This window comes from Nannospalax galili, unplaced genomic scaffold, assembly GCF_000622305.1.
Source record: "Nannospalax galili isolate Female #2095 unplaced genomic scaffold, S.galili_v1.0 scaffold566, whole genome shotgun sequence".
Lineage (NCBI taxonomy): Eukaryota > Metazoa > Chordata > Mammalia > Rodentia > Spalacidae > Nannospalax > Nannospalax galili.
In genome coordinates, this window is record NW_008355811.1 from 828,653 (window position 1) to 894,822 (window position 66,170).

Below are 66,170 nucleotides of genomic sequence, written 5' to 3' on the forward strand. Positions count from 1 at the left end.
AAACATTTTAATACTTATGCTTGTCTTTCTTTTTAGTACTCATGTTACAGAGCTAATATCTACCTTAATATTGTTTATTTACTTTTTTTTTTAATCTTTTTTTTGAGACAGGGTCTTGCTGTAGTCCCAGCTGGGCCAGGGACTACTGTAGGCCAGGCTGGTCTTGAACTCACAGAGATCCGCCTGCCTCTGCTTGCTGAGTGCTGGAATTGAAGTCATGTGCCACCACAACCAGCTATGTTATTTGTTTCTTAACATGTCAGTTGGAACTTATAGCATTGTAGTTTTTCTCATCCCCCCCCCGACTTATGACTCTGGCTACATAGTTGGAACCCTACATCCCTAAATTTTAAAGATTCTTACTAGAATGCCCCCTGCCCCTTTAAATTAACCAATCAGGTTTAGAATATGTGGCTAAACCTAGGCCATTAGGTGTAAGAGGGAGAGGTCATATTAACAAGGTGTGCTTGCTGGATTCAGAGCAGCTTGACAGCCTTGTGGAAATGCTTTGTGGTCATTTTCTTGGGACCCCCCCCAGACTCATTTCTAACAAGGCCTAATAAAGGGAGGCTTCTTTATCAGAAGTAGGGTGGGCTGAGCTGGTAACATAAAAGAGGAGGGAGCTGGGGCAAAAGAGGGCAGAAAACTGGGGCTGGCTGAAGAAGGCCATGGAAAAAAACAGAGAGGAGAAATTGTTGCCAAAAGAATTCATGGAGCTGTTAAGCCACAAGAGCCAAAGGGTCTCCTAGGGCAGAGAGCTTCGTCAGTGCTGAGGGTCCTGCCATCATAGGTCTTAGAGTTGTGACATTAGTTGCTGTAGAAGCTAAAGCCCCAGTAAGGGGCCTCACAGAGGAGCTACTCAGCTGACTGCTGCTCACTGCTGCTGGCAGTTCTGGTGGTTAAAACCCCAAACAATAAGTCTCCATCCTGACTGAAAGCCTTGGGTCCCTGATTTCTTAAAGCTGGAGGAATAGGCCCCTGGCTCTCAGAGCTTATAGCTATTAGCTTCTGGGTTCCCCAGTCTAGCCTGTAGTTCTTGGGCACTCAAGAGCTGGAAACTGCCATTACTGGCAGAACATCTCCTCATCTATTTTCTTGGGTAGAGAAAAAGGACCCCAGCCCAGTCAGCTGATGGTAACAGATTATATATGCTCATAGATTCCACTTGTAGTCTGCCTGTTTTGAGCTGTGTTTGTTGAATGAATACCTGAATGCCAGGAAAGCTATGAGAGGTAGCCCAGGCCATGTGGAGGCTCCAGCCCAGAGAAAGCTCCAATGTACACAGTAGACAGAGGTGCCAGCCCTGAAGCTCTTTAGACACAGCAGTACACAAGGTCCTAGGACAGGATAAGTCAGGGAGCAAGATAGATAGATGGACAGAAACAGATGAATGCAGAGAGACAATAGAAAGGTGGTGACAGAGAGAGATGGCAAGAGGCAAGTTGGGAGGAGGTTCTGGCTAGGGGCAGCCCTGGAAGACACTGCCAGTGCTCTGAGATCCCAGCATAGTGCACCTTGTCACTTATGGTCTCACCCACTTGGGCCTAGGCAGCTGGGAGACTGCTGCAGTGTGGCCTTGAGCCTGTGGGTCAGGCTTCTTGCCAATGATAGGCTTGGTCTTTGAAGCTCACTGTCCCTCAGGCCCTGGTTACTTCATTTGGAGTAGGAGGTAACTGCCTTTCCTCTCAGGGTTGTTATGGGATTCATTACTGTGGTTGTTCGGGGTAACTGAGTACCTACGGAAGGTCAGGCAGCACAGCTCTGCTTCTATCTGATACATTTGCTGTGCTTCTCAGCACTGTGGCCCACCTTCCCATATCTTAAAGACTAAATTGTACCCCTGACCCCAAGGTGATGGTGCTGGGGTCTCTGGGAATGTTAAAGGTTAGGAGAGGACATAAGGTACAGCCCTCAGGACAGGATGGTGTCTTTTTTATTTTTTAATTAATTAATTATTTAGTTTTGGTCTTTTTTGAGACAATGTCTCCCAATAGCCCCAGCTGGCCTGGAACTCACTATGTAGACCAGGCTGGACTTGAACTCACAGAGATCCACCTGCCTCTGCCTCCCCCAAGTGCTGGGATTAAAGATGAGAGCCACCACACCCAGCCTTTTTAAATTTTCTGTGTATGAGCATTATGCCTGAATGTATATAAGTGTACCCATGTCATATAGTGCCTACAGAGGAGGGAAGAGAGTATTGGATACCCTGGAATGAGTTACAGATAATTGTTAGCCACCATATGGGTCATGTGGGTGCTGGAGTCGAATCCAGGTTTTCCACAAGAGGAGCCAGTGCTCTTAACCATTGAGCCATCTCTCCATCCCCATGATGGTGCCTCTCAACAACAAAAAATCATATTTTATCTTGTGTGCACATAAAATAGGACAATATGCAGGACTGGTTCTCTTCTTCCACAATATAGGTCCCGAACTCAGGTTGTCAGCCTTGGTGGCAGGCACCTTTACCCACTGAGCTATCTTGCCTGCCCAGATGGTGCCTTGTAAGAAGGCAAAAACCCAGTGTCCTTTTGACCATAAAGGGACACAGCAAGGAGGGGATACATGTGAATAGGGGCTACCTGAAGGCACATAGGCCCCAACTTGGCTACTAGCTACCAGGAACAGGGAGTATATAACCTGGGCAGACTAAGGTGCTACCTCAGTTTCTCTACCTGTAAAGCAGAAGCTGGAGTGGCTGTGGCCAATATGTTCTGAGCTTCTCCCCCATACACAGAATATACATTTACTTATAAGACTTCAGCTTCCCTTACAGAGTCCTGGGCCCTCACTGGGTGGTGTGAACCCTCTTACCCCCATCCTAGGGTTTCGCTGTGGCCACAGGCTAGCAACTACTTGAGAAGAGGACCAGCTCAGCCTGGGACTCACAGACCATGAATCAGAACTTCTCATGTGTATTTAAGGGTGACTTGTCTAGAAGGGAAGGCTGTATAGTATCACACCAGATGTTGCTGCAGGACAAGAGCTGGATGTGTGTGGCCCCAGGAAACTTCAGGCAAGCTAACAGGGTCAGACAGGGGCCAAAGTCATAGGGGTAGTAGTGCCAGGCTAGAAACCAACTGAAGGGCAGCATGGCACTGAGTTGGCTCCTTTCCTGGAGAGGGTGTGGTTGGGACAAAAGGGTATGTGAGGGGGGTTCTCAGAATTGGGTAGCCTGACTGACATTCCAGGCTGTTTCTAGACTCTGACCTCAGGAGGAGGCATGGTCTGTAGGAACCTGAAGCAGTGCTCAGAGGCCACCATCATTCTCTCCAACTATTTGGGAGGGAGAATGTTCCTTCTCTTTCCTTGCAGTCTCTGAACATGAGTACACACCATGTTCTAAAATATAGAGGGCCAGCAGAGCATTCCTAGCTCCAGCTGCACAACCTGGAGGAAGCCAGTACCATTGGCACCCACCTACACCCCTCCCCACCAGAAGATCTGTGTCTGCATCAATGAAGGGAAGCAGGCAGGCACAGGAAAGCTTCATAGAACTGTGTCTGTTAACTGCTTCACTCAAGACAAAGGGCATGAAAAAGGCTTTGTTTTTTTGAGTGGTAGGGATCAAACCCAAGTCCTCCTGCCTCTTGCATGCTAGTCAAGTGTTCTACCACTGGGCTGTAGCCTGGCCAATATAGAAAAGTTTTATTAGAGTTTGGGCTTTAAAGTGAGATACCATCTAGACACCTTTGGCCTGCAGGCCTGGCTCTCAGTGTTGTGTGACAAAGAATCTTAGGACTCTCCCTTATCGTCCAGGATGGCTGTGCCCTGCAGACTGATGGACCACATGGGACACCATAGAACGTGCTTTGATATAGGGCAGAGTGGGGTGACCCCATAACAGGGAAGCCTCAGAACCTTAGCTTATCCTCTCTGGCCTGACAGGTGGGGGGGACCTGTGCCTAGTTCTAGAGTATGGTCAGGTGGGTGCAGGATGTGACCAGGCTTGAGGAGGGGAGATGGAGGAAGCCCAGGCCTGGCTGGGAGCTGGCCTTGGCTGCTCACGCATCCTCATGGGCACAAGCCTGACCCAGGATCCAAGAAGTGGCACTAATGCCAGGAGTGTGGTGTGACCAGGGTGCAAAGAGGACTTTTTCATCTGAGATGGGACTAGGTCATTTGAAGAGGGGTATGTGATCATTTAGGTCTCATCATGTTCAGTGAATGAACTAACTTACTATGCCTCCAAGCCTACCTGGGTGTCCCAGCCCTTGGGCCTGTCCTCAGTTCCCAGACCCATCCCACCCCCAGAACTCCTGAGCCTGGTAATTCCTCCCTGTGGCTGCCTGTCTTCTGGTCATTTGATCCTCTACCTCAGTCCCACTCGGAGGACCTTCCTGGACCAGTCCTGAAGGCTCATCACTCAGGCAGCTCCTCTTCCATAGTTCCTACTTCCCCAAGTCCAGGCCAAGAGGTGATAGTGTAACAGCTCCAGGGGAATTTTGCTGCCTTAACTTGGACATATGGAGGATCCCTATAGCTGCCCCTTTCACTGCCACCCTATGTTCCGTTTTCCTATGTAGGGCCTGGGCTCAACCAACCATCCTACCATAACTTAACCCCATTTTTGCTTCAGGTATTAGAAGTTCCCTGTAGCCAAGGGAGTGGACAGTCATGAGTCTAAGCCACAGGGTCTCAGCCTAGAGCCCCATGGGCCATCTTGATCCAGCAGTGGGCACTAGCAGGGAGTCTTAAGGATGGGAGATGTCTCCATAGGCACATCCCTGCCCAACAGCATCCCAGGAGGACCCACAAGTCTCTCCTGACTATGGAGAAGGAGGTAACAGGACATAGTTTCCACTTCCTGCTATCTAGGATGAGGAGGGATGGCTGTGGTCCAGATGGGTAGAGCAAGGCCTAGATACTGTGCCCTGGCCAACATCTGTGCACCTGCAGGCAGGTCCTGAGTGTGACTGATCCTCCTGCACTAGCAGATGACACCAGCTGCTGCAAGTGGCACTAGATCAGACTCCTAGATGAGTGCCCATTTCCCACCCTGTTCCCCGATCTGGGCCTCAACAATCTCATCTGTGAAATAGCACAGTGATCCCTATGGACACTAGGAGGACCTCTCTAACCCCCACCAGTCCATGTGCAGGTATTAGAGCTGCTCTGGCACAGGCAAGGCATCCCAGGACTGTGACAGCTGGCCTTGGGCTGGTCAGTGGTCTGGTAAGGTGCAATGAAACAGTATGGTGCACAGAAGAGGGAAGGGGCACTGTGCCATGGCTGCTCCAGACAGGAAGGGTATGTAGTGCACTGGTAGGGTGTCCTGTCCCAGTTGGGGTTCACTCTAGGGGAGGGCACAGCACCTCTGGGTTCAGTGAAGTAAGGAAGAAGGGAAGGAGCATGTCCCCTGCGGGTCCACTGGCTGGTAGGTCCCTGGCTCCTTGATTCCTCAAAGCCAGCACTGCCCTCAGGGTGCCTGGGAGGGAAGTGAGGTCCACAGCAGGCCCCACAGCAGTGACAGCAGCAGCAGTAGCAGCAGCAGCAGCAGCGATGACAGCGCAGACTTGTATGCATCTGAAGTGCAGGAGCACATGGCCAGGTCATCCTGTGCCCCACTACGGCCCTGTGGCCCAGGTCCTGCATCCTCTGCACCCGCCAGTGGCTCGCTGCATACCAGCCAGTCCCGAGCAGTAGATTGTGGGTACCCAGGTGCTGCCTCCATCTCACCATCTAGCACCTTCCAGTACTCCTGGCCACGGAAGAAGTAAGATGCACCTGTGGAGGGACAGAAGGAAGGCTGAGCTGGTGTCTCCATCACAGGGAAGCTGCCTGGTGGGACTGAGGACATCTTAGACAGACAGGCTATCTGGACCACACCTGTCAGAGACATAAGCCTGGCTTAGGCAGCTGGAAGAGCCTGTGGAACACAAGAATAGACTGGTGACCTCCACTCTGCCTTGCTGGGGTTTAACCCAGACTCTGCCATGTGTGCAGCTGTACTGGTATTGGGAGGGTTAGAGGGTTGTGGCTGGGGGTGCTGTGGAAACTGCTGCAGCTACCTGCAGGTGCAAAGTCTAGTGCTGGGGAGGGAGAAGCAGAGGCCAGTGTGGGTGGAGAGACTGAGTAGGAGCAGAGAGAAGCTGAAGGGAGAGGTAACAAGCCCAGAGTAACAAGGGCTAGGGCCCCTCAGAGCTCATGGACAAGCAATTGGGCACTCCACTGTTCAGAAAATTCCCCCCAACAACCCTGTCCTGTATGATACCCATCCTACAGACAAGGAAACAGGCCAAATAGCACTGTCCCCTGCCTGGCGCTCACCATCAGACCAGCGCATGGCGTCGTCCAGCATGCTGGGGACACCCCTCCACAGGGGGCCCTGGGCAGGGTAGCCAGGGTCCATGCGCCGTGTGTGGTCATCATAGCGCCAGTACAGCTGGTCCTTAAAGAAATAAGTCCTGTCATTGTGGGCCCAGGAGAAGACAGCATCGATGCCACCCGGCGGGAGGCTGAAGTCCGAGACAGGCCGTGGGTATCCTTCCTCTACGTTATTGTCCTTAAACACCCAGTATCTGTCTCCTGGGGGTGAGAGAAAGAGCCGTGGGCTGGTGCAGTGGCTCCAGTCCTGACTTTTCCCCATATCTTCCATCCTTGCCCAGGTGGGAGTGCAAGGTGGTCATTCCACATTACCATACCAAGGAGAAGCCCTCTCAAACATTTACTGAGCACCTACTGTACACCCAGTATGGATTGTTCAGGTAACCAGTGCTTAGGGAGCTGCTTTGGTAACAAAGCCAAGATGCCTCTCACTCTTGCTTCATTTGTATTACATGTGAGGAGTAGGGACATCCTTCTCCTCTTTTTAGAGATACAGTCTCATGTAACCTAGGCTGGCCTTGAACTCATTATGTAACTGAAAGGACCTTGAACTTTTGATCCTCCTGCTTCCACCTCTCCAGTGCTGGGATTACAGGCATACACCACCACACCCTGTTTTATGGGGTACTGGATATTAAACCCAGGACTTCCTTGCATCCTAGGAAAGCATTCTACCAGCTGAGCTACTTTTTCAGTCTAGGTGGTGACACCTTTATGGCAAAGATGGACTGGGCACTTGGTTGAAGGCCCAAATACAAGTGAGACTTCACACAGAAGCAAGACATTGAAGAACTCTTAGGCTATGCTCAGTGGGAACAAGGACAAGGACAAATGTGCTGGTTGGAGCAAAACAGTGCTGGGAAGCCAGACAGGCTCCATTCAGGGGCACCAGTGTGTGGGATGGATCCAGGGCAAGATGCTCAGATGGTTCCCAGATGTCCCCAAGGGCTTCCTGGTAACAGGCTACCACTGCCCATCACCAGCCAGGAGGGCTCAGAACATCCCTGGATGATGTTCCTGATCCAGAGGAAACAGGACATTTGAGAGATGGCCTGGGGCTGGAAGGAAAGTGGGGCTAACGCTTGAAAGGCTGAGGGAATGTTTCAGAATGGAGACCAAAGACACCATAGTGCACAGGGGATCTTGGATAGGGCCTTGAGGATACAGGTGAAGGTGTCTGGGTCTGTGTACTAGATGAGGGTATACAGTCACTGTGCTATGGCCTCACTGCTTCAGAGGGGACTTAGGAACAACCTGTGTTGGGGTTCACAGCTCAGTCTCAACTGGGCATAAGAATGTCAGAGAAAAAGCCAGGCATAGTGGCTCATGCCTATAAACGTATCACTCGGGAGGGAGGCTGAGGTAGGAGGATTGCTGTGAATTCTAAGTTAGCCTTGGCTATATAGTGAGTACCAAGATAGCCTGGGCTGCATAGTGAGATTCTGTCTCAAAAAAACAAAAAACGAAAGAGACATGATGGTTAATACTGTCAACTTGACATACATGAGGTGAAATCACCAAGAGACAAGCCTTTGGACATGCCTGTGAGGGATTTTTTTTTTTTTTTTGGTCTTTTTGAAACAGGGTTTCCCTGTAGCCCCAGCTGGCCTGGAACCCACTATATAGACCAGGCTGGTCTATATATCAGAGATCTGCCTGCCTCTGCCTCCCAAGTGCTGGGACTACAAGCCTGCACCACCACACCTGGCTAAGTGAGGGATTTTTTTTTTAAGAGTAGGGAGTAGAGAGATGGCTCAGTGGTTAAGAACACTGACTGTTCTTGCAGAAGACCTGGGTTCGAATCCCAGCACCCACATGGCAGTTAACAACTGTCCGTAACTCTGGTTCCAGGGGATCTGACAGCCTCTTCTGTCCTCTGTGGGTATTGCATGACACGGGTGCACTTACCTACTATGCAGGCAATACACACATACACATAAAATAAAAATAATAAAATAAAATACAAAAATAAGAGTAGGAGCTGGAGAGATGGCTTAGCAGTTAAGAGCAATGGCTACTCTTGCAGAGGACCCTGGTTCAGTTCCTGGCACCCACATGGGGGCTAACGAATCATCTGTAACTCCACTTCCAGGGACCTCATGCCCTCTTCTGACCTCCACAGGCATTGCACAACATGGGTGCACTTACATGCAGGCAAAACACTCGTGCACATAAAAAATATTAAAATAAAAAAAGAGTAGATTAGTAGAGAGGGGAAGACCCACCCTGAATGTGGGTGGCACCTTTCTGTGGACTGAGGTCCTGAATAGAGAGGAAGCAGGCTGAGCATTCATCTTTCCTGTCTGTGGACACAATACGGGCCAGCGGTCTCACTTTCCTGCTACCATGCCTTCCCCTCCATGATGGACTGTATCCCCCGGAACTGCGAGCCAAAAGGAGTCAGGTAGTTTGTCAGAGCAAAGAGTCAAATAATTAATTTAGGAGGCCATGCTGGATTAGAAGCCCTGGTGTCTTCATAGGGATCTGGGCAGAGGATGAGCTGGGAGGGTGGCCCAGGGCTGTCACCACCTGCAGATGGAGAGGCAGAGGCCCCTTTGAGTTGAAGGAAGCCACCTGCCCATACTGATTCCAAGTTTCTGTCTCCTAGCTATGATAGGAAGATTCCCCTCCCTCCCTTTCCCTCCCTCCCTCCCTCCTTCCCTTCCTTCCTTTTTTCCTTCTTTCTCTCTTTCTCTGTTTTTTTTTTTTGTTGTTGTTGTTGTTGTTTTGGAGACAGAGTCTCCCTGTAGCCCCAGCTGGCTTGGAACTCACAATGTAGACCAGACTGGCCTTGATTTCACAGAGATCTGCCTGCCTCTGCCTCTCGAGTGCTAAGTTAAAGGCATGTGCCACCATGCTTGGCAAGATTCCCATTTCTACCCATGCATGGGCTCAGGAGGCTCAGACCCTCACACTTGCCTATTTACTCCTCCTTGCTGCTTCCTTTTGGAGACAGGATCTCATGTAACCTAAGCTGGCCTTGAACTAGCTATGACTTTGAGTTTATAGTCCTCCTGTCTCTACCTTCCAAGTGCCGGGATTACCATGCTTGGTATATGCAGTTTTGGGGCTCAAACCCAGGGCTTTGTGCATGCTAGGCAAGCACTTAAGCAACTGTGACACCTGTAGCCCCACTGTCCCCTTTTTTTGGTCTTTTTGAGGCAGTCTCCCTGTAGCCTCAGCTACTTGGGATTATAGGTATGCACTACCATGCCTGGCCAGGGGCTCCTTTTCCTTTCCTTGGTATAGATGTGGATATAAGAGCTACATCCTGCCCTGCGTGGTGGCACACACCTTTAATTCCAGCACTGGGGAGGCAGAGGCAGATGGATCTCCAGCCTGGTCTACATAGTGAATTCTAGGACAGCTGGGGCTACAGGGAGACCCTGCTTAAAAAAAAAAAAAAAAAAAAAAAAAAGAGCTATATCCTGTTGGGGTTCAGTGATGAAGTCTGGGATGCTTTCTCCAGAGTTGGGAACTGGATGGGATTGTAGAGGCAGAGGCTGCTGCCAGGGGTTTCCCTCCCATCTACTGGCCCCTCTGAGGCCCTAACTGCTGCTCTCTTAGTTCTTTGCATTCAGCAGGGCTATTTCCGACTCAGGGCCTTCACACTGGCTGTTCCCTGGCTTAGACCCTGTTCCTGCAGTCTTTGCCCAATGGCAGATTCCTAGACAGGCTTTGCCTGGCTTAGTCTTCTCTCCCCTATCACCTTTGATGCTGCCTAGAATTAATTTCCTCCTAAGGGTGGGAGTTGTTCATCCTCCCCACCCCCACATCCATGGCAGGGACTTTCCTTTTTTCCTTCTTTTTTTTTTTGAAGTCCCATTGTGTGCCGGCACTGCCCCCTACAGTTGGTGCTCAACAGAGTCTAAAGAGAAAAGCATGCACAGTGAATGAACAGCTCTCTCAGACCAGTGGAACAAATCTCAGACCAGCATGGGAGTGCAAGGTCTGTGCAAGGGGCTGGTTATAGCCAAGGCCATCCGGGTGCAGGGGAGGCTGGGGTAGGCCAGGGGACATCAAAGCAAGTCAGGGCAAGCTGTGGCACATCGGGAAGATCCACCCACCTTTGAAGAAGACGATCTTGTGGTCGCTGGTACGCTCATACACAGCGTCCACACTGTCCAGGTGCAGCGGCAGGCCTCGCCAGAAGCGGTGCATTTGAGCCGGCTGCAGGGACACTAGATGCCGGTCTCGGGTCAGCCGCCAGAAGTACTTGCCTGAGGGACAGAATGGAAGGTGGTTGCAGGGGCTGGGTCTGGGCCAAGGGGACTTCTATTTCACAGGGCCCAGGGGTTACCTTTGAAGAAAAAAGCTTCTCCACGGATCTGGGCCACAGCATCAAAGTGGGTGGTGCATCTGTGAGGCACATCCTTCTGGGGCCTGCAGGGCAGAATGCTAGGTGGGCTGAGAGGCATCACACACAACCTGAGCAGCTGGGTGAGTTGCATCCCCTAGAACCACAGGCATGGGCATCCTGGAAGGGGCCATAGCGATCCTGTGTCCATGTGGTATGCATATCCACCAGGCAAGGAAGGTGAACCAGAATGAAGGCCTAACAAGGTTAAGCTACATAGCAAGTCTGAGACCAAGCTAGGCTATATGAGACCATCTCAAAAACAAAAACCAGGTTTGTTGCCACACCATACCTATAACCAAATATTCAGGAAAGGATCAACAGTTCCTGGGCAGCCTCAGTATTGTATAGCAATTGTCTGGGAATCAAAACATTCCATCCCAGATGGAGGCTCCTTAAGATTAAGGCAGTAAACAAAACTTAGAAGGCTCAAGAAGTTACTTACAAGCTTCACAAGGCCCTTCTCCAAGATTTAACAACTGCTGGAGAGAGGAGACTCCAACTGGCTGAGCTGCCTTTAAGTCATGCAGAACCAGGAATGTAGCTTTTGAATCCTCACCCATGCTGGGGTGGGCTTTTCAGTGATGCAGCTGCCCTCCACACTCCTGTAAGAAGCCCCAATAAACTCACGGGTTCACTAAGCTAGACTGGAATCATTTCTTTGGTATGTGTGGGAGCCCTGTGTGAATAGATGTTGTTTTGTGACCTCCCAGGAAAAGTCATATAACACTGGGCTACATAGCGAGACCCTGTCTAAAATAGAGGGAAGGGAAAGAAAAAAGAAAGGAAGAAAGAGCACCTTCTCCATTTCCCAGGTGGACAAGGGTCTCAGCATGCAGAATCTGGGGTGAGGCATGCTCACTGGTACAAACTGCAGAGGGGAAGGGAGCAGGTGTCACACCCCAGAGAGCTGTGGGCTCTGTCTACCACAGTGCTAACTGTGCAAGCATAGGACCCCAGAATTCTGCCTTACAGAAGGGAATTCAGACAGAGCTGTGGGTAACAATCAAAGATCAGGGACAGCAGAATATGCATTGATGGAGACCTAAGGGAACACCTAAGGGAACAGGTATGCATTCAGTTGATGGGTATCCAGCTCTCAATGAGAGGCAGCAGTCCTCGAGCTCCAACAGCAGAGAGCCTCACAGGATATGCACTGTTGAACTTCAACACATGTGCAGACCCAGTCTTGGGTCAGCCAACAGAAGTACTTGCCTGAGGGAAGTACTCTGTCATAGTGCAGAACCCTCAAGCAGGGGCCACACATACGCATCCACCCAGGGAGGACTGGGTGGAGGCATCAGTAGTTAAAAAATCATTCTTTCAGGACGACATATGCTGTGCATACCTCTAAGGCCTAGCCAGTCTTAAAATAAGTGGCATTCTGAACAGAAAAATCCCAGGACTCAGAAGGCTGAGTCCTGCCTGGACTACAGTCAGTCCAAGGTAAGCCTGGGCAACTTAGTGAGATCCTGCTTCAATATTTAAAATTTATATATATATGGTGAAAGAAAAAATATATATATGAAGAAGAGGACTGGGTCATAGGTCCTGGGATGGGGGTGGGGGACACACTACTGTTGTTTTGCTAAATGGACATGGTGTCATGCCTTCTAAATATTTATGTTTGGATGGGCATGGTGGCACATGCCTTTAATCCTAGCACTCAGGAGGCAGAGGCAGGTGGGATCTCTGTGAGTTTAAGGCCAGCCTGGTCTACATAGTGAGTTTCAGGACAGCTGGGGCTACAGGGAGACCCTGTGTCAAAAAGACCAAAAAATAAAAATAAATATTTATGTCTATACCCATACATCAGTGTGCTCTCAGCCTTAGAGCTTTTTTTTCAATATTTTATTATCTTTTAATTTTATGTGTATGAGTGTAATGCCTGTATGCATGTAAGTGCACCAATGTTATACAGTGCCTGAGGAGGTCAGAAGAGGGTATCAGAGCTCCTGGAATTGGAATTATAGACAGTTGTTAGTCACCATGTGGGTGCTAGGACTCAAACTCGGGTCCTCTGCAAGAGCAGTCAGTGTTTTTTACTGCTGAGTCATTTCTCCAGCCCCGAGAAGCTTCTTTTGGCAGTGGGCAGGGGTAAATGCAGAGTCTCATAACTGGTCAAAAATGTCAAGAATAAGTGATAGTGGAGCTAGGTGTGGAGGCGCATGCCTTTAAAGCCAGCATTCTGGAGGCAGAGGCAGGTGGATCTCTCTGAGTTGAAGACTAGCCTAGTCTACACAGTGAGTTCCAGGCCAGCTGGGGCTACAGGGAGGCCCTGTCTTAAAAACCGCCCAAAACAAAACAAAAACAAAAACAAAACAAAAATGTGATAGTGGAGTGCTTGGCTCTAAATAGATATATCACCCCCTCCAAGGCTCAGGGAACATCATGGAAAAGGGGGGTGGAAAGAATGCAAGAGTTGGAGGATGGGGGTGGGGAGCTATGAAATGCTGTCATCTGGACATGACATGCCTGTTGCATGCATGAACTTGGAGCAGCTATGGGGGTTGGGCATATTGGTCCACACCTACAATTCCAGCACTTGAGAGGCTGAGGCAATAAAATTGTCAGGAGTTTGAGGCCAGCTTGGGCTATATAAAGACTTTGCCTCAAAAAACAAAACAGAGCCAGGTGTGGGGGTACATGACTTTAGTCCTAGCACTTGAAAGGCAGAGGCAGGATCTCTGTGAGTTCAGGTCAGCCTGGTCTACATAGTGAGTTCCAGGCCAGCTGGGGCTAGAAGGAGACCCTGCCTCAAAACAAAACAAAACAAAAAAGAAAATCAGAACAAAAAATGTTGGAACAGTGTTTTGATGGCAGCAGCAATTCACAGTGTACAGCTAAGACAAGTGCAGGACCACTCACCTTAGAAACCAAACCAGAAGCCCAAATATATGTGGGCCTGGCAAGGTAGCCAGGTGGAAGTACAGTGTGTGGGGTATGGGAATAGAAGGGACAGGCCTGAGAGGTGCCTGTGTCACCTTCAACTTAGACAGGTTATGAGTGCTTTAATTCTAAGGCTGAAGTTAGTTTCCATGGGACTTTTTGACTGGGTAACAGAAAGCTGTGGCTGGTGCTTGAACTCTGGCTATGCTAACTTTCAAGATAGTCCCTCTCTTAAGGAACCCAGCAGCTATGCTGTGAACCCAAACCCCAGGGACAGGGCACAAACATGTCCCTGGAGGACTGTCTGGCCAAGTCCAGCTCCCAGCCAGCCCTGCCAAGGCACCAACACTGAGACAAGATGCCTTGCACTGGGTGACAGATCAGTCACCCTTCTGTGATCTCCTAGCCCTCAGGATCTTGTGCCTGGTAAACCAGGCTGTGTGAGACAAACTTTGAAATTCACATGGTTGCAGCCCCCTGTGGACAGCAAGTCCCTTTCTCTCTCCCCTCCCCTGCTGGGCAGGTTAAGAGAAGAAACCAGTGTCCAGATCAGTACATGCAGCTGTGCCTTCCTCAGGACCCTGGAGCATATTGGGCACCATGGAAAAGGCTGGCCAAGGTATAGTGACAAGGGACATGGCTTACAGGGTGCTGGACCGATTGTTGGGGGGCTCTGGCAAGAGGGGCGGTTCCTCAGGCTCTGGGATGTCCAGTTGTGCGGTAGGAGACACGGACTCCCGCACACCTGTGGAGACATAAAGCAAGAACTCTGTGCCAATGTCCAGAGTGTCAGCCATGAAAGTCTGACAGCCCAGTGCCCCATCACCAGATAGAGTGGCAGGTACACTTATTCAGCCATGGAAGGGAACCAAGTCTGATGCCTGTGACTGTCAAATCCTGAAAACACCACACATAGCTGGGCATGGTGGTGCACACCTTTAATCCCAGCTTTTGAGAGGCAGAGGCAGAAGGATCTCTGTGAGATCAAGGCCAGCTGGGGTCTACAGAACAAGTTCCAGGCCAGCTGAGGGTACAGTGAAACCCTGTCTCAAAAAAACAATAAAACAAAACAAAACAAAAACAGAAAATACCATACTTAGGGGAAAAGGCCAGTCACAGAAGACTCTACTCTTCACAGTTCCCTTTCCTCAAAGTGTCCACCACAGGCAATCCTCAGAAGACAGAACATGCACTTGTGGTTGCCAGGGACTGAGAGGCACATGATGGGTCTCCTTTGGAGCTGGTGCAGGATGGTGAGAGTTTTAGTCCTAGACAGGCTGGGGCTAGAAGGAGACCCTGCCTCAAAACAAAACAAAACAAAAAAGAAAATCAGAACAAAAAATGTTGGAACAGTGTTTTGATGGCAGCAGCAATTCACAGTGTACAGCTAAGACAAGTGCAGGACCACTCACCTTAGAAACCAAACCAGAAGCCCAAATATATGTGGGCCTGGCAAGGTAGCCAGGTGGAAGTACAGTGTGTGGGGTATGGGAATAGAAGGGACAGGCCTGAGAGGTGCCTGTGTCACCTTCAACTTAGACAGGTTATGAGTGCTTTAATTCTAAGGCTGAAGTTAGTTTCCATGGGACTTTTTGACTGGGTAACAGAAAGCTGTGGCTGGTGCTTGAACTCTGGCTATGCTAACTTTCAAGATAGTCCCTCTCTTAAGGAACCCAGCAGCTATGCTGTGAACCCAAACCCCAGGGACAGGGCACAAACATGTCCCTGGAGGACTGTCTGGCCAAGTCCAGCTCCCAGCCAGCCCTGCCAAGGCACCAACACTGAGACAAGATGCCTTGCACTGGGTGACAGATCAGTCACCCTTCTGTGATCTCCTAGCCCTCAGGATCTTGTGCCTGGTAAACCAGGCTGTGTGAGACAAACTTTGAAATTCACATGGTTGCAGCCCCCTGTGGACAGCAAGTCCCTTTCTCTCTCCCCTCCCCTGCTGGGCAGGTTAAGAGAAGAAACCAGTGTCCAGATCAGTACATGCAGCTGTGCCTTCCTCAGGACCCTGGAGCATATTGGGCACCATGGAAAAGGCTGGCCAAGGTATAGTGACAAGGGACATGGCTTACAGGGTGCTGGACCGATTGTTGGGGGGCTCTGGCAAGAGGGGCGGTTCCTCAGGCTCTGGGATGTCCAGTTGTGCGGTAGGAGACACGGACTCCCGCACACCTGTGGAGACATAAAGCAAGAACTCTGTGCCAATGTCCAGAGTGTCAGCCATGAAAGTCTGACAGCCCAGTGCCCCATCACCAGATAGAGTGGCAGGTACACTTATTCAGCCATGGAAGGGAACCAAGTCTGATGCCTGTGACTGTCAAATCCTGAAAACACCACACATAGCTGGGCATGGTGGTGCACACCTTTAATCCCAGCTTTTGAGAGGCAGAGGCAGAAGGATCTCTGTGAGATCAAGGCCAGCTGGGGTCTACAGAACAAGTTCCAGGCCAGCTGAGGGTACAGTGAAACCCTGTCTCAAAAAAACAATAAAACAAAACAAAACAAAAACAGAAAATACCATACTTAGGGGAAAAGGCCAGTCACAGAAGACTCTACTCTTCACAGTTCCCTTTCCTCAAAGTGTCCACCACAGGCAATCCTCAGAAGACAGAACATGCACTTGTGGTTGCCAGGGACTGAGAGGCACATGATGGGTCTCCTTTGGAGCTGGTGCAGGATGGTGAGAGTTTTAGTCCTAGACAGGGTAGTGCCTACACAGCTTTGCCAAATGTGAGTACACCCTTGAAGATGGGTGATTTTACTGCATTAGAAACATACAGTGGCTGGAGAGACTGCTCAGTGGTTAGAGAGCTTGCTGCTCTTGTAGAGGACCTGGGTTTAGTTTCCAGCACTCTCTTGGTGCCTCACAACCACCTGTAATTCCAGTTCCAAGGGATCCAATGGCTTCTTCTGGCCTCCGCAGGCACCTGCATGCATGTGGCACACTTATATACATTTATAAGGCTTACACACATAATAAATAAATAGGGCTGGGCGTGGTGGCGCACACCTTTAATCCCAACACTCTGGAGGCAGAGGCAGCGGATCTCTGTGAGTTCAAGGCCAGCCTGGTCTACATAGTGAGTTCCAGGACAACTGGGGCTACAGGGAGACCCTGTCTCAAAAAGACCAAAAAAAAAAATTAAATAAATAAATAAATAAATAAATGGAAATTCTGCAAAAAAGAAGAACCGCCACACACGGATGCAGGGGTAGGGAGTGGCAAGGAGAACATGGGTGAGCAGGCTGGGGTGGTACATGGTGAAGGCTGGGGACAGCCTGGCTCCTCTGGGACCAAGATGGGCATTCTTTATACCAACCATCCCCTCCCTAGGGTACCATCTCCCAAATGGAGTGGGGGTGGGGCCACCTTCATGTGTCCCAACAGGGAGGGGCCCTGCACCAGACTCCTGTTTTGGCTATGTACACTGCCGTGGGACTACTCTGGGAAAGCCTTGTGCCTCTGGTTCCCATGGGGCTATCCTGGGCGGGCCACCTGCCTTTCAGTCCTGTTGACTATGCTGGGCAAGGTGCCTGAATCAGTCTTATATACTTCTATGGGCTAACCTAGTCAAGCTGTCTCCACCCCCTTCATCGTCTCCATTTTCTCTCTACACATGGGGACTGCTGCTTTTCCCTCAGGAGTTGTGAGATTAGACAGTTAATTTATCATAGGCACAGTGCTTTGTAGGCCTGGGTCTATTTTGCTGATGCCAAACTCTTCAAACAGGGGACAGATAGGGATTTTCTCTAGGGCTCTGAGTACCACAGGGATCAGCTTGAGAAGGCAGAGGCCCAGCCTGTATCCTATGCCTTGGGCCCTTCTCTCCACTGTTCTATTCCCAGCAGCCAGTATTCACCCACAGGGTTATACAGAGACCACAGCCATGAGCAGAGATTTCAATCACCTGGAGTTCTGGCTCCTAGCCCTACCCTCCAGGTGGCCCTTGCTGGGCTTGGGGGACACTCACCATATAATTGCCAGACACGCACCCTGTCCTCGTAGGGAAGCCCATAACGTAGTGGGTCGCCCACAGGGCCCTGGTAATAGGGCTGCATGATGGAGCTTGGGGCAGCAACATGGCTCAGCCCAATAGCATGGCCAAACTCATGGACAGCCACCGCAAACAGGTCCATCCCATGAGTATCTGGGGAAATAGAAGCCACATGAGCAGAGAGGACAGGACCCCTCATTAGTGGTGGGGTTGATATACAGAGGTGGAACCCATGGGTCACCTGTGTCTTGGCTGTGCTAGGGCTCCATCCAGCTTCATAGGTGCTTCAGGACTTTTGAGGACATTCTGGGCTTCTATAGAGGACCCATGGGGTTTGTAGGGGGTCACCTAGGGCCCTCTGTGCTCCATGGTATGGGAGCCAACCCTTTTTTGTGTCAGACCACAGTGGAGACACCCCAGGGTTGGTAGGATTCCCCATGCTCTGATGTAGTGGGTGCCAAACCCCAAGACCCCACACAAGAGGTCTGGGGTCCTGTGCAAAAGGAAGGGGTGGGCAGAGCCAGGCTAGCCGTAGATGCTCAAGTGGATCTCTGTCATGAGAATGACCCAGCACTAGCTAACTAAGGAGTGGGGCAGGGCTGAACTGTTTAAGCCTCATTTAGGATTCGTTCTGGGGGTCATAACTGCATCTTGCTCTTACAGGGTCAGGATGTTATTGTGGGGTCAGCAGGGCCCACAGGGTTGCCCAGGCCTGGCATCCCACAGACTCAGCACCAGTCCCACATGCACCTGAGGAACGGAAGGTCCATGCCTCATCATCATCAAAGTGAGTGTCCCCCGCAGTATGGTGGTCACCCGGAAAGAAGGCATGGGCCACTGTGCCACCAGGGCCATCAAAGGGGTAGCCATCGTTGTGGTCAGTCTTGGAGAAGTCGATCTGGATGTCAGCAATGTTGCCTGCCACCTCATGGAAGTTCAAGGGTGTGATGTCACTCCAAACTTTGAGGGCGTAGTACATGAGTGCACGCACTGTGTCCCGGCCCAGGGGTGAGTCCCGTGGGAATGTTCTGACCCTAGGGCAGGGGTCAGAGTGGAGGCCGGCTGTCCTTGACATCTTCCTGGACCTCCCTCTAGGGTGATGTGTTGCCCTTCCCTGGCTTGGGTGTCCCCTATCTTTGGCCTTTTTTCCAGTCCTCAGGAGATGGAGGCATGTGAGTCCAGGGGTGACAAGCAAGAGCTAGCTTCTGAGATGGGCCTGGGCAGGCTGCATTATGCTCCCTGCTCTACCTTCTGCACATAGTCTATACATTGGACCTCTAAACTGCCCAGGGATGGCAGAAGGGGTCAGCCTAGGTATGCTGGGCCAATTAGTGTTCCATCCAATCCACATACTCTGCAATCTCAAAGTAGACCCAATTTGAAAGGGGGCCTCTGTAGCCATCATTGAGGCAGGGTCTGACTGGATGGCTCATGTTTGGCTCTTAACTTAGTGAGTCTCTTGAACAAAAGGAAAGGACCATGGGTAGACAGAAGCAGAGGAAGGGCCAGGGTGGGCTGTGAAGGAGCCTGGGGCACTTCTCCCTAGCCTGCATGATACCCCCCCCACCCCCCCCACCATCCCTGTCCAGACCTTGACTTTGCATTTCTGGCGTCTGGAACACAGAACCCTAGGCATCTAAGTACCCTGGCTGATGAGTGCTTCCTATAGCCAGCACAGGGCACCAGGACAGAGATGCCACCCTGGGGAGCCCCCACCCTGGCCACACACCTCCACGAAAGGTTCCTCTTGTTCCACTTGGTTGGTGGTAAAGTCTGGCGTTTCCTTCGTGCTTGGGCCCCAGGAGGCAGGTCCGGCAGGGAACAGCGAGGAGTCTTCATCAGGGCCAGAGTGGCCTCATCTGCATGGTAGACACTGGTCAGCAGCAAGGCCTAGCTTCACCTCCCCAGCTGGAAACCCTGGGATTTCCTCAGGGCTGGGTGTGCTCAAGCCCCACCCAAGTTCATGGCTCTGGCCAGTCTGAGCTGTTAAGTATTTAGTGGCAAGAGCCTGAGCAGCCAGGAGGGTTGTGGCTAGGCTGGTGCAGCCCTGATGGGACCATGGTGCCTCCTGCTGTCTTCCATAAAACTGACCTAGGATACCAGTGGTCTCCAGGCCGCCAAACTGTTGCATGGCAGCAATGGCCTTGGACAATTCCTCCTGGGTCTGCAGCTGCCCTGTTGCTGGGTCTGCTGGAGGCAGGTAACCAAACCTGCTCAGCCACTCCTGAGGGAACAGAACAGAGTAAGGGGTGATCACTGTGTAGCCACCTGAGAAGGAGCAGCCTAGGCTCACCACTACCACAGGGGGCAGGCCTCTTTAGCCCTGGCCTTCCCTGACCCCAATATCCCCATCCTTAAATCACTTTGTATGCCGCTAACAAACTTGATGCCTTGGAGATGGAGGTCAGTTTGGGCAGGGTCAGTGTTTGTCATCTACCACCAGATGGTGCTGAAGTCCACACGCAGGCTGCTGGGACAATCCTGAAGCCACCCTGGCTGGCTTAGGAGGACCCAGAGGTGGTTTTAAGGTAGAATGCTTTGAGCCAAAACTGCCTTCCTCCAAGGAAGGCACAAACCAAGGTGACACATAGGGCCCAACCTGTAGACTTCGTTCCTTCTTTTCTCCCTGCCCTCTCTGTTAAAAAATTATTTTATGTGCATGAGTGTTTTGCTTGCATGCATGTAAGTGTGCCGCATGCATGCAATGCCCTCGGAGGCCAGGATAAGGTGTCAGAGCCCCTGTTACTGGAGTTAGGGAACACTGTTAGCTGCCATGTGGGTGATGGGAATCGAACCCAGGTCCTTTGTAAAAGCAGCCATTACTCTTAACTATTGAGCCATCTCTCTAGTAGCTCCCCCCCCACCCCTTTTTGAGACAGGGTCTCCCTGTAGCCCCAGCTCTCCTGGAACTCACTATGTAGACCAGGCTGGACTTGAACTCACAGAGATCTGCCTGCCTCTGCCTCCCAAGTTCTGGGATTAAAGGCATGCACCACCACACGCGGCTTCCCAACTTCTTTAAAAAAAAAAATTATTATTTATTTTTATTATTTGTTTTTATTTTTATTTTTTATTATTTTTTTATTGGTGTTAAATACATTTATTGTACAGCACAGGGGCCATGCTAATCTTCTCTGTATCATTCCAATTTTAGTATATGTGCTGCTGAAGCGAGGCACTATTATTTTTATTTTATGTGTATGCATGTATTGTCTGCATGTAGGTAAGTAGCACCCGTGTCGTGCAATGCCTGTGGAGGACAGAAAAGACTGTCGGATCCCCTGGAACTGGAGTTACATCCCCTCTGTCAGTTTGAGTCCAGCCTGGTCTACATAGTGAGTATCAGGCCAGCTGGGGCTACAGGGAGACCCTGTGAGGTTCTTAACCGCTGAGCCATCTCCCCAGCCCCCCCCGCTTTTTTGTCTTTTTGAGATAGGGTCTCCCTGTAGCTCCAGCTGCCTGGAACTCACTCTGTAGACCAGGCTAGCCTCAAACTCACTGAGGATCCGGCTGCCTCTGCCTCCCAAGTGCTGGGATTAAAGGCATTTGCCACTACGCCAGGCCCCCTCTTCTTTTTTAAAACAGTATCTCAGCCAGGCATGGTGGCACATGCCTTTAATCCCAGCATTCAGGAGGCAGAGGCAGGTGGATCTCTGTGTCTGTCAGTTTGAGTCCAGCCTGGTCTACATAGTGAGTATCAGGCCAGCTGGGGCTACAGGGAGACCCTGCTTCAAAAAGACAAAAACAAATAAACAAACAAAAAAAAGTGTCTTACTATGTAGTCCTGGCTAGCCAGGAACTCACTATATAGACCAGGCGAACTCACAGAGACCTGCCTGCTCTGCCTCCTGAGTGCTAGGATTAAAGGCAGGTACAACCATGCCCTCCCTGCCACTTTTGAGACAGGGTCTCAGTGTAGCTCAGCCTGGCCTCGGTCTCACTATGCAGCCAAGGATGACCATATATTTCCAATCCTTCTACTGCCCAAGTGCTGGGCATACACGACTATGACTGGTTTATGTGATGCTAGGGATCCAACCCAAGGCTTCATGCATGTTAGGCAAGCACTCTACAGATTTTTTTTTTTTTAAGATACAGTCTCCCTGTAGCCCCAGCTGATCTGGAATTGCTATGTAGACCAGGCTGGCCTCAATTTCACAGAGATCTTCCTGCCTATGCCTTTTTTTCTTTTTCTGTCTTTTTGAAACTGGGTCTCCCTGTAGCCCCAGCTGGGCTGGAACTTGCTATGTAGACCATGTTGGCCTCAAACTCACAAAGATCCACCTACCTCTGTCTCCCAAGTGCTGGGACTATAGGTGTGCACAACCACACCCAACAACCCATTTCTTTTTGATGGGCACTTAAAAAAAGTGTCTTGACTCATTAATATCCCTCTCTGGCCTCACAGGTCCTGAGGGTGCCATCCAACCTGACTCTCCCGGGCCAGGAACTGCTACAGATGGCTGTTGCCTGGGAGCCAAGCAGGTGTAGTGGGAACTGGGTTTCCCTTCCAAGGACTTCTTGAGGCCTCAATCAAGGGCAAGCCACATTGGCCAAGAGGGCCAGCCTAGATGATCTGCATGCAATCTGAATATATCAGCATTGTACTGGGTAGCTCCCCTCTCCAGTTAACAGGAGTCCTTGCTGGGGTCTTTCTGTTTCATAATCCATCCTACCTTAAACTTCCCCTCAATCTGCTAGGAAGCTGCAAGTGTTTTGGGGATGCTGGAGACCCCTTCCAAGCCTGAAGGACAAGACCTTCAATTTCAGGGCAGCACCTCCAGAGGGGCCTGGAAGTAGCAACCCTGCCCCCGGTGTGGGCCCCGCCGATCTGCCTGCCGTCCCACTTTGGGCTCTGCCTCCCCAGAGCACACAGCACACACACACCTGTCATCAGTAGCATCACTGAGCACAGCTCATGGTTAGTCCCTGCTGCAAATGCTAAGCTACTCAGAGATGACTAACTTAAAATATGCATTTTTGGATTCACACATTTTTCAGAAAGTTTAAACAGTACTCGGCCATGGTAGTGTACACATGTAATTCCAACACTTAGGAAAGGAAGGCAGGAGGACTGCAAGTTTGAGGCCAGCCTGGGAAAGACCCTGTCTTGACTATGTCTCGATTCTCCCTCTTAAAAAAAAATACATACATACATACATACATATATACATTTTCCAGTTGAAAGGTATTATTTACTAATTACAGAAAAAAAAAAAAAAACACTCACGAACTCACTATGTAGACCAGGCTGGCCTTGAACTCACAGAGATCCACCTGCCTCTGCCTCCTGAGTGCTGGAATTAAAAGAGTGCACCACCATGCCGGGCTTTAAAATATATTTAAAAAATGATTTATTATTTTTATTTTATGTGTATGAGTGTATTGCCTGCATGTATGTGAGTGCACCTGTGTCATGCAATGCCATGGAGGTCAGAAGAAGGCGTCGGACTCCCCTGGAACTGGAGTTAAGGACAATTCATAGCTGCCATGTGGGTGCTGGGAATTGAACCTGGGTCCTCTGCTAGAGCAGTCAGTGCTCTTAACTGCTGAGCCATCTCTGCAGCCCTGGTTCCCCCTCTTAAAAAATGTTTTAGATGCCAGGTATGGTGGCACATGGTTTTAATCCCAGCACTTGGGAGGGAGGCAGAAGCAGAAGAATCTATGTGAATTCAAGGTTAGGCTGGTCTACATCGTAAGTTCCAGGCCAGCTGGGCTACAGGGAGACACAATCTCAAAAAGACCAAAAAACCCAAAAAACCAAAAACCAAAAACCAAAAAAAAAAAAACCACACAAAAAAACCAAAACCAAAAACGCTTTAGTGCTAGACAGATGGCTCAGCAGTTAAGAGCACTGGCTGTTCTTGCAGAGGACCTGGGTTTGGTTCCCAGCACCCACATGGTGGCTAACAATGGTCCCTAACTCCAATTCCAGGGGATTCAGTGCCCTCTTCTGGTTTCCATGGGCATTGTACACATGGGCGTACATACCATGTGCAGACAAAACATTCATATACATAAAATAAATAAACCCATGATAACATTTTGGTTGTTTTCAGGTGTCAGAAAACACATATGCACATATTTTCAAGCCCACATGCTCATGCTGCAGGGACTCAGCTGCATGGATACCTGTTCCCTCCTGCCAAAAGCCTTCTGGAGCTTCTTCAGTCCACACACAGAGCACATGAGCGAGGATCAGCCCCTCTTTCTAGAGTGCAACATGGTTCGGGAGCTGGGGCTTGATAAAGGAGGGTCACCCTACCTCCCTAAGCTGCAATGGCAGAGAGTGGCTGTGTAGAACACAGGGGCTAGCGGGCACCTCCTATGCCTGCTTTGGGCTGGCAGGACTACCTGCAGTCGCAGATGTCCTGCTCCCCACACAGAGAAAGTCTGGCCAGCATATGCCATAGCTCCTCCTAAGCCAGATCCTCTTCCTCATGCCCCTCTCCACACTGCTGAGTCCTGTTAGGGGCTGACTGCACTGGACTTTGGTTTGGAGGGGTGGTTCTGCCAGTGTGGCCACCTACCTCAGCACCCCTAGTAGAGTGAGGACATTTGGAGGTGCTGGGCAGCCAGCTCATCAATCTCCATGCAGGTGAAACCCAAACACTCAGAACTTAGTATTACTATCTGGATCTATTGGTTGATAATGTCAGTCAACTAGTTAGTCTAGGGGATCTGGAGGTGCCAGGCTGACAAAAGCCACCCAGGGACTCAAGTTCTCACAGAAGAGCTGGGCTTGGCAGTCCTTCATCATCTGACTTGGCCCATTCTGACCACTGCAGGAACACAAGCCCCTCCCCCACCCATCTCCAGCAGGTTGCCCCCTACCCAGTCCTCTACTACCTACAGTCAGGACTGCATACACTATCCTGGGCTGCCTCCTTCCACTGTCGCCACGGAGACAGACTGCTGTCTCCAGGGCAACGGAGGCTGCAGCAAGCGGGTGCTATGAAGTGCAGGGTGAACCTGCTAGAAAGTCACTGGGAAGGGGGTGAGGGCGAGGAGAAGGGGAGTCCCATCCTAGGGCAGATACCCCACTGCTGAGGATAGTTCTTCTGCCCAGCCCAGCTGGATAACTGGGCCATTACTGCAGACAGGTGCTGAGGCTGGCTGGGGAGCTGGGACTTCAGCGAAGAAGTAAACATGCACTCAGCACAGGCCCCCTCCACTTTCCCATCTCCTTGTGGCGTTTATCACCATTTGACACAATGTGTATCTTTTTACAGCTCTAAAGAGGCATAATGTATACAGCATAAAGTCCCTTCAATGACTTAAGCAAATTTATAGAGCGCACAGCCACTACCCCAGCCTGCTGTGCTGACTTACCCAACTGTCTCTTAGAGACTGGGTAGCTCTTCTGGCAGCCTTGGCAGGTGCTATCTGTGGCCCCAAGAGCCTGCAGAACTAGTCTGGCACCTGGGCCATTACCTTTGGGCTCACAGTTACCCTTCATTCCTCTCTGACTTGACTCACCAGCTGGGGGAAGCAGGTGCCACCGTCCCATCTCACAGGTGGGGAAACTGAGGCCTAGAGGCTGGGTCCAGACTCTTGTCCATCCAGACAATGTCAGGAGCAAGGCTGGAAGGCATTGTACCACCAAAGACTTAGATGATGACTATGGGTGCAGGAGCACATGGCCAGTGTTGCCACTGGTCCCTGCTCCTCACACCCTCACCATCTTCTTTCCATCAAGCCCTTGTGAAAGTGGCATCATCAGAACCTCTACTTACAGGTGAGGAAACTGAGGCCAGAGGGGTCAGGTAACCTGTCCACGGTCACACAGCATATGACCAGTTATGGAACCATGTTCTTGGCTCTAGCATGTGTCCTACTACCTGGGCAACATGACCCATTTATTTATTTTAATTTATTTTTTGTGTATGAGTGTTTTGCTTGCATATATGTAAGCATACCATGTACATGCAATGCCCATGTGTTCTACTTTGTTCTTCATTGCTGTGACAAAATACTCTGACCAATACCAACTTGGGGAGGAAAAAGTTTATTTGTCTTACATCTCCCAGGTTGCAGTTCATCAGGGAGCCCAAGGTAGGAACTCAGGGCAGGAACCTAGAGGCAGGAGCTGCAGCACAGGCCATGGAGGAACGCTGCTTACTGGCTTGCTCCCCTGGCCCCTGCTCAGCCTGCTTTCTTATGCAACACAGGCCCACCTGCCCAGGGGTGGCACCACCCACAGTGGGCTGGGCCCTCCCACATCATGCATCAAGAAGAGGCCCCTCAGACATGAACACAGGTCAGTCCAATAGAGGAAATTCCCCAGTTGAGGCTCCCTCAACCCAGGTGTGTCAAGTTGACACTAAAGCTATCCAGCACACCATGGAAGCCAAAATAGGGTGTTGGATTCCCTGGAGCTGGAGTTATGGTTAGTCACCATGTGGGTGCTGGGAACCAAACCTGAGTCCTCTGTAAAAGCAGTCAGCGCTCCTAACTGCTCTCTAGCGCCCCATGCCCAGATTTTTGACATAGATTTCGGAAGTTGAATTCATGTCCTCATGTTTGCATGGCAAGCACTGTACTAACTGAGCCATCTCCCAGTCCTTGAGTGGCCCTCTCTTAAATTTTTTTTTTCTCTTTTTGAGACAGGGTCTCCCTGTAGCCCCAGCTGTCCTGGAACTCACTATGTAGACCAGGTTGGCCTTGAACTCACAGAGATCTGCCTGCCTCTGCCTCCTGAGTGCTGGGATTAAAGGCGTGCACCACCATGCCTGGCTATTATTTTTCTTTTATGTGTATGAGTGTATTGCCTGCATGTATGTGAGTGCACCCGGGTGGTGCAATGCCATGGAGGTCAGAAGAGGTTCGTAGCCACCATGTGGGTGCTGGGAATCGAACCCGGGTCCTCTGCAAGAGCAGTCAGTGCTCTTAACTGCTGAGCCATCTCTCCACCCCCCTCTCCTTTTTTTTTGAGACAGGGTCTTCCTGTAGCCCCAGCTGACCTGGAACTCACTATGTAGGCCAGGTAGGCCTTGAACTTAGAGAGATCTGCCTGCCTCTGCCTCCTGAGTGCTGGGATTAAAGGCATGTGCCACCATGCCCAGTGAGTGGCCCCCTTTTAAGGACAGGCACTACCAGACAGTTGAAGTAATCCCATGCTTGGGTCTCCTGACTGCCAAATGTTTGTTGTAAAGGGCACTACACAGACCAGGGTAGCTATGACCAGAAGTGAGTCATATGAAGGGGAGGAAGGAAGATCATGCGCACACTGACTGTCTTGGGCCACTTTTGTTCTGCAGCTGCTCTAGAGTTCCTGAAGGCCATAGCGTGATCCCCACTTGCAGGTCTGTGAACAGTTCCCACAGCCATCAGAATCACGGAAGACGGTGCTAATTCTCATCTGCAGTGTCCTTTGTGCACGGTCAGTGTTCTGCAAATCGTCACAAATCAGCCTGATGAAGTGGGTGCTACTGCTACCCTGAGTTTACAAACAAGGAAACAGAAGCACAGAGATCATGCACTGACCCATTTACACAGCCAATGAATTGAGAGCTGGGCTGGAAACCTGGCTGTCTGGCTTCTGGGCCTATCTGCAGTCACTATACTACAATGGAGAGGAGGGTTACAACAGAGGGGACAGTCAGTTGGACACTTAAGGAAGTTCTTCTGGGTGACATGGGGCTGGTCAGGTGATGAGCCCTGGGAAGAATGTTTCTGGTAAGAACAGCAAGTGCAAAGGCCCTGAGGTAGAACATGGCTGGGGAAGGAGCTCAGGAAGGGGATGGACAGCAGAGGGTGAGGGGCCTGAGGACAGGGACAGAGTAGGACTTGGGACCAAGTATGAGGGGACACCAGGCTATGTGCCTGCTATACACCCATCCTATCTTTGCCATGAGCAGGGTACCTAGCATGTAATAGATGTTTTTATTCTTCATGTGTTGGCACCAGCCTGTACCCAGACCTGGGGCTAAGTGTCACTGGAAGCTAAGACCTACTACTTTCATTTAAGGCCACAGGTGCTCAACATACCTTTGGAAGTCCCTCAGGAGAAGGCCTCATTAGGGAATACAAGTTCCCCAAACTGCTTCAGCTTCCCCTTCCTGCATTTAGAACTGTGGGGAGCATAGCTTGTTCCCATGGGCCCTTCTAACAAGAGAGGAGGTTAAGGCCCTATGATCTACTGGGTCATAGAGCAGATGAGCAGAAGCTTGGGACTCAGACCAGGTCTATGTAAGAGGGCCCCAGATTAGATGACAGAGCAGCCAGGTATAGTGATGCACACTAGCACTCAGGAGCAAAGGCAGGTGGATCTCTGTGAGTTTGAAGCCAGCCTAGTCTACATAGCAAGTTCCAGGTCAGCCAGGATTACATGGTGAGACCCTGTCTGAAATAATACATAAATAAGGCCACAGAGCAGTGAACATGGACATGTTTCCTATACTTACTACGTTTTGGTGGTGGGGATGGAACCTAGAACCTGCCACCTGCTAAGCAAATGCTCTATCATTGACCCACAGCCTCAGTCCTCATTTTTTTAGACATTGTCTTGTGTTGCCCAGGCTGATCCTGCATTTTCTATGTAGCCAATGATGACCTTAAACTCCTGATTCTTCTTGTCTCCACTTTTCAAGCACTGGGATTACAAGTGCATACTACCATGCCTATGGTACTGGTAGTGCCCGGGGCTGGATCCCAGTGCTTTGTGCATGCTAGGTAAGCACTGTACCAACTGAGCTAAATCCCCAGCTCCACTTTACACTCTAGGAGAGAGTCTCGCTCTGTAGCTCAGGCTGTTCTGGACACCATCCTCCTGCCTTAGTTTCTGTGCAGCCATGATAGTCCCTGTGTCACCAGGTCTGCTTCTGGCTCCATTTAACCATCTGGCCAGCTTGGTTTGGGCACAGGGTGAATGGCTGCAGCTGTCAGAGCACACCTATGGGTGTAAGGAACATTCCTAGGTGGGTTGGGTAAAGATACAGATACCTGCCAGGGCTGAGGTCAGGACTGGCAGGTGGCTGCAGCTCCAGGAAGGGAACACAAGGGTCACCCCATACTCTTATGTCCCTGCTTCCACATGTCACCATTGGCCCTTCCCCCAGGGCCTCTGCTTGTCTATGGCCACCCTCAGTCCCAGAACCAGCCACTCAGTTGTGGGCATCTTCATAATGATCAGAATCAGGCTTGCTGTGTGGTGCCAGCAGCAGGCCCCAGACCTTGCTGAGGAAGAAATTTCAGTAGAAACTTCAGGAGATTTGCTAAGCTGCCAGCATGTGGGGGCTCTTAAGAAGCCTGCCCAAGCAGCTCCCACTGGTCCACCAATCCAAATACAGCCCACAATACCCATCCAGGCTTGGCTGAGGGATATGACATTTGTGAATGAAATATAAGGGGGTGATGGTAACAACTCGCAGAGTCAGGTAGCCAACAGGAAATTGTCCGGGGCAGGTTGTGAGTGAAAATGACAGGGTGTGTGAGCTGAGGCTGGACCTGGTTGTGTGAAAACTGCCCACATCTCCATGCCTAACACGTGGGTTGCTGGAATGATCCTAAGGATTCGACTCACCAGAACCTTCCCTGGGGCTCCCATACTTTTCTGTGGGCATCACCCTCTCAAGACACAGAATAACAAACCAGGCCCACAAGACTTTGAGGAGTCCCATCCAGGGAGCTCCCAGCACAGCTCTGGTATCCTGCTTCTTGCCTGTCTTTCCGGAGCCTGGGGCCCCTTCCCGGCTTTATGCATAGGCCTTGGCCCCTCCCGGCCCAGACAGGGGTGCACTCTGTTTGTCAGGAGCTGGTCACAAGCACAAAGGGGCCCTTCTCCTCCAAGGCGTCCAGACTTGAATACCACTCAGCAGCCCGCTGAGGGCGGTCTGAAGAGCTTCAGGGAGTGCCCCCTCCCAGCCCGCCCATCTTTTGCAGCTCCTGCCACAGGGCTCCAGGCTCTCAAGTGCCATCCCCTAGAGGGCCACCAGAGGGCGCCCTTCACCATGACAGGAACTGGCAGGCAGGACCCGGTTCCCACACCCCAGGAGGGTGATGCTCTGGGTAGGGGGTTGTCTGCTGCACCCTCCCACTTTACCCAGCGCCTGGATGACAAGGCTTTGTTGCTTGTGGCCAGGCCAGGGTTATGCACCCTGCTCAGTGAGGTGTTTAGGGTGGGGGTGGGCGAGTGACCCCAGGGTGAACAAACCCAGTGGGTTTGGGGTTCAGGATAAGACCCACAGGTGCCCGGGGAGGAGCCAGCCCCACCCAACCTCCACGACCCTGCTGCACAAAACTTCCCAGATTCATTGGGCCTGATCAAGAACTTGGCCGGGCAGAGGCTCCATGGCGGGACTCTACCTCGGTGATTAGTCCTCCCTTGCCTCACCCCTGCCCCCCGCCAGCCCCCTTTGGGCTCTACTGTCACCAACCAAGAGCTGGGACACGATGTCCAAGTGTTTTTTGTAGCGGGGGAGCCAGGAAACCCCCAGTTATGACAGTCCAGGAGCAGGGGTGTGAGGCACTCCATTTCAAAGGTTACTTGGGGTAGGAGGAAGCCGCCCCCAGGGGACCTTTAAGCATCCGCAAGTGGGCAGAGGAGGAATGGGGCCACTGCCCTTCCTGATGCCTAGGGGTGGCAGTCAGCTTCTCACCCAGCTCCGGGGCAAGTCCTATCAAAAGGGGTTGCAAGCGCCCCCGCCCAAGTGTTCCCTGAAATCTCACGGCGTTTGCCCAGATCTGAGGGCTTAGGAGTCGCTCATACCAAAGGCCTGTGGAGAGGGGACTCTGCCAGGACCCATTAGGATATTGGCTAGCTTGTGCCGGGCAGGAGGCCACCCCTGGCCGGGTCCTCGGATCTCAACGATGAAGGGCGCCCAAGCAGGGGCCTGCCGGAAAGCGGGCTGGAACCTCGGTACACGCCTTCGCAGGCCCTCGTTGGCCGGCGGGGCCAAAGTCTGATCGAAACCTTGCGGGTCTCCAGCCGGCTTCCAGCCGACTTCGGTCAGGAGGGGAGAAAGGAGATGGGAAGAGGGCCGCATCGCGGCCCGAAGCAGCTAAGCTGGGGGCTTGGGAGCCGAGGTGTGGGGAACAGTGGTGGGCCTGGCATGGCAGGGGTCTCCACCTGCTCCGGCAGGGCAAGGCTGGCTGCTCTTGTGGAGGAAGGAGAGGGGGTCGCGCCAAGACGCATGCCGAGTGGCGGCAGCTCTCCCAATACCGTCAGCGGAGCAAACTCGGGAACCTTAGGCTTTTGGGGCGCTCACATGCGCGGTCCCAGCCCGGGATGCGCGCCCCTGCCTTCCCACTCCTGCGACGAAGCACGCGGGGCGTACCGCCCCGGGCATGGTGACGCCGGTCGCCCGGCCAGGGGTTCCTGGGGGGCGGCTCCAAGCTAGGGATCTCGCGGTAGCGGCGCAAGCCAAACGCAGAGAGCAGGGAAAGGACCGGAGCCCTCTTGGATTTGCAAGCGCGCGCTCCACTCTGCCTATGCTCTAGCCTCAGTTTCCCTGCCTTGGAAATGGGTCCGCCGCGCCGGGGGTTCGCACACCTAGCCGAGACGCTCAGGGGAGCGTCTCCCTTCTCCATTTTCCTGCGCTTCTCGTGGACGCCCGGGGACCCGGCTCTGGGACGCCCCAGGTCCCATGCCCGCGCCACACACTCACCACCCCCAGGTTGAGGTCCTCCGCGCGGGGCGCGGGTGCAGCGCAACCCGGGTGGGCCGCCAGCGCGAGCAGCAGCAGCAGCGGCGGTGGCGGCAGCCCGAGCTCCGGGCGCGGAGGGCCGGGCCCTCGGGGGGACCCGGGTCCCCGCGAGAGGCGCCCCATCCCGCTCTGCGAGCAGCGGCGGCGGTGGCGAGGGTCTCCGCGCTCGGCTACAGCCGGCTCCGCGGCCCCCTCTGCTCAGCGCCCGCTCGGCTCCCCGGGACTGAGCTGAGCGCCCGCCCGCCTCCGGGGCAGGACCATGCTAATGTATGCTAATAAGACAGCTCCGCCCACTTCCTTAAAGGGCCCGCGTCGTATGGGCCCACAAGTGCGCGGGACCGGGGATTCGCAGCCGAAGGTGTGCTTTCAAGGTCCGCGACCTCTTTAGGCCAGGAGCGCGCGGACTGGGCTGGGGTGTTCTGAGGACCCAGCGACCCTCGGGGAGCTAACCCTGGTTCCTGTCAGCGCTCCAGGTCCGGTTCCAGGTCACCCAAGGATCTGGAAGCTGCCGCAGCGCTCTACAGGAGCGCACGGGGGAGCCCGCAGGCCGCAGAGTCTTGGGGCGAGGAGAGTGAAAACCCGGGTGAGGAGGGACGGGGCGGGGTAGGGGGGGATATACATGTAAGGGTAGGGGATGGGAGGGGGTTAGGGTGGGACCAGAGATCGTAGGAGGGAGTGGGGGCATGGAGTGGTAAAAGGGAGTTGGGGCGTAGGGTGGGAGAGGCGAGACCGAGAGCCCGTGGGTCTCGCATGGAGCACCTTTTCCCTGGTGGGCCAGGAAGCATCTGGCATCTGGGATTGAAGGTCTCCGGCAGGTTTGACAAGGGAGAATTTGTATTTTGAGGCGCAGGGAATGGAACCCTAGGTTTCCTACGGGCTGAACCTGCGCTCTGCCCCTGAGCTAGGAATAGCTCACATTATTTGGGATCTGGCGCCTGCTCAGCACTTTGCACATGAAATTGCCTTTTTCACAACCCTTATAAATGGAAACTGTCATTCCTCATTTGCACACAAAGAAACTGAGGATCAAAGAAAGAAACTTGTGGTAGATGGCAGGGCCAGATGAACTCCTAAGCACTTGACAACATGGGGTGACTGGTTGGAAGATGTTTGAGTCAGAGGGCTTGAGTTCCAAGGCCAATGATTCTCCCCAGCTCTGTTTCTCACCACCTTGAGCAGCAGCTGCACCATCACAGTCCCTTCCCCACTCATCTCTCTAGTTACTACTGGTACTGTGAGTATTGCTGTCAGTTCTGTGCATTTGGAAACAGGCTCAGATGCCTCTACTGAATCCATGTCCATTGGTTGGAGGGGATTGGTAGCCCTCTGCACTCCCTTCCAGCCCCTCACCTGTGATCCCTGTTGCTGTCAGGGCCTGGTGGCCTCTTGGGAGAGGTCTGAATCTTGCAGCTGCTTCAGCACTTTATAGTGTCGGATGCAGACCACTGTGCATGGCTGGTCACCCTTCCTGGGCACATCATGTGTGAATCAGTACAGACATCAAGAGTTTGGGGATTTGGGGGTTAGAAAGCCCTGGGGAGTCTGGTGGCCCTGCAGATCATGCCCAGCTGCCCGGCAATGAATGATACAGTGACACAGGAACACAGTAACACCTTCAGGCTTGGCTGGCAGACAGACACCACATCATCTCAGGGGATGGTGCTGCACATAGTTAAAGGTCTGCACAGTGGCCCGGAGAGCTGTTTTCAGACTCTGTCCTGGGCTTTGCCTACTCCATCTTTCAAGGTGTTCAGCTTTTGCTTGTCTGGTTCTGGGCATTTCTTCCAAGGTCCCTGTAGTGGGTGAATATTCCCAGTTTTACGTCCACTTGAACCCTACAACTCCAATCTTACTTGGACAGGAATCTTTTTTTTGTCTGGAATTCATAATCCTGCCTCGGCCTCCTGGGTGTTGGGATTTTAGGCATGTGCCCTCATACCTGGCTTGGACCGATATCTTTGCAGATGTATTTGACTTAAAGACCTTGAGATGAGCTTACTGGGGATTGATTATCCAGGTAAGATTCCCCAATTTGACAAGACTTTTGATAAAAGCAGGGGAAGCCAGGTGTGGTGGCACATGGGTTGTAATCCCAGCACTTGGGAGTCAGAGACAGGAGGGTCCTGAGTTTGAGAGTTTTGAGAGCATTTCAAAAAACAAAGCAAAGCCAGTCCTGGTGGCATACACCTTTAATGCCAGCACTCGGGAGGCAGAGGCAGGTAGATCTCTGTGAGTTCGAGGCCAGCCTGGTCTACATAGCAAGTTCCGGGACAGCTGGGGCTACAGGGAGATCTTGTCTCAAAAATAACCCCCCCCCAAAAGAAAAACAAGCAAGCAAACAAGAACAGGGAGAAGTTACAGGGGAGTTGGCCATGTGACCAGGGAGGCAGAGGGTGTGACACAGCCACGAACTGAGCTACAACATCAGGACTGTGGCACCTCTGGGAGCTGGAAAGGGGTGCGGACCCTGCCTCTGAGCCATGGAGAAGCTACCTGCCCATGGTCATTTATAGCCAGTGAGTCTGTGGTCCTTTGGTGTGGCAGCTCCTGGACCCTCAGATGTCACCTACTTGGTCTCTGCATCCATTCTGGTCTGTACCAGGCAGACTGCTGAACCAGAGCCAGGCCATCAGTTCCAAAGATGAGTGAGATGCCACCGTCTATGTTACACCCCACAAAAGGTCCTTGCTGTGCCTGGAAGACAGATTCAAGCTCTCTCCTGCCTGTGGGATCTGGCACAGCCCCAATTTCATCTCATTTGTTCCCATCTGCTCTTCTCATTTGGCAACACCTCTAACTTCCCCTTCTGGCCCCCAAGGCACAGTCCTGCCACAGGACCTTTGCACCTACTCTGTGGGTATATATTCATATTCTTTCCCCGCCCAGCTGGCCTGGCACTCTATGTAGACCAGGCTGGTGCCACCACACCCAGCTGGTTGTCTTGTTCTTGTCTCATGATTCTCTGAAAGCCTGTGCTTCAGATCTCTCTGCAGACACCCCTCAACTTCCCTAAAAAGCATTCCTTGCCCCTGGCACCCACTCTCTGAGCACCATCTCATTTGCACTCCTAGCAGGTCTCCCCTTCTGCCATCTGTTTGGGCTTGTATTCACCACCTGGCTCCTGGGGCCATTGGCTCCAGAGGGCAGAGATCACTTCTGTCCTTGCTCAGTTGTTTGCTGTGCCAGGTCCAGTGCTGGATACAGTGGGGACAGGTTCAGTTGGCAGCGTCTACCTTCAAGGGTACCTCATGCAAACCAGTGGTCCCTTTACCCTCCCAGGGACGTGGGTGGGAGCCTGGTGAGTGCATAGCATAATTCAGACTTTTGCCTCTCTGCTCTGGGTATCTGAGTGTGGGTGAGAGCAGGTGGGCAGTGCTCACCTTCTAGTCACACATAGCCAGGTCAGCAAGGACAGGTCTTTGTTCATTCCTGGGCCACCTCTGTCCCTGCTGTCTTCATAAGGCCCTAACCTTGGTGTGAGAAGGGCCACTGGGGCCACCAGCCTGTGGTTGGCAGGGACAGGCACTGGATCTGGAGGCTGGTGGTGCCATTACTATCACTCAGCTGACTGGGTCCCTCTCCTCTACCTTAACAGGAATCATGAGTAGCAAGAAGATGCTCTTCCAGGGCTGGCAGCTGAGCCCTGAAGTGTCCAAGGCCTAAGGGATAGACTGGCAGACCCAAAGGCTTCTGTTTCTTGAAAACCAGAGGCTTATTGCTCTGGGCTTTAGATTCCAGAGGTTTTTGGTCCTCAGCTTAGAGGCTTATTGCTCTGGGCTTTAACCACTAGCAATCCTGGCACTTGGCTGCCATTATAAGTGGCTTCCAGCAGCAATGAGCAGCAGCAGCAGCAGCAGCAGCAGCAGCAGCAGCAGCAGACAGCAGTGGGCAGCATCTCGTGTGACAGCTCTTGAGCAAGTCTCAGGTGTTGGTGCCTCAGCTCCCCAGCAACTAACCTTGGGTGTCAGGATCCTTGGCCCTGAAGGCTTTGCAGCAGCCTGGAGCTCTCCCAGTGGCAGGCCTCATTTTCTCATCTCTGGCTCTTTACAGCCTGGCCTTTCTTCAGCCTCATCTCTCCAGCCCTCCCCTTCACTCTGCTTCTGCTGTCCCTTTGCTGTCTCTGCTCCCCAGTGTTTTCTACTGGCCACTCTAGAGCCCTTCTGCTGCCCCTCTGTCACTCTCATTTCTCCTGCTGTTGCTACCACTGCTGCTACTTTGCCCTGTCTGTTGTCTGTCTATCATATCCATCTATCATCTATCAGTCTATCTATCTATCTATCTATCTATCTATCTATCTATCTATCTATCTATCTATCATCTATCATCTATCTATCATCTATCATCATCATCCATCTATCTATCTATCTATCTATCTATCTATCTATCTATCTATCATCTATCTATCTATCTATCTATCTATCTATCTATCTATCTATCTGCCATATCTATCATCTATCTCTTTTTATTATTTTGTATGTACGTATATGGTGTGTGGGGGTATGCATGTGTGGTCAGAGAACAACTTGCAATTGATTTTCTCCCTTATTTTTGAGACAGGGTCTCCCTGTGGCTGGCCTGGACCTCACTATGTAGATGAGGCTGGCCTTGAACTCACAGAGATCCACCTGCCTCTGCCTCCTGAGTGCGGGACTACAGGTGTGCATTACCACACCTGGCTGATTTTCTCCTTTTTCCTTGAGGGTTCTGGGAAAGTCAGTCATCAGGCTTTTATGGCAAGTGCCTTTACCAGCTGAGCCATCTCACTGGCCCAACTTTTGCCTTATCTTTGTATTCCAGCTCAGTCCTCTCTACTAGTCAAAGATCAAAAGTAAGTAAATTAAAAAAAATTACATTTACTTATATATCTTGTGTGTATGTGTGTGCCACTGCACCTGTGTGGAGGCTAGAGGACAACTTGAAGCAGTTGGTTCTCTTCTTCCACCATATGGGTCCTGGAAATTGAACTCAGATTCTCAGTCTTGGTAGCAGGCAACTTTATCCACTGAACCATCTTGCTGACCCCGAGAGAACCTTTTTATTGGTCCTAATGTTGCAACACTAAGGAAAGCAAAGAAGAGTGAATCCAAGCTTATTCAAAAAGTGAGCCAAAACCAGGCATAGTGGTGGCACACACCTGTAATCCCACACCTATAATGCTGAGGGATTACTGCAAGTTTGAGACCAGCATAGTATAGTGAGTTCCAGGCAAGCCTGGGCTACATAGTAAGACCCCATTAAAAACTAAAACCAAAAAAGCAGGGCCAGTATGATGGCTCAGCAGGTAAAGGTACTTTATCACCATGCCTGATGACCTGAGTTCAGTTTCCAGGACCTGCATGGTGGAAGAGGAGAATTAACCCCTGCAAGTTGTCCTCTGATCTCCACACGTGTCTGTACACACACACTTAAAAAGGTCAAAAGAGGGTGTGACTAAGGGGGATTTTACACCAATCACAGCACAGTCCTTCATACAAATGAAGGATTGTGTTTGTAGAAATCATAGAAGTCATTTATGCAAATGAAAAACCATGTTTATGCTGGGCGTGGTGGCGCACGCCTTTAATCCCAGCACTTGGGAGGCAGAGGCAGGTGGATCTTTGTGAGTTCGAGGCCAGCCTGGTCTACATAGTGAGTTCCAGGACACCTGGGGCTACAGGAAGACCCTGTCTCAAAAAGACAAAAAAAAAAAAAAAGAAAAAAAAAAGAAAAACCATATTTACACCAATCACAGGTCTTCTGCTCAACCACCAGGGGAGTTGCTCCCCTTCTGGCCTGGGTGGAAATGTCTTTTGGAGTTCACTGAGGCTTTGGATCACAGAAGAATCCAACACAAACTGTTTGGAATAATCAAAGATGAGACAGGGCCTCCTGGAGCTGGAGTTGTGCTCTGGAAGCAAGCTGCTGTGGTTTCTGTGTAGCTTCCTCAGGTGTCTTTGGAATTCAAAGCAGCTGGCTGCTTGGCTCACAGTCCTGCCTCAAGGTAGCTGAGACACCAGAGGTCTGGGAACTGTTAATCAGGGTCTCCAACCAACCAGCACTCAACATTGTAAATTATTTAAATGAAAAATTAGGGCTAGGGAGACAGTTCAGTCAGTAAAGTGCTTGCCATATAAGCATGAGGACTTGAGTTTGATCCCCAGAACCCAAGTAAAAAAGCCAGGTGTGCTGGTTTGTACTTAGGATCCCAGCATTGGGGAGATGGAGACAGGAGGATCCCTAGAGCATGTTAGTTCACCAGCCTAGCCTCACTGGTGAGCTCCCAGTCCCAGTGAGAGACCCTGTCTTAAAAAGCAAGGTATGAACAGCTCCTGAGGTATGAGGAGGACACCTGAGGTTGGCCTCTGGCCTCCATGAACATATGTGCACATGCAACTTGCACGAACATGTACACACCTACACAAAATAGGTAAAAATTAAAAGGGTTTATAATAAAGGCGTATCATTGACACGAACACTGCTTAATACAGCACACTCCTGTTCAGCACTCAGGGAGCAGTGAGTCCCTCTGCTCTGTCCCAGTCTTCTGACCATGGCAATGGGCATCGTCTTTGGGCCTGGGGATCTCATCTTACAAGGGTCCTAACAGAGTGTTCTAGGAGTGCTGTGGCCCAGCCTTGGGAAGTAGCAGTTCCAGAGGTGCCACTTTCCCACAGGAGCTCCTTCCTTTGCCCCACAGGCACCTCTCAAGCAGTTTGATGGAAGGATATGTTTGGGATGAATTTTATTCAAGGTTCTTTGAGTATGACAAGAAACCCAAGCCAGGTGGGCCTAGGGACCCTGTAGGGTGCTTGGCCCACACCATCCCATGTTAGAGACAGAACCCCCTGGAGCTTAGGCTGGCTCCACCTTGGCTTCATCGCTCCTCAACCTTCAACCTCCAAGCTCCAAGGTCCCTACCCAAATAGGCCCAGTGTCAGTCATGGTCATAATCTCCCTGTTCCTCTGCTCGACCAAAGTCTTCCTTTGTTCAGTCAGTTTTACAAATTATGGCAAAATACACACCTGAGGTTGGCCACATTTACCAGTGTGGCCAGTTTGAAGGGTATGATTTTAGGGTACCCCGCCATTCACAATGCTGGATGCCATCACCACTGTCCATGCCAAACTGAAATTCAATAAACCATGACTCTCCAGCCTCTGGCACAGGCCACCCCATCTCTATGAACTTGATGGCTCCAAGGCTGCCTAGAACTGGGATTCTGCAGTATTGTCCTTCTGTGGCTGGCTTGTTTCATTGAGCCTGTCAAGGTCTCACAAGCTCTGCTGTGGCTTGTATTAGAACTTCCTCCCTATTAAAGGCTGAATACTATTCCACTGTATACAGAAACCACATCCTTTTTATTCACTTGTCTGTCAACACACAAGTGGGTTGTGTTCACTCTATTGTGAACCGTGTTCCCAGCCCATTCACACTAATGTCCCTTTGATTTCTTGGTTATCTCCTTGGAAGTGTCTCATACTCTCCAGGTCCCCAAAAGAAAGCTCCCACTTTGTTTCTGGTCTTGGGGCCCATTCTGCCCCTCTCCATCCCTCTGGTGATGTGCTCCCCACTGTCCCAACTTGGGCCTTGGCTTTCGCTCCATCCAAGCTCCATCTCTCATAGGCTTCTTGGACACCCTCAGCAAGAAAACTGCGGGCCTTTAAATCCACTAGCCAAGCCTGGTACCTCACCTCTGCCCTCCCTGCCCAGGTCCCTGGTTCTCAAACCAGAATCATGGGCATCACATCCACGTCTTTTAGAGTGGCTGAACATGTTAATATTACAGAAGTCTCATTCTGAACAATAATGAGAAAAGGAAATGTCTACATCTTGCCTTTATTAAAGTCAACATATATTTTGCCTTCGAAAGTGCTCAATACCCCAGTTTCAGCTGTTTGTTGGAAAGGAAGTAAGCGAGTATCACATCACACAACATTCCGGAAATTAGCTTTGAAGCCAACCATGGGAGCTTTGGGGCAGAATGATGTCTACCTGGCACACTGCCAAAAGCACCACCCCAACCATACCCACGTGGAGCATAACGTATCCTGATGAAGCCACATCCCATGTCCTTCCCTATTACACTCACGAGGCCGATGTTGTGAGCAAGTTGGGTGGCTCAGAATGCTCATGCCATGGGCAACACGTGTGGGGGTTGCGTCTGTCCCTGCAGTTGGAGGACCAGCATTCCTGGTTGAGAGCCTTAGAAGGTACAGTTTGTGTGTATGTGCTTTGGTTTTCTTTACAATAAAGTTCTAAATTAGAACAGTTAGCATCATAGAAACATTGTGAATACAGAATAGAGTGTTTTGGACCTTGCCCACCAACTTCCACTGTAAACATTTAATTCTGCCATAGCCTATGGGCAGTTGATGACCCTTAAACGTCAGATTTGACCAATAGTGGGTGTGCTGGCACACATCTGTAATTCTGTCACTCATGAGGTGGAAGCAAGTGGGCCAAGAGTTGAAGGCCAGCTTCAGCTACAACGCAAGTTTGAGGCCATTTGGGCTTTCTCTTTCTTTCTTTCTTTCTTCTTTCTTTTCTTTCTTTCTTTCTTTCTTTCTTTCTTTCTTTCTTTCTTTCTTTTTTTTAAAAGGTTCAATGAATGATTCTGGTGACATGGGAGTCCTGAGTTTCCCCTAATGTCCCATCTGAAGATCCCACCCAGGACAGCACATGGTACTTGATCACTATCTCCTCTTAACTGTGAGTTCTAAAGACTTTGGGATCTCAGGTCTGTCTGGTGTGATGTTGCCAGCTGGGACTTTACTGATGCTTTCTCATGATCAGCCTGGGGCAGGGCTTGACTGAGGTAGAGTGCCACATCTATCCGTTTCCAAATAGAAGTCATGGCAGAATTTATATTCTGTTAGGAAAGAGCCTATGTCTTACCTTGGTTGATGATGGCTTTGACCACTGGTTGGCATGTTTGTGGTTGTCTCTGCAGCCTGGTGTTATTCCCCTGGGTCCATCTTCTCTGGAAGGAGTCACTGTGTACCCCCATGAAAGTGGGTGCCCCACTGCTTGGGGTGGAGCAGTTGGCTAAGTCATAGGCATGTGCAGATCGTCTGGCGTGATTCTGTTGCATAGTAATGTCTTAAGCTTGTGCAAACAGAAATGAAATTGACCAAGCACACCACTCTAACAGGTTCCATGTTAAGTGATAGGTTACTGGGTTTGAGGGCCATCTGGTCTGGCTGCAAACTGATGGGAGAACATCTACCCCAGCATGTCTGTGTGAGGGATGAGTACTCCCCATTTGTCACTCTCATTTACTTTTCTGTCTTTTATGTGCATCAGCATGGATTCACAGATACTGACTTACATTATTCTGTGAATTTAACATGACATTAATTATGTCACTCTCAATTAACAAGCTCTGGCTGTGGGAGCTCTTCAGCAAGCTCTTCTGATGTGTGCTACCCATGTGGGCTTCAATTGGCTGTTAGTCACTTTGGGTTCTTCTGACATTCTGGAACACAGGGCTTGGCTTCTATCATGTCCTTCCTGCCCAGCCCTGAAGCCAGCTGGTTTTCCAAGAAGCCAAGGTTCCTGTTACAGGAGAATGGGCTCAGGGTCCCTAGTCTAGGCACTGGGGGACCTGTAGGGGGCTTAGAGATGGCTCTCTATTAATGCCTTATGTATTTTTTTTTTTTTCGGAGACAAAGTCTCCCTGTAGCCCCAGCTGGCCTGGAACTCACTATGTAGATCAGGCTGGCCTTGAACTCAGAGTGATCCGCCTGCCTCCTGAATGCTGGGTTTAAAGACGTGCGCCACCAAGCCCGGCTCTTGTACAGTTAGTTTTGCAGCAACTGACAGATCTATTCAGTTGAACGCTAGCTCTTAGGCACCTCAATCCTAACCCTCCACCGCATGGCTTTCTTGCCTCCCTTGTTCCCCTCTGACCCTGACAGTCACTTGTGGCCCCCCTCTCCTGTCTCTTCAGTCCTCATGGGAACTGCCTGCTGCTCTGTGCCCCTCAAAGACTGATTGCTCATGGGCTTTACTGTATTCTGGCCCCCTGCTCCCTAACTGGGGCTCTCCAAGGCATGCCCAAATCGGAGGCTGCCATACTTTTCATCACTTTTTCGAGACATCTCTGTGGGAAGGATGTGCCTGTTATTCAGTAGGCCTCCTCTGGATACATGGAGCCCTCAGCTGCCAGGTGCTCTGCTACCCTAGGAGCTAGGACTTCACATGCACACAGCAGAGGTATCCCCAGGAAGCCAACAGGACTCTGGGGTTCAATGGCCTACAGAGCAGCTATTTGTTTCTGCTTCTGCATGCTTTTTTTGAGCTGGGAGGACTGCTGTACCCCAAAGGGAACATGGATTATTACCAAGTTGGTGAGGGCATCACCCTGGCTTCATTTCTGCCACAGCCTCATTGTTCACCACGTGATCTGTCTTGGGCAAGACACGAGCATCAATCAGTTCTACAGTGTTGAGGGTGAACAGGGAGCCCTTCAAGTGCTTGCTCAAATGCTCTGCTCAGCGCCTGATGTTCGTTTCCCTAAACGACCCCCACTGAATAGCTAATGAACCTGTAATTAAAGCAACTTTTCATATTGCTGGTGAGCTGCTCCTGACACAAAGATGGTGCAGGGTGTCCTTCAGGGGACCTCTGCACAGCCTGAGATGACTGAAACCTCAGTGGGACAAGGGGACAGAAGCCCTTTAACACTGCCTGAGGCCTGGGCTTTCTGATGCCCACTAGTGTTTTCAGCAAGGAACACTTGTAAAATCACTGGCCCTTGCATTATGCGGTATGGTGAGTCCTGAATTTCTGCAGCTAGCCTCCTTGTAATTTCTTGGGTAACAGCACCTCAATTTCCTCCTCTGGGGTACCTACTGGACACATGGTGGTGCTGGCTGTGGCCACTGGAAGTTGTTCCCTGGAACCTGAATGCTGAACAGCTGAGAAGGGCAGGGATCACTGACTGTCAGGAGCCTGGAGGGCCACAAAATGTGTGCATCTTTCTGGAGGAATGGGCAGTGACTTTACCCTAGGGGCAGTGAATAGCTTGTAGCCATGAGAGACTGGGTCAGCAAGGGGTATGGGCAGGACACTGGCTGCTTATCTCTCTTGGGAGGCCAGTTTCCAGTGCTTCAGGGGAGGGCTGTTTGGCTTGAGGTTTGTTTCTAGAGCCCAAACCACATGGAGGGCCACTTTGGGCCATGCTCCAGTAAGTACCTACTCCAGAGTCTAAGAAATGGCTTTTCTGTCAGGAGACGATCACTGACCCTCCAGGAACCTTGTAGCACGTAAAAGTAGGGAGTGTACTCAGGAAGGCCTGGATGTGGAAGCAGAAGCTCCTGACTAGGTGAGTCTGTGGTATGGGTTATATGGACCCCAAACACAACCTACACATTACCTGGTGTTGCCATCCCTGCTAATGTGGTCCGAATGCTGTCTCATCTGAGCTCTTAAACCTGCTGGTAGGACATCATCCAAGTCCCTGGACACCTCAAAACCAAAAATCATGAAGCAGCTGAAATAGGAGATGATAGGACACCACAGAATTCTATGTAGATTGCATCACCACCTATTGGTGCCCTCCCATGATGGAACAGGGACAAGGGCCTCTCTCTCCTGCCAATGTCTGCTCCCAAATGACACCTTCCCCATTGAAATTCTTAATTCTGGTTCACAATCCCAGGGCGTTTATAGTGAAAATAGCAATACAAGAAGACTACAGGCGAAACCCCAAGGAACAAAAGCAAGTGTGGTCTGGAAAACACTGACTACCCTGGCCTGCTTTGGTGAGATGCCACCCTGATGCCATCACATAGCTGGATGATAGCAGGAAAGACAACAAGCCAGCAGCACCAGGGTGGGACAAAGGTGTCTACAAAACACAGAATGGCTACTTTCTGTGGTATGCAGAAACTTGGTCATAAATAGCCAGTAAGGAGGAGTTCATGTAAGAGCAACTCGAATAGGTTTTTTTAAAAATAAATTTATTGAGAATTTCATACATGCATATTAAGGTGATTTGATCAAATCCATGCCCACTCCCTCCCCTCTAACTCCTCCCATATCTCCCCATCACTTTTTTTCTGATAACTTCATGTACTCTTATTTTTTAAAAAAATATCTTTATATATTTTTTAATGTGTATGAGTGTACTGCCTGCATGGCGAGTGCACCAGTGTCATGCAATGCCATGGAAGTCAGAAGAGGGCTTTGGATTCCCCTGGAACTGGAGTTAAGGATGGTTTGTAGTCGCCATGTGGGTGCTGGGAATCAAACCCAGGTCCTCTGCAAGAGCAGGCAGTGTTCTTAACAATGGTCTCCCTGTAGTCCCAGCTGGCCTGGAACTCACTACATTATGTAGACCAGGCTGGTCTCAAACTCACAGAGATCCACCTGCCTCTGCCTCCTTAGTGCTGGGATTAAAGGCATGTACCACCACTGCCTGGCAGTCATTTATTTATTATTTTTATTTTATGTGTATGAGTGTATTGCCTACATGCATGTGAGTGCACCCATGTTGTGCAATGCCACGGAGGTCCGAAGAGGGCATCGGACTCCCCTGGAACTGGAGTTAAGGATGGTTCGTGGCCACCATGTGGGTGCTGGGAATCGAACCTGGCTCTTAACTGCTGAGCCATCTCTCCAGCTCCTTCTTTTAAAATAAATAATTTATTGAGAATTTCATACATGTATATAAGGTGTTTTGTTCAAATCCATGCCCACTCCCTCCTGTCCGACTCCTCCCATATCTCCCCATCACTTTTTTTCTGATAACTTCATGTATTCTTTCTTCATTTTTTTTAATTTTTAAAAAATATTTTATTTTTTTTAACGTGTATGAGCGTACTGCCTGCATGTAAGTGCACCTGTGTCATGTAATGCCCACAGAGGTCAGATGGCAGCGCTGGATCCTCTGGAATTGGAGTTACTGATGCTTGTTAGCCGCCATGTGGGTGCTGCAAATCGAACCCAGGTCCTCTGCAAGAGCAGTCAATGCTCTTAACTGCTGAGCCATCTTTCCGAGCCTGGGAAGGTCATTTCTTTGACAAAGTGTGCAGCTTTGGGAGGGATGCACATGAATGGTTAGGGAGCAAGGAGACACCCTCTTGACCAGCTAGATCAGTAACCAGTAAGGCGGTAGCCACCCCCAACTTATTTTTATTCATGAAAAAAATTTTTTTTTTCTATGTGGGTACCCACCTGGAAGTCGGAAGACAGCTTATGTTAGTTCTCTCCCTCTACCATGTGGGTCCCAGGCTTAGAGGTACACACCTTTACCTGCTGAGCCATCTCACAGGTCCCCAGTTTTATTTTTATTTTTGGTCTTTTTGAGACAGGGTCTCCCGTAGCCCCAGCTGGCCCAGAACTATGTAGACCAGGCTGGCCTCGAACTCAGAGATTCTCCTGCCTCAGCCTACCAAGTGTTGGAATTGGAATTAAGGACAGTTGTTAGCCTCCATGTGGGTGCTGGGAATTGAACCTGAATCCTCTGGAAGAGCAGCCAGTGCTCTTAACTGCTGAGCCATCTCTCTAACCCCCTTCCCAGCTTTATTTTTAAATTTAAGATGAGCTACTTTATTTTGTTGATCCTTAAAACCAAGAAACTAAAAGAAGCTCCTTTCAAAGTCCAGTGTAGTGGGGCACACCTGTGATCCTGGCAACTTGGTAAGTGGAGGCAGCAGGATCAGGAGTTCAAAGTCATCCTTGGCTACATAGTTTGAGGCCAGACACACAAATAAATAAATAAATAAATAAATAAATAAACAAATGGCTCTGACATGGCCTATTTATATCAGGAAAGCACAGAGCAGGTCACCAGTCTATGGAGATGACAAGGCATGTGCAGTGCAGATGTGGAATGGAGGAGTCTGGTAGGTACCTTGTAGGCATGTGGACTGGTCTGCTCAGTGGGTCTGTGGTGTGCCTGCACTGCTCTGCAGGGCAGACTTGGGGACTATCTCTCATGGACCCCAGTTCTCCAAGGAGTCTCTTGACTACTTCACTTACCCTGTGAGCTTCTGAAGAGTATGTGTCCCAAGTGGAAGCAGCAGAACCACAGTGGGGTACCCACCATGAGGAGGAAAGCAGACACTCTTTCTGGGTCTAGAGGGAAGTCGATCTCTAGCACAGAAGGGGCCTGAGCAAACTCTTGTGTGGATGAAGCAGGGCCCTGGCCTCAGGCCAGGCCAGCAGGTCTTCAGGATGAGATGAACATCCTATGTACCCAGCACAGGAGCACTGGGAGAGCAAAGGCTTCCTGAAGAGACACAAACCTGTATCTTCACTGGGCATTCAAAGAACCTGCCTGGACTAGCCCTGCAGAGGCCCACTGGAGGCATGGGTGAGACACACTGGTGTGTTCCCCTTAGCCCCCACAGCTGGGCAGAAGCTACTCCTGGAGGGAAGCCTCATTTTCTCCTCAGGTCAATACACAGTAGATATAAATGACAGACACACCAAAGGAAGGAGCTGCCTAAGGCTGCTAGCTAGAAAAGGAATTTCCTCCCATTTTATTTGATAATACATTTTCACAGAAACATGATATATTTACAAATATACAGGTAAGAGACTGCTGGTCAAAAATCTTAAACTGAAAATGTCATCAAAAATTAATTTACAAAAGCCACTGACTGTCCCAGGGAGTCAGACTAGAGAACCTGAATAGCAATGTGTAGGTCTGCACACAGCTCAGTTCCCACCTTCTAGGATGCGGCTGTTCTGAGCCGAAACCCAGCATCTGTGGCCGCAGCCACACACAATGCTCTGCTCAGGGCTGGCCTTGCAGTTGCCATCTTAGGACGCGCTGGTTTGCAGGTTTTTGGAAGCTGCGAGCATTGCTCTTACTTTGGCCATGAGATCCTGTGTGGGGAGGCAAGGAGGGAAGCCTGTGAGCTTCCCACTAACCTGACACCAGACCACCCATGTAGTGACATTTGTGAGGAGGCCATGGTGGGGACAAGAGGCAGAACTCTCAACAGGCTAGCCCAGGCCTGGATGGAGGGTATGCAGCTGTAAACACATTCCAGGCTGCATAGGGGCCAAAGTCACCCTCTTGGTCTTGTTCCAAACTTCCCACAGCCATGACCTCATGTGGCCTGTGGACATAGGGCCTGGCTGTCTTCTGTCACTTGTGGAGAGCTGAGTTCCACAGCATGGCAGTCTTGGAAGGAGGGCATGTTTCCTGTGGAAGATGAGCTTCCCAGAAAGAGTGATTCACCCCCCTCCCTGCAGCATGGGCTCTGACTCAGTGCTTGGCTGTGGCAAGGCCAGCATCATTGAGTCAACAGGTGACCAGCCCCAGGACTTTCTCCTGGGTCAGTACTAGTGAAACAAGGGAGAAGAATGAAAATTAGCAGAAGAGGAAAAAATAGGCCCGTTTATAAAAGATGAGAAGGGAAGCTAGAGATGGCTCAGCAGTTAAGAGAACTGGCTGCTCTAGCAGAGGACCTTGGTTTGGTTCCCAGAACCCACATGGCAGTTAACCATTTGTAACAGTTTCAGGCAATCTAATGCCCTGTTCTGGCCTCCACAGGCATTGCACACATGTGGTACACTTGCATATAGGCAGGCGAAACACTCATACACAGAAAAAGAGAGAGAGAGGGGGGGGGCACTCCCATTTTACCTGAGTTATTTTGCTCTGCACAGAGGAGACGATAGCTGAGGAGATCTGGCCGTCTTTTTCCTGAGAAACCCCCCTAATGAAGAAGAGCAGAGGCTCACTCAAGAATTTGAACACAAAGATGGAGTAACTGATACCCATACCTTATGCCTCTGAAACTTTAAAATAGCGGCAAGCTTAGAAAAATGTATTTTTGTGTGTGCATGAGGGTGCATACACAGGGAGGCCAGAGGCTGATGCTTGGTGTCTTCTATTGCTCTCCAACTTGTCTTTTGAGACAGTTTTTCATTGAACCTGATGCATATGGATTGGCTAGACTGGGCAGCTTCTGGGACCATCCTATCTCCACTTCCTAGCATGCTGGGATTGCAGGTACAGGCTGTCATGCTTCACTTTTTACATGGGTGCTGGGAAATAAAATTTGGTCCTTAGACTTATGCTACAAAGCACTTTACCCACTGAGCCACTTTCCATGCCCAGAATTGTGTATTTTCTACTCATTTCAATATTTTATTAAATGAACCTAACTCAAATTTTGACATTACATAAAACATTTAGGAAAAAAAAGTCAAGAAAGGAAGCACCTTTCAGGGCAGCCCTCCCAAGACTACAACTGCAGCCCCAGTGGCTCATGCTCTACAGGCGAAGTCTCTGTGTATGTGGTCACCACATGTGCTGGATACCTTTAGTGTCAACTTGACACATCTGGGTTGAGGGAGCCTTGGTTGGGGGGTTGCCTTTGTTGGACTGGCCTGTGGCCATGTCCATGGGGCACCTTCTTGATTGTTGGGGGGGCCTGGCCCACTGTAGGTGGTACCACCCCTGGGCAGGTGGGCCTGTGTTGCATAAGAAAGCAGGCTGAGCAGGGGCCAGGGGAGCAAGTCAGTAAGCAGCATTTCTCCATGGCCTGTGCTCCAGCTCCTGCCTCCAGGTTCCTGCCCTGAGCTCCTACCTTGGGCTCCCTAATGAAGTGTGACCCGAGAGATGTAAGCTGAATAAAGCCTTTCCTCCCCAAGTTGGTAGTGGTCAGGGTTTTGTTACAGCAATGGAGACAAACTAGGAAATAAATTGTACCAGAGTGTGGGGAATTGCTGTGACAGACCTGACCCTGGTGTTTTAAGGAGGATTGTGGAAGTGTTTGGAACTTTGGGCTGGAAAAGCCATTGCGTGCTTAAGTTTGTTACTGTGGACCTTGGAAAGAGCTGAAAGAGCTGTGAACAATGGAGGCCTGGCTTGTGAAGCTTCAAAGGGAAGTGGAGACTATCAGGGCTGTTTGTGTGATGTTTTGAATTGAGAATCTGTGGGTTCTAGTCGGCTAGGGATGAAGAATCAGCTGTAAGAAGAGACCGGAACCCGAAGCAAAACCTTTGCTTTACTGGGACAATTGATGTTGGTTAGCTGGGGCTGAAAAATCAGCTGTAAGTAACAAAAGACCAGAATCACTGTGGTGAAATCTTCTGGGAGGTATTTCCTTAGGGTCAGCACACAAAGAGGACCCGAACTTCCATCTCTAGCTGGAAGCAGGACTTGGTAATGTGTAAGAGTCTCCTGCATGGTTCTGGTGTTGAAAGCATGAAGGGGTCAGAGAGCAGCTGAGGCTTGGCACTCTGAAAGGCCAGAAAAGGCCATAGGTGAAAGTGCAGCTTCAGTTGCAGTTAAGACCCCAGGACTGAAGGGGTCATGGAGAGAATCTGAGGCCTTTGCACCCCAAGAGGCAAGAAGAGGCCACTGGTGAAGGTGTAGCCTGTTTCAGTGGAGACCCCAGCTTTTTGGAGATGCCGGGACCATGGGACGACCACCAAGGACAGTGACAGGTGTGGAATGGAGCTGGCCTGGATCTGTGAGATACGCTGTGTGTGCCGTGGAAGGTAGAGTCAGAGAAATAGAGCTGCCAAAACCCTCTAAAGCCCAGAAGATCGTGAGTGAATCCCAGATGTCCAGCCTTGAGCTACTTTGCTGGACTTTGGTTTTACTTAGGTGTGCCCAATTCTTCCCTTTGAAATAAGACAGTACTTGTTTTGGATTTTACATAAACCCACCCACAGTTAAAAGACTTTTAAAAGAGACTATGGACTTTTAAATGTTTGGATTTTTTAAGGATTGTGAGGTTTTTAAGGTTGTACTGTCTTATGTTGTGATATTAACATCATATCTTGGGGACAAGAATTGGAAAGCTTATGGTTTAATAGTGATGTGTGTGTCAAGTTGACAAGGGGTCAATTGTGCTGGATAGCTTTAGTGTCAACTTGACACACATATATCCCAGTGGTTGGGGCTTCCTACACTTTCTCCCATCTTCACTCAGGGATGAGCTATGGCCTATTACTCAGTGTGAGGACAGCCATAGATCTGCTCTCAATTGAGTATGCCCTGCTTACCCTTACAACAGCTCATACCAAGGATAGTCTTTATCACCAAATGACCCTTCCTAGCCCCCCATGACTTTAAGGTTAATTGTCTGGCAGATGCAATCCCAATAGGAGTAGCCTCCTGTCAGCCTGTTTGTCACCAAGAGCCACTGAGTCCTGCATGGTACCTCAGGGGCTCGGTCACCCATGGGAGAGCTCTGAATCCCTGGGTAAGTCATAGATCCTGTGTCACCCCACGTGCTCATGCCTGACATCCAGACACTCACTTCAAGCCACTTGATGTCCCCTATTCCCAAAGAAGCAATGGTAGGGATCACTGTTAATGCTGTCCAGGCTCCACAACTCACTTGCCACCCCTTGCTCTTTCCTGATGAGAGCAAACCAGAGATCAGAGTTACCTGGAGCGCTCCTGGCTGGAATCCCGGCTCTCCACAGGAGAGATGCTGGCTGAGTGGGCTGAGTGGGCTGTAGGACGCGGTGCCACCTGCTTACTTGGGGACGTTGACTGGGAGCGGGCCTTGGCCTTGGTGCGAGATCGAGAACGCCTTTTCTTCTTTTTCTCGTGGGGACTTCTGAAAGGAAGTGTTCTCATGAGGGTGCATGGAGCATGACAAGCATGACTGGACTTGTGTCAAGGGTCCCTCTCTACACACATGGGCCTTTTTTTCTTTTGGAGACATATATTTCAGCCTGGTCTTGAATTCACTTTGTAGCCAAGGATGAACTTCTGATCCTCCTCCTGCTTTACTTCCCAAGTGTTGGGGTGATAGGAGTACACCACCATGACTGGTGTGTGTGGTGCTGGAAATTGAACCCAGGGCTTCATGCATACTAGGGAAGCACTTTACCAGCTGAGCTACAGAACTGACCTAGCCTCATATGCATGCCTTAAACAGCTGCTCTCTTTTAGTCAACTGAGCCCATAGATCAACAGGGTCCTGAGGGTTAAGAGAACCATCCAGAAGTCAGCCTCTCTGTAGGGGAAGCTTGGTTCTGGGGAAATGCCTGGCATTTAACATACAATGAACATTCTATTTGCATTGAAAATACCAAAATAGTCACCAAGGGCTACCTACACTTTCTCATTCATGTAAAAGATAGCAAATTATCAGTTAAGCACTGCACATGCATAGGTCCAGCTTTCTTCTGCCTGGTGATCACATACCTTCATGTGATTAAAGGCTCAGAAGGAGGCAGCCTGGGCCCTGGCTCTGGGAGTATCTGCTGTACTCAGTGCCCAGCTCAGCTCTGACCACTGCCCTGCCTCCACCAGAGGATGGGACTCCCAAACCTAATTCCCCATCAGGCCCCAGCCCTCTTCCCCAAGGCTCTGCAATACCTACCTCTATTTCTACCTCAAATATGCATACTCATACATACACAAACACATGGGACAGGGAGGGAGGGAGGACACACATGCTTGGGAAAAACAGCGTGCCACAGGACAGCTGAACTTTTAGGTCCATGCTCAGTATTCCAGCATATGGGGCAACACTGCTACCAGTCCACACTCTGCCTCTCATTAAGTCATTTTGGAGATGCTTTGTAGACAAGGCTGTAGGGCACCACTAGACAGCCTTCATGATCAGCCACACCTTCCAAAGTATATCACTTTAATGGAAACACTGGTATCTCACTGTTGACCATGTCTCTCCTGGGTCACCAGGGGCCCAGCTCTGAGATGTTTTGGTTTCCAAAGGGATTACACCTGGCCCAGCCCTCTAGCCTCCAGAGACCACACCACTGTCCACACATCCATTGATTTCTAAGGCTGGGTTGCATCTCAGTCCTGTCTCTTATCAGGCTGTATGATTTCCTGCATTTCTTTGGTGCTCTGATCTGGAATGTTCCTACCTAATGATATGCTATGTTTAAGCTCTCAGCATGCAGACTCTGCTGAGGTGCCACACCCAGTTCCAACTCCAGTGCCCATAGGTGCTTGTAAACCAACAAACAAGAGCACTAAGTCAATAAGCTCAGCATGGGCATGAGGCCTGGGACAGAGAGCCTTGTGAGCCCAGCCATGTCCTCTTCCAGCCAGCCTTTCAGTGTACCACCTGGGTAAGAACAAACTGTTGGGATTCAAGTGCATGGCCAGCTTGGGAACCCAGAACAGCTTTAACTATGACAAGGAATTCTGAGGGGCAACAACTGCAACTGAATTTCAGCCACTGGAAAGCCATGTTCCTGGTGAGCTGGAGCTGTGGGCAGCAGCCTGGTGTCCTCTGGCAAGGAAATGTAGATATAGGTGGAGATTGTGTTCATAGAAACTGGGCACATGGAGAATGAGTTGCTAGGTTACAGAAAGCTGAGAAGTGTCCAAGTACACAAATATATGCTGGATTTCAGAGGAAGCAGTTGTACAAAGCTGGATAAATCTGTGCAGTTATATGAGTAATGAATGAAAGGGGGAATCCTAATCCTGACTGTAAGTTTGGTTCAACCTGTGTGTGCATGTGTGCACATGTGTGGAGGTCAGAGCGTAACTTTGTGGGGTTGAATTTTTCCTTTCATCTTCATGTGGATTTCAGGGATTAAGCACAGGTTGACAGGCTTGTATGGCAAGCATCTTTACTTGCTGAGCTATCTCACTGGCCCTGGTTCAATCTTAAAATACAATTTGACCTCACAGAGAAAGTGGTCAGAGTTCTGCAAGAACAAAGCAGTTTGCTGATTTTCTTTCTTTTTTGCCTTTTTTTGAAGCAGGGACTCCCTGTATCCCAGCTGTCCTGGAACTCACTAAGTAGACCAGGCTGGCCTTGAACTTACAGAGATCTGCCTGCCTCTGCCTCCCAAGTGCTGGGACTACAGAGTGTGTGCCAGCAAGCCCAGCCCATTTGATCATTTTCAAAGCTGCTGAGGTGCACTTTGCAGGTGACCTGGCCTTCTGTGCTGTTACAGAATGGCCTACCTGTTGTTCTGGAATGTTCCTTGAATGTGTGACCTCTGCTACACTGATTATAGCTCTATGGGAATTGACTCCCATACCACTGTCAGGCTCAGCAGTGCTGTGAATAACCTGTGAACCTGGGCGTGTCCCTGTCTGTCCTGCTTATACTGACAGTGACACCACATGAGGATCCTACCATTATTTGATAATTAATTTTCCTGTGTGGTTCTGGTAACTTGCTTCTGTGGCCAAATGTTCACTGTCCACTTCCAGGAGAAGAAGAGCTAGGAAACAAGACAGGTCCACATGTAACTTTGCTAGAAACTTCAAGCTTTTTCCAAAGAGGCAGCCTCAGGCCTATAGCAGGGTGGACAGGGATGGTGAGCATCCTTGCCAGCCCATGCCAGTGAGCAAGCAGCAGCACCTTGCTGTGTTTTTGATGGCAATCCTAAATGCTGATGCTCAGCATTCTTCCAAGTATGCATTGCTGTCTACTGTGTTCCTCTGTGAAGAGTCATTGGCATTTGTAGGCTATTGGTGTTGACATGGGCTTCAATCGGAGACAGGTACTGTGGGTGCCTTTTCCATTAGGGTTATGGCTACTTCATCTCTTAATTGCCTTTGGAAGTTTTATAATTTTATTATTTAATTTTATTTTTTTGTGTGTATGAGTGTATTGCCTGCATGTATATGTGAGTGTACCTGTGTCGTGCAATGCCACGGAGGTCAGAAGAGGGCTTTGGATTCCCCAGAACTGGAGTTAAGGATAGTTCATAGCCATCATGTGGGTGCTGGGAATCAAACCCAGGTCCTCTGCAAGGGCAGTCAGTGCCCTTAACCACTGAGCCATCTCTCCAGCCCCAGAAACAAGTTTTTAACTTCAGTTACAGTGACCTTATTATTCTTTCCTCTCATGGGTTTTCTTGTATATGTGCATGTGCATGTTGAGGCTAGAGGTCAACCTCAGACGTTGCTCTTCAGTTGCCATTTACTTTTTCTTTCAAACATGATCTTTCACTGGCCCAGAACTCACCAATTAGGCTAAACTGGCTGGCCAGTGAGTGCCAGGGATTTGCCTGATTTGGCCTCCCCAGTGCTGGGATTACAAGCACATGCTACTATGCCTGGCACTTTATGCAATTTTTTTTTTTTTTTGGTCTTTTTTGAGAGCTGGTCTAGAACTCGCTATGTAGACAGGCTGGCCTTGAACTCAGAGATCCATCTGCCTCTGCCTCCCAAATGCTGGGATTAAAGTCTGCACCACCATGCTGGCTTTATGTAGATCTTGTGTATGGAACTTAGGTCCTCCTGCTTGTGAAACTGGTACTTTACTGACATCTGTTTCCCCAGCCCAGCAGGGTTTTCAGTATCCCAAAGAGTCTTAGGTACACATTCTGTTTTTTTTTGTTTTTTTGAGACAGGGTTTCCCTGAAGCCCCAGCTGTCCTGAAACTCACTATGTAGACCAGGCTGGCCTCGAACTCACAAAGATCCGCCTCCTTCTGCCTCCCAAGTGCTGGAATTAAAGGCATGTGCCACCACGCTGGCCACACATTCTGTTTTCTTCAAAAGGCTCAGTGATTCCGGTTTTCACATTCAAACTGCTGATCCATGCTGAAGTAACCTGTTTTGTGCATGTGCATGAGAAAGTTTGTTCTTTCTCATTCTGATGTCCAGTGGCTCAACCAAGTTCTGCTGGAAGACTCTCCTGTACCTGTTAATTTGCTCTGGTACAGTACTAACCACAGATTGGGCCACTGTGAATTTGGTGGATTCCAAGTCCACTTTGTGGTCCACACTGCTTGATTTCTGTGGCTTTCTAGGAGTCTGGGTACCTTGAGGTCAAAGTTCTCCTCTTTGTTCATTGACTCAGTTACAGAGTTTGCCTGCCAGATTCTACAAAAGGCTTGGAATTTTACACTGGGATTTGGCTGGACCTATAGATGACCAAGGAGATGTGAGAACTACAGTCTGCTAGTGATTTGAGAACAGGGCAGGCATATATGTTCCTCAGAGTATTGGTCTGTAAACACACATGTGCATGTCTTCACATGTAGAGTCCTTGCTGGCCTTGGGATTGGCAATGATGGCCTTGGAGGTGAGTGCGGAGTGCCTTGACTCCCTTTTGTCGAGAAGGTTGCTGTGTGGTTACCTCACCTTTCATGCATGCTAAAATTCACAGGGAAAATGAACTGGCCAGGAGCTGGGAGTCCTAAGACTTTAAATCCCACTTCCTAAACAGATGAGGAATTATCAAATGATTCACTTTTGATGTCAGCTTGAGAGTCTGTCCATTCCATCAGAGATGGCAATAACTAGAGTAAAATTCATTTCCTTACTATCAGTTACAGGTCTATAGGTCTTTTCTGCTTGATTAATCTAATCACAGACAGACTGGTGGATTTATTTTCCAAGAACTCTCTTTTTGTTTTGCAGGTTTCCTATGTTGGTCTGTTTTTTATTTCACTGATTTCTGTTCTCTTAAAATTTCCTTGCTTCTACTTTGACTTTAATTCTTTAATTTGTTCTTTTACATTTATGTTTATTATTTTATTTTATTTTGTCTTTTTTGAGACAGGGTCTCCTTGTAGCCCCAGCTGTCCTAGAACTCACTATGTAGACCAAGCTGGCCTCGAACTCACAAAGATCCGCCTGTCTCTGCCTCCCAAGTGCTGGGATTAAAGGCATGCGCCACCACTCCTGGCTATTTTTATTATTTAAAAATATATTTTAATTTTTGGTGGTGCATGCCTTTAATCCCAGCACTCAGGAGGCAGAGGCAGGCTGATCTCTGTGAGTTTGAGGCCGGCCTAGTCTACATAGTGAGTTCCAGGACAGCTGGGGCTACAGGGAGACCCTGTCTCAAAAAGACGAAAACAAAAAATTTCATTTACTATTTTTTAATTATTTTATGTGCATGCATGTATTGCCTGCACGTTATGTATGTGCACCCATGTTGTACAATGCCCACGGAAGACAGAAGAGGCATTGGATCCCCTGGAACTGGAGCTATAGACGGCTTTTAGCCACCATGTGGGTGCTGGGATTCGAACCTGGGTTTTTGTAAGAACAGCCAGTGCTCTTAACTGCTGAGCCATCTCTCCAGTCACCTCTTTTACCGTTTCTTAAGATGGACTGGATCATTATTTCCATACTTGGTTTTCTTGTAGTTTGATACAAACATTAAAGCAACCCACTTCCTCCCTAGCCCAGCACCCTATGAAGGAAAAGAAGCCGTACTCACATTACTTACTTCCAAGCATGGCTGAATTTTTCTGGTACCTGAAAATGTGCTGTCACTGCCAAATGCCTGGGTTTTCCAGATGGGTACAGGTTTCTGCACAATGCCCTTTGATGAGGGGATATGCCTGTACTGCTGAGACACCACCTTCTTGGACAGTGTCCTGCAACCCCTTCAAAAGCAGGAATGCCCTTGGGGTGCTGGCCACTGTGCTGAGCAGGGTCACTACTCTTGTGTCTCCTGCGTGTGCTACAGCTATGTTATTTTTGCTCCAAGCACTGTGTGATGTCCTGCACATATTCTGAAAATCACATTCTCAGGATGAAACACCCACTGCAATCTCTAGTCACACTTGTTTCAGACTTCTCTGCCTCACAGAGAGGCAGCTGTCACCTTTTTCACCATGAGAATGAGCAAAGTGAATCTTCTCTGTCTTTTAAATTGTAATCCATTAGTGCATTTTCTTTAGAAGTCTGAGACAGAACTGCGAATAGTGGCTCATGCTTTTAATCCCAGCACTTAAGAGGTAGAGGCAGATGGAGATCTGTAAGATTGAGGCCAGCCTGGGCTACATAGTTGGGGATAGAGGGAGATCCTGTTTCAAAGCAATAACAACAACTACTAAAGTATGAGACACGTCACATATAGTTCAGGTTGGCTTCAAATTCACCATGTAGCTGAGAATGACCCTTCTGATCCTCCTGCCTCCACCTCTCACCTCCTTTTAGGCATGCACTGCCATGCCCCATTCATGCTCTGGAGCTAGGGATCATACTCAGGGTCTTGAGCACTCTACCAACTGACCTACATTCCTAACCCTAAAGTCTCTATTATAGGGTGAAGTTGCAGTTTATGGCAGAGTATGTTGTTTAGCTATGTGAGGCTCTATCTTATTCTAAGAGCTGCTCAAACAAACATGCAAACAACCAATACCACCCCCCCAATTGAAGTCCTAGATCTTTATATGCAAGTCTAGAATCTGCCTGACCTGCCTGCACTTAGCACAGTTACTCATGCAAAATTTTAATTATATACTCTATCTACTTGCCTCATTTGCTTTCTCTTTCCTCCCTGTTCTCTGCTTTAGAACAAAGCATTTAAATTTTTTAAAAAATATTTTATTTATTTAAATTTTATGTGTATGAGTATATTGCCTGCATATAGGTAAGTGCACCTGTGTCGTGCAATGCCAGCAGAGGATAGAAGAGACTGTCAGATCCCTTGGAACTGGAGTTATGGACAGTTGTTAGCTGCCATGTGGGTGCTGGGATTCAAACATGGGTCTTCTGCAAGAACAGTCAGTGTTCTTAACCACTGTGCTATCTCTCCAGCCCCTTTTGAAAATTAAAAAAAAATTTTATGTGTATGAGTTTGCATGTATGTACGCACACCCATGTCATGCCTGCAGAGACCAGAAGAAGGCATCAGGTCCCCTGGAAGTGGAGTTACCAGACTGTTGTTAGCTGCCATGTGGGCGCTGGGAACCCAACCTCCATCCTCTGGAACAGCAGCTAGCGCTATTAACTGCTGAGCCATCTCTCTTGAATGAAGCAATTTATTTTTTATTTTTATTTATTATTTTTATTTTATGTGTACGAATATATCGCACTCATGTATGTGAGTACACCCATGTTGTGCAATGCCATGGAGGTCAGAAGAGGGCTTTGGATTTCCTTGAACTGGAGTTAAAGATGGTTTGTAGCTGCCATGTGGTGCTTGGAATTGAACCCAGGTCCTCTGCAAGAGCAGTCAGTGCTCTTTTAAATTGTTTTATATCCCCTCAACTTAAAAAAAATTGTTTTATGTTTATTTTGTGTGTGTGCATGTGCTCTCACACACATACTTGTATATGTCAAGGCATGTGTGTGGAGGTCAGAGGACAATTTACAGAATGCTTTTCTTTCCTTCTAGCATGTGGGTTCCAGGGACCATATTCAGGTCATCAGGCTTGGCAGCAGGCACATTTACCTGCTGAGCCATCTCATTGGCCCCATTCTGTCAGCATTTCAGCTACACTTTTCCTGGTTGCTCTATATGCCTTGAATGAATGACACTCCACATACAGCCTGAGAACCTTCCAACAGCAGTGTACTCTTGATTACTTTACATTGTGTCATACACAGTGTTCTACACTAGAATCCAGCAGCAAGAAGACACTATGTCTTCTTCCTTACTGCAATAAAATAACCAAGCCATTCTGAAGCACACACCAATGTGACTTCACACACTGGACTCATGAAACATGCTTTTATGACACATTCAAATGTCTTATATGAATGTTGTTTTTTTTTTGTTTCTATATTTTATCAATTTTGCTATTGTTTTGAGACAGGGTCTCATGAACTTATATAGCTGAGGATAACCTTGAACTCTTGAACCTTTTGCCTCTATCTCCCAAGTGCTGGAGGGATGGACCCACAGGTGTGCAACAACATGCACAGCTACCAAATTTCACGCAAAAAATGTTCAATAGGCTTAGATCTTGATTCCCAAATACTCACTAAAAAGAAGAAGAGTTACATAGAGATAGAGTAGATCCCAGGTTTAGGGCAGGGAAAGTACTAGGTGAGCCTGGAACACCTTGTGTGGGAAAGCAAGTGTTCAAAGAGCACTAAGGCTGTCAAAAAATAAAAAAAACCCCAAAACAAAAAAAACCCAAACAAAAAACTCATCATAAGTGGCTTGGACGGTGCCCCTCAGCCAGATTTGAGGCAATGTCATAATCAAACTAAATATGAAAACAGAAAATTGTATAGTAAACAAAAGGGGCTGTTCTTTTGAGAAGGTAGTCAACTAATGAGCACAGAAGAAAAACAGGATCAGCAAGTGGCTGTTCTTGACATCATCAACTGATGTGGTGAAAAACTGCTGAGAACAGAGTTTTCATGGTCTCAGAGTGCCACCTAGAAGGCAACCTGCTTATTCAGAGAGAAAGAGGCAAAGTTAATCTTAGTTGAGCGCCAGGCCCAGCATCACTAAATGATGCAGTAACTGATCTTGGCGGTGGGCCTTCTGCAGCATGGCTGGCCTGGCAGGAAGGAAGAGGCAATGGATGGAGCCAGGGAAGGGAGGAGGACAGGACAAACAGCATGTGCAGCTGGAGTGAGAGGCTTTCAGTGCTGCTTTAAAATCGTCCCATCACCAGGCATGGTGGCGCATGCCTTTAATTCCAGCACTCAGGAGGCAAAGGCAGGCAGATCTCTGTGAGTTCAAATCCAGCCTGGTCTACATAGGTAGTTCTAGGCCAGCTGGGGCTACAGAAAAAAAAAAAAGAAAAAGAGCATTGACTGTTTGGGGCTGGAGAGATGGCTCAGCAGTTAAGAACACTGGAGGTTTTTGCAGAAGACTGGGGTTCAAATTCCAGCACCCACATGGCAGCTAATAGCTGTCAGCAACTTCAGTTCCAAGGGATCCAACAGCCACTTCTGTTCTCCGTGGGCATTGCACGACATGGGTGCACTTACCTACATGCAGGCGATACATGAATATACATAAAAAAATAAAAATAAGCCGGGCATGGTGGTGCACGTCTGTCCCAGCACTTGTGAGGCAGAGGCAGGCGGATCTCTGTGAGTTCAAGGCCAGCCTGGTCTACATAGTGAGTTTGAGGACAGCTGGGGCTACAGGGAGACCGTGCTTCAAAAAGACAATAAAATAAAATAAAATAAAAATAAATATAACAAATAAAGTATTAAAAAAAAATCTGCCCATCAATGAAAGTGCTTTCAAAACTGAAGTCAGTGCAAGAAGCAGGCAATGATAATCTGTAGGAATGTTGCTTCAACCGGGGCAGCAGTACTCTCTCTTTGGCCTGGGTGATGTCATAGCATCAGAGCAACAGTGAATTGGTCACATACCACCGTGCTAAAGTAGACCCCACCCGTATACCGAGACAGAAGGATGGAGCAAGACAGTCTAACACAGCACTGAAGGGAATGACTGGATGGCTAGTAACACATGGACCAGCACTGAATTTGAAAGGACCTGTCAGCAGCTGTACACATTTGGTGCTACTGGGTTCCCATCTTCAACCCTGAGAGGGCACCTAGGGAAGCTCATTTGCCTCTTGCTCCAGTGGTAGGATAGAGGCCTCACAAGTACCAGTGCTTGATATGGGTGTGGCTGCCCCAGCAACTGTGGACACAGGCCTCACCCTGCCCTCTCCCATTCTACCTCTTTGAATACAAAGGCTAATTTAAGGGCAAAGCAAGAATTTTTCGGTTGAGAGAGAGCTTTCGCTGCAAGAATTAATTTTAGACCATGCCCTTTACAATATACCAAAGGTGATGATGAACTTCAAATGTTAAATCATTTGCTTTAAGGAATGAATTCTATGTACTGCAACGGCTGGTAGGATCACAAAGGCCAGGAATATAATATATAAATGGTGAGTGTGTATGAGAAATCTTCACTGACATCAGCTTTGCAGCTCCTCTGCTAGCTTTTCAGGTTAAGGACAAGCGATCTCTTTTTCCCAATCAGCAGCCCATCCTTGACAATCTCATGAGCCACATTTCTTGCCGGGGGCAATTCTATGGCTACTGCTCAAATCCTGTGGATAGCACTGTGGGCAACAACCGGGGTTTCAAGTGTGCACTGCTCACTTGTAATCCAGGGTCTGTCCTTTAAAGATTCTAGCCTTTTCTGGATGTTTTGTCCTTTTCTTGAAGGGACAGCAGCACAGTCTTCCTACCCTAGGCAGAGGCCTGTTGACTTCAATTCATTTGGAAACTAAAGAAATCCATCAAGACAACAACTGTGAGAATCAGCAGAGGCTGTTCTAGGACTCCACCAATGGCTGGGAAGATGGTACTCATGGAGGTGACTGCCCACTATTGCAGCCACAGTTTGGATCTCAAATGTCACCCAAAGGCCCACATGCTAAATGCTTGGTCCCCAGGATGGTGCTACTGGGAAGGGCTGTGATCTTCAAGAGGCACCTAGTAGGAGGCTCTTAGGTCATTGGGGGCATACTCTTGAAGAGGATAGTGGGATCCACCTTCTTCCTCTTTTCTTCTTTACATGAGGCAATGGAGTTTGTCTCTAACATATGCTCCTACCATGATATGCTGCCTCACCACTGGTCCAAAGCAACAAGGCCAATATAGATTATGGATTGAAACCTTCAAAACTGACCAAAATAAACCTTCACTCTTTGTAAGTTTATCAGGCACTGTGTTATACAGATAGAAAGTAAATTAACACAAGAGCAGAGGCAGACTTCAGAGAAGGCAGATGGCCAGAGAAGTTTTCTGAAGTTAGAGAGGAGCCAGGGAAAGGGCCAGGTTCCTAAGTATGAGGTAGCCTGGGGTTCTCACCAGGGCAGAGATGCCAGGAAACTTTGGCTTACTGGGCTGAGGGGTGGCTTTGGTTATCAGGGGTCAGGCCCAAGTCTAGTGGTTAGGGCTTCTGCTCAGTAACTACAGTGGCTGACCTCTCTGCTGTCCTCTTATGGTGGAGAGAAGTATCTGTAAGCGGTCCAGAGCCAGAGCTTAGACTTGCTTCTTCCCCTGGTCACCATCATACACCTCAGGGGCCATTACTGGAAATGAGGCAGGAAACTAAGACAGGAAGGCTATATTCTCTCTGCTGACTTCTCTGTTCCTTGCAGAGCGGTCAGAGGGGTTAGGGTGGATCCAGCAGAGACAGCAAGGCTCGCGTGCTATTGCTAAGAGAAAATGAGGGCCCAGAGCAAAGTCATGTGAGGGCCCTATAGGAATGGGTGGACACAGCAGTGCTGTGGATACTTGCATGCCCCTGGTGACCCTCTGCACAAAGAGACGGCACCACACCACTAGGGGAACCTGGAGTCCCAGTGGTGACAAGGCTACTGAAGATCAGAATCACACTCCAGTTAGCTACAACTGTTTCACACAGGTGATATGAAGTCTTTAGATACTTTTTCTCTGGGAACCTCTGAAATGTGAGCCTGGTGAGACACAGTAGCCTACCTGGAACGGGTCCGTTTCCTGCTGGCCCCGGGGCTGCTGCTCATCCGGTAGGCAGTGGGGACACTCCTGTCTTCTCGTCGTCTCTCTGGAGAGTGAGCTCTCCTCCGAGGGGACCGAGAGCGTGACCTGGACAGAGAACAAGGTGGTGTTCAGCTCTGCAGTCTGGTCTGGTGGCATGCACCTTCCTACTGTGAAGCAGAGACCAGCCTCTGTCTGAGATGCAGGGTGCCGACAGCAGGTGCTCAGACAGGCCCTACATCTTCTGAAGTCCTGCCCACTGACACCAGGCATGGAGACAGAGCACCTCTCTCCACGTGCCTGCACTGCAGCAAGGAGCGGGTCTCCAGGAGGTTACGCTATGCTTGTTCTTCCCTGCTCTGGCCTCTGTTCACTTGTCTGCCTGAAGCCTTTAGCTTGCTGAAGCTGCTCTTAACCTCAGACAGCAATAGGCTGAGATGCCAGCAGTCCCTGCTGCAGGTCTCACTACTGACAGCAGGGAAAAACTAAAGGTTTCGTGAAGTTGAGATCTACAGCCTGTTCCTGGCTATTCCCTGTCACACTCATCTCAGGCCTCATATCAGGACTAATTGGGACCAAGCCATAGGTTCAATAGCACAAAGCCCAAAACAAACCTTGCTCAGAACATGCCATCCTCATGACAGCTTGAATGATTTAGATTTACAGGAGATTTCATGGATACAAAACTGTCTATTATTCATACTACTTCATTTTATTCATGCTGGGACATATTTTGTTCACAGCAAGAAAGACCCTTGAAACCCTCATCCCTATGTGGGAGTTGAGGTCCTTGGTATAGGGTCCCTTAATAATGGCTTGAGACTTTTATTTTAGTTCTTTGTTTATCTGTTGAAATGACCATTTCAAGAAAATCTGCAATAAGCAGAAATTTGGGACTGGGGGAGGCCCAAACCCATTTCTCTGTTCTGTTTCCATGACAACCCACTCAAAAACAATATAAAGAGAGCAGTTTGGTTTTTGCCATTTGAAAAAAATTCTCCATCAAATCATTTTAACAACAATGAACCACCCCCTCCCATAAAAACAACATACATTTGTTCCAAGGATCAAGTTCTAGTCACACCCTGGCCCCCATGAGCCCACACGGGGTCTCTCCAGCAGGGCTGGTCTTGGTGGCTTGCCTCCCCAGACCTTCCCTAGGCTACACAGATTACAGAGGGGGGGAGGGCAGTCAGACACCTTGACGGTTTACCAGGTTTCCCCTCAAAAGAGCTCCAGGAGTCAAATCTGCTCGAGGCCGAGGCTGCCTGATAACTCTCCTGCTGTGTTGCTGCTGCCACTGCCGAGCTGCTGGGACAAGGCTCCACACTCAAGGTCCCTGGGGAGGCTGAGGGCCTGCGGTCGGAGGCACACACTTCACATTCAGAATGAAATGTGCCGGGCTGGGTGCTACCAGAGCCGTGAGAAAGCTCCGCTTACTCAAAGCTTTAGCACCTATGGATGCTTAGCATAGAATTCTACAATAAACTCAACAATTAGGAAAAATAAGTTAGTTTTTTATGCCTGTGGATTGAGAATGTTGAAGTACAATAGCGTTTTGCTGTGGCTACTGGTATTAAGAATTCTTCAGAGGAAAGTAGCTATTCCCAGGAGATCACAAGTCTTCTAGGAAGGAAGCCTTCCTCAGAAAAGGGGCAGTAAATAACAGCCGATAATTCTTCAGGTTTTACTCCAATTAAATACGCCCTAATGCTTTTAATTTTGTTAACCAGGCTCTCAATATTGATGCCACGACAGTGCAAGAACCAGAAATTCCATTTTAGTAAATCAGCAGTGTGGTGTCACCAGAGGCCTTCTTAAAGAAGACAAACTGGTCTCAATTAAAAAGTTGCAGGCATGATGCAATGAAGATATCCCTATCTGCATAGTCACAATGCTTTGCTGTGGAAGGCAGGGGGAGACTTTAATGATACAATTCTGGAGCTATCACTGGAATGCCAGTAGTCAGGCACCTAAGTGCTTCTTTCCACTGACTTTAATCACACCCTGTTCCATTCACTGTTCCCGGGCCTCTCATAACTGCAGAACTTCAACAGGTAAGTTGGCAGCTAGGGTCTGGATTTAACCTAGCGAGAACACCTTCCATGTTAAGTTTAACTGGGACTAGGGTTCACCTCACTCTCAGTGCCACCCCTCACTGTGAAGTACAGATGCTTGAACTTTACCTGACTTGGTCACAGATCATTCCCAATAGGAAGCTACTGTCCCACACCAATATGGGGAGCATTACCACAGAGGAAATTTAAAGTATCCCATTTTCTCTTTTCAGAAAGAGGTTGGGGAGAGTAAATGATCTTTTACTGGTTTGCTATAAATTTTTGCTAGGAAATTCATAGTAATGAATCACCAATTTCAAACTAAAATTGAACCTCAATTTGCCTATGAGTTCTTTCTGAATGCTAAATAAAATTGGCTAAGAAAAAGAAAAAAAGTTCTACTACTCTGCCCATAGCTCATTTTAAGGGATTTCTCTAATGAAAACACATTTTTATCATAGAGCTCGCTCCTCTACTTGGGAAGACCTAAAAACCTGTGCAAAAGCAGTAATGCTGGATTGACCTGAGGCTTCAGATACTTAGATAAGCATGTCAGTCCTGAGGGAGTATAATGCAGAAGTTAACAAGGACACAGTTTCAAGAGGTGGTGGTATGAGTTAGTTCAGTAATACCTAAACTATTTATTACATTTCATTTAACTATGTGGACACTCTTCATCTCATTAAGTCTGAGGGATGGATACAGAAACACAAATGAAATCAGGAGTACCTGTGAACCAGTCACACACATTAACCAATGTTGATTAAGAGGCACTAAATAATCTGAACCAGTCGGCTTTTTGAGGACAGATACTGAGTTTTGTGAGACTAAAGATTTTTTGCTATGATGAACTTGTCTTTGCGGATCCAAAGCCACCTATGGTTTGGACATATGGAGTAAGCAGAGCTCCAAGAGCTCACATACAAAGTGGAAATCCTATGTTCTGCATTTTATATAGGACCACAGTGACAGCACATAAAAACAATGCATTTCAGCTGCAGTACCCTACCAAAAGGGGAACATCAACAACTGAGGCTCTTTACTTTGAGCTAGGAGGCAGGAGTCATTTAAAAATGACCAACTAGGTTGAATCAGGCCTGAAAGATCAGACTGATGTGCCCTACAGATACTACATCTGTATTGGGCTACTCTACCTGAAAGGAAAGTAAAAGAAAAACAGTGCCAGTATGACCAACACTTTCTGAGCCGTAACTAGAGTATGTTTTGAACATGTTAACAGTTCAGGTTACAAAGGACATCATTCCTTCCTGTTCTGTTCACAACTACAGCATTTTATTTGGTATTTTTTTTCCTCTCTTTTTTTCAGGGTCATAATATGTACTCCAGGATGGCCTTGGAAATCTCCATCCTCCTGCCTCTGTGTGCTGGCATCATAGGCATGGCCACTACCCTGGCATAACTGTACTGATCACTGGAAACAATGAGTGGTGGCAGAATCTGGACCAAGCAAGCAGCTCTGCTTCCAGCTTAGGAAAACACAAGTGCACCCTATAAAGCATGAGCCTCGGTTTTTAAGAGTAAGAACTGAAGCCCAAGTCTACAAGAGGTTAAAGGAGACCAGAGGGTGAGGCCTACCCTGCTGCTGAGGGCAGCTTCCACCCAGGCGCCAGCTCTCAGCAGTGTACTGTGCCAGACAACTGTCAGCTGAAAGGTGGTTCATAATCCTCACTTATTCTAGTAAGTTGTACCTTGCCTTGCTATTTTATCTAAACCATAAAACCAAACATTAAAGATATGACTTACTGACTTAAAAGTGAGTTATTTAGGGCTGGAGTGATGGCTCAGTGATTAAGAATACTGACTGTTCTTGCAGAAGACTTGGGTTCGAATTCTAGCACCCACATGGCAGCTACCAACTGTCTGTAACTCCAGTTCCAGGGGATCTTATGACCTCTGCTGTCCTTTGTGGGCATTGCGCGACATGGGTGTACTTACACACATGCAGGCAATACATGCATGCACATAAAAAAAAAATTAAAAAAATAAAAAGTGAGCTATTTAACTTAATTATCAAAAGTGTCTTCTTGATTCCACCTCAGCCACTGAGAGTCAAAAAGTTTAGGGGCTTTGAGAGTATCCAGCTCTGCTGACACTGAAACATTTCACTGAAGATCAAATTAAGATAAAATTTGTGGCCTACCATCAAAGAAGAAATAATGATCAGAAAAATTTCAGCTCCATTTGTTTTATAACTGAGTTACACTAAGGAGTAGGGCTTTGCTCCTTGGACCTGTAGGCACTGAAGATATAAAAATGTTATAAATATTGGTGTATAAAGTATGCAAATCTAAGTTTATTCCAAACTTACATTTTAAAAGGTAAAATAATATGTAAAATGCAGCTGTCAGGTGAACATTTCTAGTCGTGAGCACCCCGATCTGGGGACAAGTTGGTCAGGGGAGCTTATTTTAGTCAGTGGCAGCCTGCTGTGCAAAACACAAGCAGAGGCGAGAGTGGGCACCTGCAGGGAGAAGGGCTTAGAGAGCCTTTGCTGCTGGCTTAAGGCTTACAATTGAGTCATGAGGAAATCATTTCCCCACTTGTTTTGAGCCCTGAAATAGAGGAAATCAGGAAGAATTTATTGGATATAAAGTGAACTTAGGGAGAATGGTGTAGGCCTGTGTTGTTTTGATCTATAATACAAATTCTAAGAGCTTTAAAAAAAAAAATCAATGCCGGCGTGATGGCGTACATCTTTAATCCCAGCACTCGGGAGGCAGAGGCAGGTAGATCTCTGTGAGTTCAAGGCCAGCCTGGTCTACATAGTGAGTTCCAGGACAGCTGGGGCTACAGGGAGACCCTGTCTCAAAAAGACCACCCCCC

At 49.3% G+C, this 66,170-nt stretch overlaps 2 protein-coding genes and 1 non-coding gene across 10 annotated transcripts in view; all 3 read right to left on the reverse strand.

Annotated features, from left to right (window-relative positions):
• Positions 1–2,341: 2,341 nt before the first annotated feature.
• Positions 2,342–31,468, reverse strand: Mmp17 (matrix metallopeptidase 17). The gene is made up of 10 exons (XM_008853760.2): positions 31,182–31,468; positions 19,666–19,798; positions 19,304–19,433; positions 18,325–18,608; positions 17,551–17,727; positions 15,652–15,751; positions 10,628–10,710; positions 10,395–10,547; positions 6,271–6,528; positions 2,342–5,727 (listed from the first exon to the last, which is right to left on the reverse strand). The coding sequence occupies exons 1-10, from the start codon at positions 31,341–31,343 to the stop codon at positions 5,420–5,422; spliced, it is 1,788 nt and encodes a 595-aa protein (XP_008851982.1). The 5' UTR covers positions 31,344–31,468; the 3' UTR covers positions 2,342–5,419.
• LOC115067767 lies at positions 20,647–20,753 on the reverse strand. Its single transcript, XR_003847132.1, has one exon. It is a non-coding gene; the product is annotated as a U6 spliceosomal RNA (small nuclear RNA).
• A 14,191-nt stretch (positions 31,469–45,659) lies between the features above and the next one.
• The window catches only part of Sfswap (splicing factor SWAP), a 90,163-nt gene continuing 69,652 nt past the window's right edge, over positions 45,660–66,170 (reverse strand). For 4 of the 8 annotated variants that reach the window (XM_029556483.1, XM_008853761.3, XM_017803363.2 and 1 more), the window contains 5 exons: positions 62,470–62,625; positions 61,252–61,377; positions 49,569–49,742; positions 46,805–46,877; positions 45,660–46,038 (listed from right to left, as the gene is read on the reverse strand). In XM_029556483.1, the coding sequence (XP_029412343.1) occupies positions 45,973–46,038; positions 46,805–46,877; positions 49,569–49,742; positions 61,252–61,377; positions 62,470–62,625 (595 nt within the window). In that variant the 3' untranslated portion in view covers positions 45,660–45,972. Of the gene's footprint in view, positions 46,039–46,804; positions 46,878–49,568; positions 49,743–61,251; positions 61,378–62,469; positions 62,626–66,170 lie in introns of those variants that run through there. The other 4 variants (XM_008853765.3, XM_008853763.2, XM_008853762.3 and 1 more) reach the window with 3 other exon arrangements.

What these genes read in the sequence shown, in the direction of transcription:
- Mmp17 (XM_008853760.2), bottom strand. Translation starts at nt 31,343, where the DNA reads ATGGGGCGCCTCTCGCGGGGACCCGGGTCCCCCCGAGGGCCCGGCCCT. An exon ending in AGGACCTCAACCTGGGGGTG is followed by an intron (nt 19,799 to 31,181) that starts GTGAGTGTGTGG and finishes CTGTTCCCTCAG; the next exon opens with GAGTGGCTGAGCAGGTTTGG. An exon ending in AAGAGGAACCTTTCGTGGAG is followed by an intron (nt 18,609 to 19,303) that starts GTGTGTGGCCAG and finishes CCCCTGCCCTAG; the next exon opens with GGTCAGAACATTCCCACGGG.